A 72,089-nucleotide genomic window follows, 5' to 3' on the forward strand; every position below is an offset into this window, starting at 1 on the left:
GAATTGCTGGGGAGGAAACTTTCGTATCTTACTATGGCCAACAAATTGCAAGCTATCTGGAAAATTAAGTAACCCCTACAAATAATTGACTTAGAGAATGACTATTTTTCTGTTAAGTTTTAGGATGATGATAAGTACCTTTATGCGGTGTCGGGAAGGCCTTGGACAATTTTTGGTCAATATCTCACCGTACGGTCGTAGACGCCTCCGTTCTCAATGGATCAAGATTTTCCCAATATCTGATGGTCTGGATTAGATTGCCTAGTATATATGAATGTGTAATGTGAATGTGCAAGTATATACGTCGAATCAAGTAATAAAGTGATGAATGAGTATCATCTCCACAGGGATTGGAATTCACTGAAATAATTAGTTATGTTATTACTACGAAATTGACTAATTAAATTGTGCAAAAGAAATAGGTGATTAATTGATAAAGAAATGTAATGAATGGATTAATAAAATCAATTATGAATAAAAATATGCTAAGGCAATTAAAATGCTGTGGCAATTCTTAAAGAATAAGTGGGAAAGAGTTGTATTGTTGAATAATAAATGTTGGAATTACTCGGGCTTATTTCTATAACATAATAATGCCATGGCAAAATCTTGATCATACTACTGCTCAGGAAATCACTACTGCAGTCTGCTTCTTTTGAAAGCCAAACTTTGAGCTATCATTCTGAGGTTTTTTTTTATGTATATAGAACTCAAGAATGATATCCAGATTTTTCTCCCTTCCCCTATACAGATTGCAACTTCTATGTCTAGAGTGCTGCAAATATTATTTTGAATACTTGACTGTATCAACAGATTATAATCCAATCTAATTAATCTTTTCAAAATTAAATCAGATCTAATATCATACTGTACAGTCATCTATGTCTAGAGCTTGCATGCATGCATTAAAAATAATCTCAAATTGAATGAAACAGTATCCTACTCAAAATCAAACCATGGGCATTAAAGATAATAAAAATTCACCCAAATAATTCCAACCCAATGAGAATTAACTCATGGGTTGAACATTTGAATCCATAACAAAACCATTCAACATCATGTTTAAAATAAAAAATCACAAAGTTCAAGTAAGAAAATAAAGGCAGAACTGCAAGAAGCTTTTGCTACTTCAGCTTTCACTCTAAAAATGAGATTTGATGCAAAACCCAGAGTAGATTTCTCTTCCCCTTCCTTGTGTCTGTAATTTTTCTGCTCTGTGAGCTGTTACCCTTTCCTCTCTTTCTCCGAGATTTTTTTTCACGAGAACCTTCTCTAGAAAGAAAAAAACTATTTTCTAAATTCTCCTCTCTTTCCCTGATTCCACTTTTCTCTTTCCTTCTTTATAGGGTAGGTCTCTCCCTCTTAGCACACACCTTTTGCTTTCTCTTTTTTAGGGTGGTTTATCTGGTACAAGTACAACTAGCTGAGAGTGACATGGACTAAGTGTTGCGTCATCTTCTTGGAATTTCCATGGCATTCGTGTTGGCAATCTAACCAATATTTTGTCATGGAAATATTTCACTTCTTTCATTTTCCTACTCTTTTTCTCTTCTCTTTTTCATCCTTCACCTACTGCCAACAACAAACAACACCTTTCTTCCCTAATAATAGAAGTAACAAATAATAACATTTATAGCACAATCCAAGCTTTGTTATGCAATATTCTAAAAATATCTAAAAATGCAAACATATTTACTTAATTAAAAACAATTAATTCAATCTAGAGGCTTAAAATATAACTATTTTCAAGAGTATCACCTAGTTTCTCGGAGGGCATGTAAACGAGAAACCTGTTCAAGTTCATTGGAAGCGTGATTGGCCCGGTTGCGTAGATAGACCGCAATACAGACAATAAGTTTAGGGGGCAGTTTGCGAGGCTTACAGTTTACATTGACTTGGGGAAGTTGTTGATTTCAAAATTACAAATCAACGGGAGAGTTTAACGCGTGGAATACGAATCTATGTCTTTATTGTGTTTCGGGTGTGGGAAATTCAAGCATTCTTGTGATGCATGCCTACACAATTCTGGGAAAAGAGACACAACTGAAGGGGCTGCGGCTGAGAATCTCAACAAAGATGCAGCAGATTAAGGAGGATTTGTGGTTGGGATCTCCGTTGCGGTTGCTACGACGCATAGTAATGACCAAGGGGATCAATTTGGGCCATAGATGTTGGTGGAACACAAACCACAACAAAGACCCATGATGGTAGCGAAGGCAACTTTTGACAATATCGATGCGGGGGCCAGAGGATCCAGACTTGGCATTCTGAGCGACAGTCACATGGAGGTTGAAGGGGTCAAACCTGCTGCTTTAAATGGTAACAATAGAAATCAGGGATCTTATGAGGAAATTTTAGGGAAGGATTTGCTAGCTAGGGAAAAATTGTTGTTTAACCCCAAAATCAAGACTAAAGTCTTTAAGAAAAGGCCAAAAAAGAACAAAGGTAAATATGTTATTTTAGTGAATAGGCCAAAAACTAATTCAAATGCACTAAAGCCCATTAACAAGTAAGGGTTTTTATCTGGGTCGATAAGTAACCTATTCGACGATGGATAAAAAATGGGTCTGAAATGTTTTAAAGAATGGATATGATCCAATTAGATTTCAAGAGGTCGGCCATGGTTTAGACAAACGGGAGAAATATGGTTGTAAGGATAATGAAAAACAAGGGAATTTCTTTAGGGAAGAGAGAAATGGAATGATTTGTCGACACAGTCTCGAAGGGAGACAAGAATGAGGTGTTCGGTCAAGGTACCTGGAGTAAATAGGATTCATGCCAAATTCTATCAAGCACACTGGGACATTGTAGGGAAAAATATGTTCAAGATGGTCGAGGATGTTTACTTGGAAGAGAAGTTGGATCCAAGTATTAACAGAACACTTTTGGTTCTCATCCCCAAGAGTAGTGGTGCAGACTCTATAAGTCAATATCAACCTATTAGTCTTTGCATTATCCTATACAAGATCATTACATAAAAAATTGTGATTTGTCTCCGATGGCTTATACAAATATTGGTGAAACAAAATCACTCGAGTTTTGTTCCTTCACAAAATATTTCAGACAATGTCATAATTGCTCAAGAGGCAATTCATACAATGAGGCACACCAGGAGTAGAAAGGGATGGATAACAATTAAGGTTGTCCCTGAGAAAGCTTATAATAGGGTTCCATTGGATTTTCTTCAAGATACTCTATCTGATGTCGATTTACCAGAGTAGTTGGTGATAACGATCATGGTGTGTATGCCATCGGCATCCATGCAACTCTTATGGAATGGATATCTTTTTGGGACTTTTATTCCGACAAGAGGTATACGACAAGGAGATCCACTTTCCCCATATCTTTTCGTTTTAGGGATGGAACGTTTGGGCCATTTGATTAAATTTGCTATTGAATAGAAACTCTGGGAATCGCTAATGTTATCTCTTCGTGGACTAGGAGTGTTCTATCTATTTTGCTCAAATGATTTGGTTTTGTTTTGCAAAGCGAATGATTTAAATACCGAATGTCTTAAACAGGTCCTAGATACTTTTTTCCATTACTCTGGGTGTTGTGCTAATCATCAGAAAACCCAAGTGTTCTTATCAAATAATGTGCCAGAGGAGGTAGCTAGAAACATTCGTACCAAACTCGATTTCATCGGAGTAAGGGATTTGAAGAGATATCTCATAATGCCTTTACTACATGGTAGAGCAAGGGCTAATGCTTTTCACTTTATATTGGACAAAGTTCAAAATTGGCTATCTGGTTAGGATGTGCGTAGTTTATCCTTGGCTAGACGGCTTCTAATGGTGAATTTTTTATGACGATACCTAATTATTTTATGACCACAGCTAGAATTTTGATTTCAATTTATAAGGAAATTGAAAAGCTGACTAATGAGTTCTTGTGGGGTCTTCTTCTTTAGGGCAGAAACCATCTCTGGTCAGTTGGAAGGATTTTTGTATAATGTTGGCAAGTGAGGGTCTTGGAATTTGATGTCTGCAAGATCAAAACAAGGCGTTCCTCTTAAAACTTGGATTTAATTTGATCGTTAATCCTAAAGCATTATGGGTTCGAGTGTTGAAGAATAAATACAATGTTCATGGATTGATACCAAGAGATATTCATCATAGTGACTATTCTTATTTTTAGCGTTAATTAACAAATGTTTGGAACGAGGTTAAGAAATGGCTCATTTGGTCTATACAAAATGGGAGGTTGATTAATTTCTGGAATGATAATTGATTGAGAGCTGTGGGTCCTTTAAAGTATCATCATATCGATCATGGAATATTAGATGAGATGATTCGAGTTAGGGACGTTGTCCTTTCGGAAGGCATATGGAACTCACAATGGTTATATTCAATTCTCTCACGGGAAGTGATAGATAATATTTTGGCCTGCAAAACACCTTCGTGGTATATAGATGTTAATTGTATTACATTGCAATAGATGTCAACTGGGAGGTTTTCTATTTCGGAATTGTATAAGAACCTATTTGTTCTTAACGGTACAAGATCGAGTGTGAGCATAAGCTTTTGTGAAATATTTTTGATCTACAAAGGGTTAGAATCTTCCTTTAGTTACTTATCTGTGGCAGGCTCCTGACTGATGAGGAGCGAGGAAGGCAAGTTATGACTCAATTTTCGTATTGTGAACTATGTGGTAGCATAGAGGAGTCTGCAATCCATGCTATAAGGGATTGTGGGTTTGCACAAATTGTTTGGAAGTTTGTCCTACCTAGAAGGGCTTGGGGCTCTTTCTTTAACTTACCTTTCGAAAGATGGGTAATAACGAATATCCAAAATGAAGATAATTATTTGTTCGAGGGTGGAAAGCGAGTTACTTTGTTCACTATTTTTAGTTGGTTCCTTTGGAAAATTAGGAATGTGTTTATTTTTAGTCGTTCTAGTAGGAGCAACTACGAGATTATTTCCACGACTAGCGCATGGAAAAATCCTTGAACCTTAAAGGGGCAATTGGGCAATGGTCCTACACGAATATGACGGAGAAACGTTGGCAAGTACCAGCATCTGGATGGGTCAAGTTTAACGTTGATGGTTCAGTTACCTAATGCAACTTAAAGTCAGTAGTAAGTGAAGTGGTGAAGGGTCCAAGTGGTGGTTGGTTGGCTAGTTTTAGATTGGTAACAAGTATGGCAAATATCTTTCATGTTTAGGCTTGGGTTGTGCTTGAAGGTTTGAAATTAGCTTGGGATCAAGGCTTCAGGAAAGTAGAATTAGAAAGTGATGATGCGCTACTAATCGAAGCTATTCAAAATGGTCTTGTAGCAGTAAGTAATGTTGATGAAGTCAAAATGATTCACAACAATTGCTCCAAGGCTTGGCAGGTCAAATTCAGACACATCTAGTGAGATAGTAATAAAGTTGTTGACTGTCTAGCTAAGGTAGTTAGAGGTGATTTGGATCAATTGGTGGTCATTGAAGAACCTCCGCTTTATGTTTGAGGTTTATTGGAGGAAGATATTCATCTTTCTCTTGGAAGTGGATAAAAAGGTGTAATCTTGTTGTTTCTTTAGGCTTGTCCTAAGTTCATTTTCTACCAAAAAAATACTTACTATTTTTATGTTGTCTAAATCACTAGATATGAATAACATACTTACAAATAATTTCAATTTATTATTACTTAATTTTTAAAATGACGTAATATTTTAGAGTGATGGTAATTTTTAAATTATTGTTCGGATGTCACTGAGACACTTAATAATTATTTATCGTAAAAGAATATTTTTTTACGAATGAAATGAGAGTTTTCAAAAACATTTAATCATGAACTTCCACTGCAGTGTTGCTAGAATTTTTGTAACGATCCAATTTTAGCTAGTGTTGAAAAAAGCTATTTCAAAATTGAGAGATTTACGTGTTAAGAATAAAATTATAGTATTGATTTATTAAGTGATTAAATCGGGAAAGTTGTTAATTATAGTACAAAGACCAAATTGAAAAGTGAGTTAAATTGAGAGGTTTAAGCAAGACATTAACCAATGATCTAAATTGCTATTAAACCATGATTATTTTATTACTAAAAGATTAAGGTGATCATTTCCATTAGGAAGCTTCAATAAAAGTTAATTAAGTTTGCTAATTACAAGTATATAACATATTAGTGAGAGAGAGAAACTAAAAACATCATCTTCCTTATCCATTGTGGTTGTCCACAACAAAAAAAAAAAGTTTTAGTCATCTTTCTCTATTTCCATTCACCATTAAAGAAGAGAGGCAAGCTTTCCGAGTAAATATTAATTATATTATTAACCTAGAAAGTTAGATTTTCATCACCCATTGAATAGATTTTTCAATTGTTGAAGAAATGCTAAGTTGCCTTTGAAGTAAACTCTTGAGAAATTAGATAAATGGAAGCATCAAATCATGCATGTTGAGTAACTAAACTTGAGTTATGTTAGAGAATAAATGAAATATGTTGAATCAAGGTTTGATTTAATTTTAAGCTATATAGCCAATTATGTGTTATTAGTAACTCATGTGAAAAGATAAGAACTTTGAGGTTTAATGATGAACATTGATAATCTAAAGTCCTTAGAGAATAAATACGAAGTCAAATTTAGATATGATCGGGTATATCGAATAGTACGAACATTTCATATATTAGGGTTCTAGAGGACCTAATTGTAAAATATGCATTCATGTTTGAATTAAGTGATGTTCTTTTTGAATGTGATACTAATAATATTTCCATAATCAGATTATTATATGTAGCTTAAGACAACATTAGGACATCGAAAGCAAAAGGGAAGGAGAAAACGAATTTAGAGTGACACTTTCGGTTTGTGCAAACATAATTTTGTTTTCTTTACATAATGCTTTTAAGTACTTAGGGTTATAGCCTTTCTCTTTCGAGCAACTGGGGTGTTGGATGTGTAACACCCTTTACCTAAGTTTTACCGTTAACTTGAGCAATGTATGCCACGTTTGAGCATTGAGTCACTTCAATTCTAGTTCGAAAGAACTTTACGAAACATTTTCGGGAATCTTCTATTATTTGGTTGCTTTTGGAGGTCAAAACAAATGAAGACAGTAAGAGAAACTCTAATGGCTTATGAAGAAGTACAAGAAGAGTCCTTGTCACAACAATAGGATGGTTTTGTTGCAACAAGGGGGTCATTGGCTCAAATGTGAATTTCGCATTTCAAATCCTTTTCACGACTACAAGAAAAGCTTTATCGCGACAATGCCCTTACTGTTGGAAGAAATGGAGTAGACCCATTGTTGTCGTGACAACAAGATTGATGTTGTTATGTGATATGAAAAAACACCTCAAAATACCATCTAATTCATCATGTACTCAAAACATAATTCAACTAAATTCCCTATCAAAATATTAAAGCTAGGTAATGTAATGTGATGAGTTGGGTTTCTTACACATATACCTTCCTTAATTAGACCTATGTACATGTAACACCCGGGTATCTCTATTAACTCAAAATATAAGAAAAGTTTAGAATCCACTGGGTAATTTAGAAAATTTAGTGGCCAAATTTTGATTTGGTTGGATCTCAATTCTAGTTTGGTTCGGGTGGAACTGGCTAGTTCCATAGTGGAAGACAAAATGATTAATGATAGAAGGTTGAGATGGTCGGTGAAGATCGTGCCTTAGAAGTGTATATATATGTGCATGAGAAGACAAAATTCTCTTAATTCTGTTTACAAATCTTATTCATTCCATAACATCATCTTATCTAGATGTACTGAAGAAGAAGAGGATGTAGTTGAAGGGAGCTCTGCATGCCATAGTAGACAAAAGAGTTGAAGTATGATAGTAGAGTAATTTAGAAACTGGTAAGCTTCCTTAGCTCTCTGTACTTATGGGTTGAAGAAAGGGTGAAGCAGTAATTCTTAAAAGCTTCTACATAACTCTGGATTATGGGTTTTAAAAAGGTTGAACACCTTTAGTTTAACCAATAAATGGTTGTCATGCTTAGTTTCCAGTACAAAGAAGACTCTAGCATTTAGACAAGCTAAGCTTCTAGGGATAAGGGAATTCAGGTGAGTTTCTGCACCATGCTTTCTAGGTGATAGACGTTGTTATGTAAGCTTGCAAGTTGTGTGTTTATTGTTAAATGGTAGATAACAAATGTTTAGTTAACTGGCATGATGTATGTAAAATGATAATTTGTATGAAATGTTGAGTAATGCATATGTGTGGCGGAGGGAAATTATTGAAGGGATAGACGAAGTTAGGACTTGAGAATGGGAATTTTTGTTAGATACCGTCATACGATGTTGCTGAGTACAAACTGTGATGTGCAAAGCTCTGAGCCTTGTGGGGAGGACACTGTGGTGTTCGAGCACAAAGGTGAAATGTGAAACAAGTCCTTTGGGATGACATCGTGACTAAGGTGATTAGGTTCGATAGAGCAACATCGCGATGGTGTTAAGGTCTTATGGGATGACACCTCAAAAGAGGTTTAATGTGTAAGACCATATCTCGACTATGGCAACCAGTGTAGTCTGTCGATGTAGTAAACACGGGGTAAGCCATCGGGACAATAAACACGGGAAAGTTTGTCAGGATGAAAAAAATGTGGAACCACATTTGAAAAGTCTGCAGTTCAAGAAAGAATTCGCCCATGGCAATAATGACTAACGCCAAGGGTAATTTTCAACCCAATTAGGTTGAAAAGAGGGAGAAACCCTTTAGGTAAGTAGGTTTACATAATGTACGACAAAATGGTTTCACTAGGGAAGTTGTGGATCCCACATGGTTTAAGCTGACACGAAATAGGTTGTAACAGAATACAGTAAAAAATTGTGAATCGACATAGAGCCAGCCAAGAAGGCTGGGTAGGCTGATAAGTGTCTTGTGGGAGGAAAGGACTGTTCAGGGCTGAATGGCTAGTAAAGTTCGACAAAGGATAGTGGAAAATAGGGGTTCTTCAGAATCATGAGAAAATAGTATTGATCTTGATGCTCTATCCTAGGTAAATGTCGCATGTGAAGAGGCATCTTAACGAATGTACGGAAAGGGTTAGTGGTAAGGGGACCACATTATATAGGCATCTTTTCCCAAAGGAAAAGAGAATGTATTCTAGTAAGGACCTGCGTTATGGAAATATTATGAGTAATGCAGAGTAACGCTAGTCTGGAGAAATAAATACGAGAATTAGGGTTATAGGTCAAAAATAAGAGGGGTGAGACCTCAATGAGAAATCACGATTTTAGCCTAATCAAGAATCTAGGTCGCAAATAAATGGCTCAGAGCCCCCAAGTCACTGACTTTGACAAGTAGGTTCATGAAATCCCCTACAAAACCCAGGGAGCTTACTTCTGAACCGGAAAACTCAACTTCATAGAATATTTTTAAGGGATTCCATATGCATATACGTACATAACTCATTAACTTCTTTCGAATTTATAAGAATTTTTGGTTGAATGTAAGTTAGCTTGTTACGTGGACAAATCAAGAGGGACCAAGCTAGACTCCGCCAAGTTAAGTGGTGCATAGTAGTTTTCCATGTATACAGATGGGCACCCGTAGAGGGCCTGCCACAGAGTATAAGTTGACTGTATATGTTTTCAAACTTCCATCCAAGAATTTTAAACATTTGTTGGAAACAAATCTCTTAAGTGTCTATCACCAACTAAGTACAAGTTGTATTAGCAATTAGAATTATAAAATTTAAGTCATTAGTTATGTAATTGAATCAGAAATTGAAATTTATTAAGTCATTCGGTTTAACGTAACATTAAATAGTCAGACCTAATGATTGGTTCAAGTAGAGGGTGTTACAGTACATACCATAAAAAATACCAATAGATTAGTTTCTTACTCTCTTCCAAGCGTTATGATGTGATGAGATGAGTTAAGGTTGCAACTTCACTCTAGAGCTTCAAATCGAACCTTCACCTACGCGTGGGAAAAATAATGCGTTAAGCTTACAAAAGCTTAGTAAGTACATCAAGAATTAAACTTACCTTTGCATTACTCAATTTCCAGTTTTGTTGAAAAATACGGTTTCAAAACCTCATTTTTGTAAACTGAATCTGTGAATATAAAATAGGAATATTTATGGAGTTAATATAAAAATATATTGAAGTTCAGTTAAATAATTTAGCCAAAAAAGTTGTTAATTAAGGCTCAAGGACTAAATTGATCAAAGGATTGGAGAACCTAGATAGCAATTATCTAAAGGAATAAAATGGTTAATAAATCAATTTTAAATATATGTTAGTGGATGAGAATGATGGATGCCATTAAGCTTAAGTAATCGATAATTAATTAAGTAAAATATGAATAACGTAATTAACTAAGATTAATTTCAGATTAAAATAAGTACAAATAGCTTGATATTGGAAAGAAATATGAATTTATCATCTTCTTCCACTATTCATCCATAGTATAAGAACCAAACTCCATTTTTGGAGCTTAAACAATCGGCCAAAATTCAAGTAAGTCTTTAAGCGATTTTATTTTGATTTTTATAAATTTATGATCATGGGAGCTTGATTTAGCTAGCCCATGTATCAATTGGTTCAATTGCTGAATTTTTATCAAGTTACCATTGTTGAGAAGTTGATGAATTAGGCTTGAAAATGATAGAAATGAAGCATAGATTATGAAAAAGGATTAAATTGTAAAGCGTAATACGCTTGGTTGTTAAATTTTTTACATTAGGGATCAAACTGAATAAAATGAAAAATTTTCATGAAACTATGCCAGGAATAGAAAGAATAGGGGCCCTAATGAGTGAATGTGAAATTGGATTTTGATTTGAAGCTAAATACCGAAAGTTATGCTTATCCAGAGTTTAGAGACTAAATTGAATAAAATACGAAATATGCTTGGATTTGCATTTGAATGTAAATTGGATGAATTCTAATATTTCTTATTTATTAAATTATAGTATGTAGCTAAAGACGACGCCAAGTCATCGAGAGGGAAATGAAAAGCGAGAGTTGGAGACGAGTAACATGAAATTTCAATTTGTATTTCTATGATTGAAGATCAATCTAATTATTGCATATTCATAATATTCTACATAATGTAGTATTGAGGTGAGTTGATAATGTTCATATGGAATGATTTGATATGTTTGAGATTAAATATCGAGATAGTGAATTAAATTGAATAAAATTGAATGTAGCATGATTTAATTGATATGTGATATGTGGTATGGAAATTAATTAAACAAGTTATATGGTTCTATGCAATTGTGAAATGGTGATTAATTGAGATCGATGTAATATGAATTGAATTATATAATGAAATTGGAAAATTGGTTACCTTATTAGTTGTTCGAGTAGGGTCAAATATAGTTGGTATGCCATAAGATCAGGATATTGATTAAAAACCATCATTGTTAGGCAACCCGCTGTGGTAGAATGTACATATAGAGTCATCATTGTCGGGCAACCTGAGGTGATAGATTTGTGTATTTGTTTTAAATTCGTGTCTAGTTAATAGGGTAATAAAAACATGAATTTGCTATATGGTAATAGGAATGAAATGTGATTGGATTTGGTATACTTGCTTACATATGAAATGTGATATATGATGACATGTGAATTGGTTAAAAACAAGCTTGGGGGCGATGGAGTATGAATAAGCTAATAGGCTTAAACATGATTAAAATGATTAGATGAAATTGAGTATATAAATTGATGAATATGTAAGTATAAGTATAAGCTTATAAATAATGATAAGAAATGATTAAGTAATAGGTGAAATAAATGGAAATGGTATGGCTAATTTTATGAAGTATAGCATGACACAATCATATGAATTGGTCAATGAATTTATGATTTAATTTGGTATGATATAAATGAAAGAATTGGTATCCTAATGTTGAATGGTATGATGTAGTAAGTTAAATTTTAATGTGAGTTTAATTGTTGTGCAAAATGGTTGTAGGTATGTTTCATATGGTAATGGAAGCTTTTGGCATGAATGTGTATATGAAATTTTTAAATTTTGAACTTGTATTGATTCTATGCATAGGATTAATGCTTATGATATATTGACTTAAATCATGGAAGGCTTTATTGCTTAATGTATGGTTTTTATTCCGTGCACAAGTTTATGTGGATCTTGAAGTCTCTAGACTTGAATCAGCATCCAACAACCTGAAAGATTAGTTGATTTTGTTATTGAACTGCTCTAATTTTTATTGCACCGTACAGAATCACTCTAATGGAATTAAAAGAATTGAAGGCACAATTGCAAGAATTGTTAAATCAGGGATTCTTAAGACCGAGTGTGTCACCTTGGGGTGCTCTAGTGTTATTTGTGAAAAAGAAAGGCGGAACCCTGAGACTGTGTATCCACTACCGGCAGTTAAATAAAGTGACTATAAATAACAAATATCTGCTTCCCCGTATTTATGATTTGTTTGATCAACTAAATGGAGTGACTGCATTTTCTAATATTTATATTTGATCGAGTTATTACCAATTTAGAAACAAACGATTAGATGTGCCGAAAACTGCTTTCCAAACTCAATATGGATATTATGAGTTTTTTGTAATGACGATTAGGCTTACTAATGCTCCAATCGTTTTTACGGATTTGATGAATAGAATTTTTCAGCCGTACCTAGATCGATTTGTAGTTGTGTTTATAAATGATATAGTGATCTACTTGAAAAACAAAAATGATCATGATCAGCATCTCAGAATTGTGCTATAGACTTTGCGAGAAAATAATTATATGCAAAATTTAGCAAATGTGAGTTCTAGTTGCGAGAAGTGGGATTTCTAGGCCATTTGATATCGGCTGAAAGAATCTGAGTTGATCTGAGTAAAATCTCAAGAATTGTGAACTGGAAACCACCAAAGAATGTCACTGATGTGCAAAGTTTTCTGGGGCTGGTTGGATATTATCAGCAGTTTGTTAAAGGATTTTCGTTAATAGCTCTCCCATTAACTAAATTGCTACAGAAGAATGTTATTTTTTTGTCAAATAAATGCTAGTAGAGTTTTGAACAGTTGAAAGCAATGTTAATGAAAGCTCTAGTTTTGACTCAAACTAAATTTGGGAAGAATTTATGGTTTTCAAAGATGCCTCATTGAATGGTCTGGGTTGTGTATTGATGCAAGACGGAAAGGTGATTGCCTATGTTTCTCGATAACTTAAGCCACACGAGAAGAATTATCCTACTTCTGGTTTGGAATTGGCTACAGTTGTGTTTGCTCTAAAAATTTGGAGATATTATTTTTACGAGGAGAAATGTCATATCTTCACAGATAAAAAAAATCCTGAAATGCTTGTTGACGCAAAAAGATTTAAATTTGAGATAGTACAAATGACTTGAATTACTTAAAGACTACAATCTAATTATTGATTATTATCTAGGTAAAGCTAATGTTGTAGTTGACACCCTAAGTTGGAAATCTTTGTTTAACCGAGTTGAGAGCTAAACCTATTTTCTTTCAGAGAATCCAGAAGTTGCAGAAAAATGATCCTGAGTTTCAAGCAAAACGGGAATTGATTGATGATGAACAAACCACTGAGTTCGGAACCAATTATGTGTACAGAAGGATTTAGAGTTGAAATGAGATATTCTACACAAAGCTCACAATAGTACTTATACGATACATCCAGACAGTAATAAGATGTGTTTAATGACTTGAAACCATTGTACTGGTGGCCAAGAATGAAAAAAAGAGATATCTGAATACGTTGCAAGATGCTTGGTATGTCAGAAGGTCAAAGTTGAAATCAGGTCTCATCAAGACTTTTAAAACCTATAATAATTCTAGAATGGAAATAGGAATAAGTCACTATGGATTTCGTCTTGGGTTTGCCTTGGTCACCAAAAAGAAAGATGCAATTAGGGTAATAGTTGACAAATTGACCAAATCAGCACACTTTATTCTTGTTAGAATAAACTATTCACTTAAAAAGTTGGTTGAAATTTCATGAAACCCTGGACACAAAACTAAATTTCAATACAATGTTTCATCCTTAGATTGACAGGAAATCAAAGTATGTGATTCAAAAACTCAAATCTATGTTACATTGTTGTATAATTGAATTTGAAGGCAGCTAGGAAAGAGTTCTACCATTATGCTGGTCAGAGTTGAGTGAAAGAAAGCTAGCAGGAACATATTTAATAAGTGAGATAGAAGAAAAAGTCTGATTTATTTGGGTTTGTTTGAAAGTTGCATCAGATTGATAGAAATCTGATGCTGATTTGAAAAGAAAGGACATTAAATTCGAAATTGGTGATAAAGCCTTCTTGAAAGTGTCACCCTAGAAGAAAGTTTTACATTTCAACAGAAAAGGAAAGCTCAATCTGAGATTTATAGGGTCGTATGATATTCTTGAGAGAATTGGATCAGTAGCTTATCTATTAGCTCTGCCATCAAAACTTGAAAAGATTCACAACATCTTTCGTGTGTCGATGCTACGTTTTTATAGATCTGACATTTCTCACGTGATATCTCCCGATGAAATAGAACTATAGCCAGATTTAACGTATAGTGAAGAACCAATAAAGATTGTAGCTTAGGAAGTAAAAGAGCTAAGAAACAAATAGGTATCACATGTGAAAGTATTATGGCAGCGTCACGGTACAAAAGAGGCTATATAACACTCTGCATCCGGCCTAGTCGTCGAGCCCGAATATCAGGATGCTACACCATCTCGCATTACACACAGTACAAATGAACTCAATACTAAAGAAATGTCTTCCATTTTATCATTTACTCGAGTTTTAAGTCAAACTAACTCTAATCATCCTTAATACATACTAAACATACATCAAACAGTCTTACAAATATAGTTAAACATGCATAGGGTTCATTTAGCAAAATTTCCCCGAAACAATCATGTAGGTATTGATACTAAAACAAAGGTATCGTTATTTCCTTTAAATGGTATTGATCCCAGTTAGAAAATCGGTACCAAAACAACATTCTATTTCTCGTCTAAAAACCAAACCCCATAAAATATTGATATATTTATTAAAGTATCAATTATTTTACCCCGAGTATCATTACTCATGATAAGTTATCGATACCAAATTACAATATTGACTTCCTGCACAATGAAATATCATAGAGATATCATTTTTAAAATCCGAATATCGATACCTCTACTCCAGACACCAAAAATACAACATAATAAGACAAATAATCCATCCCAATCATAAACCATTCAACATGTAACTAATACCTCGTCAAATAAACATCAAAATGACCACAATAACAGTTCAATCATCGAAAACATGTCCTAGTAACCAAGCGATATAATAAGAATAGTATCCATAAGTCCTAAGAATTAATCTATGAAAATAACCAAAACATCATGACAACATTTATGCAATAGTTTTACCACATTGCTTTTATTTCCCAAAGCATAAAGAATTAATAAACACCTACGAACTAGTGGAGCGCTACTAATTTGCAATGGTTTAAAAGGAGTGGGTGAGCTTAACAAGGTCAATGAATGCTTAGAACAACTACCGTGTACACATTTCATCAAGCATTAACAAAGCAACCATTAAACATAATTCTAACAGTTCCAACTCTAGTGTCATATTATACTCAATCATGCAATATTTATTAGTTCGTTATCATAGCAATCACCTACACTTTAATCATATATCACACAATACATATAGTCACGTTTATAGATAATTTGATACTTGAGCTATGAAATGTAAAAGTGGGCTCTATCACCACTCATCGAATACATGGATCTCCAACACACCAAATGACTCATAAAGTCGAACATATCCCAAAAAGTGAAGCATATAGCTAACACTCTCCATCTTACCAAACATGTCCCGTTGAATGGAGCTTAGCTCACATTCCCTTATCTCTCCAACATGGAGCCTCAACGCCCAAATCATGTAACACATATATGTGAGTATTCACAATCCTATGGCATGCCAACTATATCCAATGGTCTTAAGGTTCACAAGGCCAAAATATCTTTTATTAAACACATATTTTACTTATCGATTTTTCGCTCACTATCACTACATATTTGCATCATTAGCGCAATATCATCACTGTCATATAACATGTATAACATGTTTACATTTTCACTTTCATAACCATCATCATGAACACATAACACATATCAAAACATCACATCTTACTTCACATTTACACAACAACACAAGCACATATTTCACAAATTAAACACGAGTACGAGAAAGCTTACACTTGGAATTTAGAGTAGAGGTTTAGGCTATTTCTAAATTCCTAAATAACGTAATGAATCATGTCTACAAGCAGCGATTCCAAGCAGTCACCAATTACTTTCGCGGTTTAGGCTATTTTTAAATTCCCAAATAACGCATTGAATCGTGTCTACAAGCAGCGATTACAAACACTCGCCAATTACTTTCGCCTAGACGCCGAAAGCTCAACTATCATTTCCTTAGCTCGTAGAAGGTCCTAATGAATCCGAAGCTTCAACACAATAATTCGCACAATAACACAATCAACAATTAGCTAAGGATTCACTTTAAACAATTAAAAACATAAGCCTAAGCTAAGTTCTCAAGTAACCGAAACCTTCGACATAGCAAACTTAAATTCCAAATAGCTCAGTCTATACTTAATATTTTCGTCTAAAACTAATTCCATTCATCTAATTATTCACCTACGACTAATTCTCAACCTTTAAACTACACAAAACTACCCAATTCATGGTATCAAGATTTTTCGACAAGTTATGGCCATTTATACGAAAACCCATTAAATCCTTAGAACTACTTAACGAAACTTTAAATCAAGTTTAGAAACCTTTTAATCGCACCACTAATTGAAAAACACTTTGAAACCATGTTTTTACTCAATAATCTAAAATCCACCATTAATGACCTAATTTTGGGCTTTTAATCAAAACATGCAATTTAATGATTAAAAACTCAGTTTTAAAGATTAGATAATATCTAAAATTAATAGAAAGATGAATGTTTACCTTTGATGAAAGAAAAATGAACTTTTGACGCAAACATAAGGAACCCCACAAGTGAGGAAGATGATGAAATAAATGAGATTTTGGGGTGTTTTCTTGAAATATTATGTAGATTAATGACTTGGGTGATGATATGAATCAAAAGGATAAAGATTGAAAATCAATTATGAGAGGTTGGGAGAGCAAGGGAAAGCACAAACTAGAAAAGGAGAAGAGTTAACGTGAAATCTATATGTGGGGGATGATTTTAGGTTGTATTTTTAAAATTTGGTAAAAATGCTTCATAAACACACAAAATTTTGACCCTTTTTAAAATCAGTCCTATTTTCAAAATTAAAGGTCATTAAAATTCATTTTTATAAATTGATTTAATTTTCCAAAAGCCATAGTCAAAATCATTTATAAATACCATGCTAACAAAATTCAAGAGCTTACTAGAGCTAAAATCCCTAAAATACCCCTAAAACTCTTAGACCCTACTTTGGGGTGTTACAACTCTCATCATCTAAAAATAATTTCGTCCTCGAAATTTACCGAAGCTAAAAAAATAAGGATATCTCTGTCTCATTGCATCTTCAGCTTCCTAAGTAGCCTCTTCTACCTTCTGGTTGCGCCACAAAACCTTAACCAACAGAACCCTCTTGTTTCGCAAAACTTTCTCTTCACGAGCTAGAATATCAATCGGTTCCTCCTCATAAGTAATATCAGTTCAAACTTCAATTTCCTCTATTGGCACATTATGCAAAGGATTTGAACCATAATTCCTCAATATAGGCACATGGAAAAGATTGTGAATTCGCTCAAGTTCTAGCGGTAACTTGAGTCGCTAAACTACTGAACCAATCCTCTCAACAACTTTATAAGGTCCAACATACCTTGGACTAAATTTACCCTTCATTCCAAACCTCAAAACCTTTTTCCAAGGTCAAACTTTCAAGAACATATTATCACCAACTTGAAACTCGATATCTCGACGTTCCAAATCAGTATAAGATTTCTACCTATCAGACGCTGCTTTCAAACGATCACAAATAAACTTTGCTTTCTCTTCAGTCTCACAAACTAAATCTGGTCCAACAACTCACTTTTCATCCAATTTTGTCCAACACAAAGGAGTTCTACACTTCCTATCATACAAAGCCTCAAACAGTGCCATACGAATACTCGTTTGAAAACTATTGTTGTAAGCAAACTCTGTCAAGGGAAAATATCGCTCCCAACTACCACTGAACTCAATCACACAACTTCGCAACATATCCTCTAACACTTGAATTACTCTCTCTGACTGACCATCATTTTGGGGTGATAAGCCATACTAAAACTAAGCATTGACCCCAAAGCCTCTAACAATCTCTTCCAAAACCTCGATGTAAATTACGGATCTCTATCTGAGATAATTGAAACTGGAACCCTATGAAGACGTATAATAGAAATATATAAATACATAGAAAAATGTTTGGAATGTCAACAGGTCAAAGCAGAGCACCAAGGTCCGCCTGGACTTTTATAGCTTATAAAGATTCTGAAATGGAAATGGGAATGAGTCACAATGGATTTCTTATCGGGCTTGTCATTGTTATCGAAAAAGAAAGATACAATTTGGGTAATAGTTGACAGATTGACCAAATCAACATAATTCATTTCTATTAGAACATATTATTCACTTGAAAAATTGGTTGAAATCTACATCTCCAAGATTGTGAGATTACACGACATACCTTTGTCTATCATTTCAGATCGAAACCTGAGATTTGCCTCTAGATTTACCTCTAGATTTTGGGGTAAGTTACACGAAGCCCTAGCCACAAAACTAAATTTTAGTATAACATTTTATCCTCAAACTGATAGGCAACTAGAGCGAGTGATTTAGATACTCAAAGATATGTTACATTATGGTATAATTGAATTTGAAAGCAGTTGGAAAGATTTCTATCATTAGCTAAGTTTGCATATAACAAAATATATTAGACGAGTATCAAAATAGCACATTATGAAGCATTATACGGCTATAAATGCAAAACTCCTCTATGCTGGTCAGAGTTGAGTGAAAGAAAGCTAGCATGAACAGATTTCATATGTTAGACAAAAGAAAAAGTTTGAGTTATTCAAGATTGTTTGAAAGCTGCCTCAGATCAACAAAAATCTTATGTAGATTTGAAAAGAAAGGACATTGAACTTGAAATTTGTGATAGAGTTTTCTTGAAAGTGTCGCCCTAGAAGAAAGTTCATGTTTAAGCAAAAAAGGGAAGTTTATTGGGCTGTGTGAGATCCGCGAACGAATAAGGCCTATAGCGTATCAATTAGTTCTACCTCTAGAACTTGAAAAGATTCACAACATCTTTCATGTGTTGATGCTACAGTGATATATACCTGATCCTTCTCATGTGATATCTCCCGATGAAATAGAATTATAGCTAAGTTTAACGTATAATGAAGAACCAATAAAGATTCTAGCTCGAGAAGTAAAAGAGTTAAGAAAAAAATGGGTTGCACTAGTGAAAGTGCTATGCCATTGTCATGATATAGAAAAGGCTATGTGGGAGCCGGAAGAAACTATGAAAACCCAATACCCATATCTTTTCTCAGGTAAATTTCAAGGACGAAATTTCTTAAGGGGGAGAGTTGTAATAACCCGATTTTCAATAGTATTGGAAATGGTGGTTTCGAAACCAATTTTCATAGTTCAAGATATTTACAAAGTTAATATAGAAATATATTAAAGTTTGGTTTAGTAATTTTGTTGAATTAATTATTAATTAAGGTACATGGACTAAATTGTAAAAGTTTATCACTATAGGCTTTTAATTGGCCAAAGGTTTAGGGATTTAAATTACAATTAACCCAAGGTCTAATTAGGAAAATAAACCATTTTGAAATGAGCATAGTGGATGGTGGTGAAATGTGTAAGTTTAATTATTATTAAAATTATAATTAAATGAAACAAATGTATAAAATAAAAACTAATAAAAGATGAAAGAAAGAAAAGAAAGCTTCATCTTCTCCATCCACCACCGATTTCCATAGCCAAGAATTGAGAGAATCGACCTTAAGGGTTTTAAGCTTTTAGCAAGCAATTGGCATGTTCAATTAAGTCATTTTCTTGTAATTTTTTACGTTTTTGAAGTCATGAGAGCTTGATTTAGCTAAGCCCATATACCAATTTTTAAATTTTTTAAAGTTTTTGAAAGTTTTCATTGTTGAATCCTTGAATAAATAGGTGTTAAATTAATATATTTTAAGCTTAGAAGTGAAAAGGAGTAGATTGTAAAGTTTAATTGTTAGTTTTGTTCAAAAGAACCAAATGGAATAAATTGTATAATTGATGTGAAATTTCTATAATAATAGATAGTATAGGGTCCTAAAATGATGTAATTGAGAACTATTTTGAAACTGAAGCTCAAAATTGAAAGTTATGGTTATTTCGATTTTAAGGACTAAATTGAATAAAATGAAAAACTTCAAGGGCATTTGAAAAATGAAATTAAATAGGTACATGCATATCATGGAATGATTTAAAATGTGTGGTTGATAAATTGATAAATGTATAGATTGAAAATTGGATCAAATTAAAGACACTCGGGGAAAAGCTAAAATTGTCGAATAGTCCTTGAAGTTCCAACTTAATTGTTGATTTTTTCAGGTAACTTCATATGGTATGATTGTGTTTAAATTGTTAGGTATTTGAATTATAAATATGTGTATGTTTGGTTGTAATTTGAATTGTTTGCGAATTGGTACAAAAGGTGAGATATGGACTAAATTGTAAAGAAATGCTTATATGTGTTAAAGATGCCCGGGTGAACTTAGTAAATATTAGGATACAATTGGCATTTCAATAGGGTTATATGCGCTCTTGTACAGGATATGTAAATTGCACGGGATAAGTGATTGCATGTGTCTAGGGATACCCTAGTATGATGGAGGGACGTATTGTTATACGATTATATGTATGATTGCCTACGGGTTTTACACTTCAGTGCCCTGGTGTGGTGTAGTTACTCGTGTATCCAAATCTATTCACTAGAGTTCATCGGGTTAAATGGTTAATGAAAAGTGAAAAATTGAAATGGAATGGTATGAGCTTGGTATTCAAATGTCTAGATATTAAAATGATTATGATAATGGCATTGAAATGTTGGTTTAAGTGAATTGAAATACTATATGTTTGAATTACTATATGATATGGTTATATGTTAAAGTCACCTTATTGTTATGTGATTTGCCATGTTTAGGAAAATTTTACCAAGCTAAGTAGCTTATTGTGTTTAGTTGTAAGCTAAGCTAAGCTTCTTCTTTTTTAATGCCTATGAACTGACTAAGCATCGTATAAGCTTACAATGTTTGTTTTCCCTTTTCCTTGTAGATCATCATCTTGTGGAACACGTCAAGCCAGATTGATATAGAAGCTCACACTATCCACATTTTGGTTACTTTTTAACCATTTTGAGTCAAGGATTGTGGCCTGTATATATGTGTTTTGGTACATATTTGAATGTATAAAAGACTTGATAAGTTTGAAAGTTGTTTTGATGCGTGGTGTTAAAAGGCATGAATTGGCAATGGTTGATGTATAGTTAAAATGGCTTATTTTGTTTAACATGTTTTAAAGTATGAGTGGTATATGAAAATGATCAAAATGGAATTGAAATGGCATGTCTCAAGTTGATTTGGTATAGGTATAACTTGATGTTTGAATAATTGGTTGTTATGCCCTAATTGTATGAAAATGTTAAAGGTTTGATTGATGTTTAGATGAACAACATCTTGGGAAATGGTTGAACATGGATGTTTAAACTTGTTGAGTGTGGTTTAGGTATGTTTTGGACTAATTGAATCTAGTCTTTGATGCATATATTGAATAGGTTGGATGGAAGGTTGGAATAGGTACCAAATTACTCAAAATTTACCAAAAACAGAGTCCACATCTTGATGTGCAACTTAGCTCGTCACAACGCCAGCCAAAATAGTGAATCATGTCATGACGTTGAGTGGCTTGAGGTCACGACATGACATACTGTTTTGAAGACGTCACGATGTGGAGAAAGTGGCATCACGACGTTGGCCCTAAAGTTTTAAAACTTTGCAAGTTGGTCTTATTTCATGCCCTGGTAATCAAAAGAGTTTTCGTAAGCTCGATTGAGACTTAGATTTGGTTGTTTATCATAATTTAAAGGCAATTGACTCGTATGAGAATGTATAAACGATTGTTTTATTGTGAATTTTACGATAGTTGCTCCAGTAATGATTGTAGCATCCTGTAATTTTGACCCGACGATTTTTCCTTAAAAACACATAGATTTATATCATTTCAATTAAATTTATACCAAAAATTTTTCTTTAAAACACACTCAAACAAAAACAAAAAATTCAAGAGTGTCTTTAAGAAAAATTCACATCAATATTTTGACCAAAGTACTTAAAGTTGTTAACTATTTGAACTAGCTAATTATATTGTAAAAGGTAGAAAACAAATTTATTTCAAGCTAAAGTAGAGAGATTAAATTTCAATTTCAGCATAATAAGAGGACCAAAACAAAATTTATCAAAATAAATTTGGATGGGCCAAACAATGTACTTGGTCCATGCTTGTTTTGTGAAAGAAAATACATTAGGCTTAACATTAGAAGTGTTTATGGGCAAAGCAGGGTTTGATTTCAAGAAAATTCTATTCCCGAGTCCAGCCCATCCAAACCTTTTCCAAATGACATGTTTTATTGTTAAAAAAATAAAAATATGGTATTTAAATTTAATTATAAAATGGGTAATTATTCTGGCAATTGTAGAGTAAAAAATCTTTAGAAGCGAGTCTAGGATGATGTCAAGTATCATTTTAAATTATTTTATTATTATTTTATTAGACTCTAAAAACAAAACAAAAATCATCCTAAACTCCTTTGTCGAATTTTTTTTACTCCATTAACAGTTTATGAAATAATAATCCTTATAAAATATATAAATATTACTATAATATATATTTTTTTATCTGAATTGAATCTGTTTGAGTTTTGAAAACATAGACCCAAATCCGATCCAAAAGAAAGTAGAAGACGAAAGCATGAACCGCTACTTATCGACATTCTTTAAACAAAAAATTAGGTAAAAATGTTAGAAGGTTTTGGAATGTTTTACATTTTAGTAATTTAGTTTCACGTAACTGTAAAATCTATTTTTCTTCTTTGTTTTCTCTAACTAATTTGGTCTCTAATTATTACCAAAGAAAGTGAGCGCGCGTTTCAAAAACCCCGAATTTCTAACTGTCTCGTCCCCTCAAATAATAAAAGAACTCAAAATGGCAATGGCGTTTTCTCTCTTGCTTTCTTCCAATAAATCAAATGGATTGAGCTTTTATTATATCTGGCATTTTCGCGAATAAGCAAACAAAAAGAAAGAAAGAAAAAACCCGAAAAATTCGTGTGTTTTTTTTCTTTCTTTGAAGGAATATGGAAGTGGAGGATTTTGTTACCCCAAGGTCTGCTTCTGAGAACCCACAGAGGTCAACCTCATTGACTTCTTTGAGGACTGCCAATGGCGGTTCCCTTCGTAATAGTTTTCTTTATGCTAAGCTTCGTGAAGAACCCATCAAGCTCTCTGTTCGCAAATTGGATGGCTCTTTCTTTGGTAAATTTCTTTCTTCTTTCTTTTCGTTTTTTTTTTTAAAAAAAAACACCCCGTGGTTTCCTCATTACGATGCTGAGTTTTCAAGAATCGTCATATTCATGAAACCCTGAATCAAATAGTTAGATTTATAACTGTTACGAACTGGTGTGTCGGTTCGTATCATGAGTGCAAATTAGAGATATTCTTTAAAGTAAAGAAACGAAATAAAAAAGCAGGTTGTTTTCAAAGCCAGAATTAAATTATAACTTCAACAATTGGGTCTTTTCGCAGATGTCGAAATATTAAAGATGGCTACCATTGCAGACCTGAAGCTTGCCGTGGAGCATGTGTTTAGTCAAATGCCAGATCAAGGGCTCGGCGAGATTTCATGGTACGTCCTCATCCTGAATATATCATTTTTATCAAATAATTTGACATATTTTCTTAACATTTTAAGCAGTATAGTTGACGGGTGTTTATTAAATTAATGTTGTATTAACACTGAATTGGTTTTTGTGATATGATTTTTCATATGAATCTGCATTAAAGGCCGCATGTTTGGGGACATTTTTGCTTGTGTTATGATGCTCAGAAGCTGGTCTCAGACACTGATCTGGTCGTAAAATATGGCATCAGAGACGGTCATCAGGTTCGTATTCGTACAACATAATTTGACATAATATATTACCGGATTAATAGATTAATTGGTACTTGAGTTTCATTTTAATGTTCAATTTGATATATGTGTTTTTTTTCTAATTTGGTACTTGAGTTTTTTTTTCTCAATTAAGCATCTAAGTTTAATTTTAATATTTAATTTGATACTTGAATTTTTTATCTCAATTAAATAATTATTTCGTTATTAAAGCATATATGTCAAATATTTATTGAGCCACATGATGAAATTTAGCATAAGTACTAAATTAGGCATGAAGCTATACTCAAGTACCAAATTAGGAGAAAAAATCAAATACCAAATTGAATATTAAAATCAAACTCAAATACCAAATAGTATATTAATCCTATTTTGTTCCCACAATTGGTTTGTATTAATTTATTTTTGGGTTTTTTTTTTCCTTACAGCTTCACTTTGTTAGGCATGTCTCCTCCATATATAACCTGACAAAGACTCGATCAAAGAGGAGTGTTGCTCGAAAACGACCATATCTGTAAGGCCTTTTACATTGACTTTCGTTTTTTATGTTAACATGTTTAAATCTTTTGTCGGTTCCCAATTTTAACAGAAAAATAATAGGGTATTCGTTCTAAACTTTAAAACGTTAATTAAATTATGGATGTAGCAATATGATATCAATTATGTTTTTCCAATTTAGATATTAAATATTAATCATAAATACATATATTTACTGAATATTCAACTTGATTATGATATGTTAAAAAGTGTCATGTTGTAGGTACAAATTTATTTACAATTTGATCACATATTTTAATATGTAGATTCAAGCTAACATGTAACACTTAAATTAATGATTAGATTGATAAAAGACCATATTAATATTTTAAAATCCAATTAAAAGGTTTTAAAATTTTAAGATTAATTTAATATGTATTGTGGAATTATCTCATAATAATCTACTACAACTTTTCCGAGCAAGAATGAATAGTTTGGCCCATTATTGCTCCATTATAAACCTCAAAAAAAATTTTGATCAAGCGTTAATATTATAAACCTCAAATTAGTTAATAGTTATGAATTCCCTTGCTTGTAAACCTTAAGTTAATTTTCAAACTTTAAAACATTATTGCTTGTAAACATTTTAATTCAAACTTCAAATTAGGCCACCAAAAGAACTTAATTGATATTAGATTTTGATACTTTAAGGGCTCGAGTAGAAAGTATGACAACAGCAAAGAAGCATGTAGGGTATTGCCTCCTTTGATTCCTTTAAACGCTAGTTATTGTTGGTCAATAAAATTGTATTTCGACCATCCATAAATTTATATAATTCAATTCTAATTACTCGTCGATACAAAATTTTTAATCTCACCATTGCAGTTGGAATACGCAGGCTAAAATCAACCTCAAGCCTAAAAAGCATTCTAAAAAGTGAAGAGAATGTTGAAGAAATCAATGCCTTGGACGATGATATAGCAAACCAAAGATGCCATAGCCTCAAGAAGAACCATAGCTTCACCGATAATAAAAATCAAAGCCCTATAACACCGCAAGAATGCCAATTTCGTCACTCATGGAAAGGCTTTTATTCATATTCAAGGATGCCAAGCATCAAAAATAGAGCAACATCTAGCAAAGGTAGGGCTTTCCATTCAAAATATAATTGTGGTTTTTTGGGTAAGTTTAGGAATATCATACATATGTGGGATAGTGCAAAGTGTGCACTAGTGAGGCAAGACTAGGGTTACCCAAATGCGGCGGCGCTGTTAGAGTTGATTTGGTTAGGAATAGTGGCGGAACATGACGGGACGGGAATTTACTTTATTCATCATTTTCTTTGTCTCCAATCTTGCATGGTTATTGAAAAATTTTGGTTCCATAAATATAAGTTACATAAATGATTGCTTTATTTAACTATACCTTACTCTTTATTAATTATTTTTTTAAAGTAACGTTGTAATTTTATTTTTGAAATCAATTAATTTTTTTAGATTGAAAGTATATTTATACTATTATTTAAGTATATAATTGAGTTAGTATCACGTGTAAACTTGATATAAATTACTGAAAATCATAATTTGAATAACTAATATATATTATTATAGGGTATTTCTATATAATTAATCTAAAACTTTGTCACACAACCAAAGCCTCATTGTTATCTAACATGACAATATTTTACATAAAATTTGTTTTCACCCACTCTATTTTCTATGTACATAGATAATGTCATTGATGTGTCATAAGTTAACTTGATATTGAGTTTTTATTAGATTTTAATATCGAAATTTTCTTTCACCAATACGATAGCTTCTTCACATGCTATAAAAATGTCAATATCATAATAAATAATCAAAGAGCATTTATTATTCTTATTTTGATGTATTTACCTATTTAATCTCTTTTACTCACCATTTGAACTATTTTTTCATTTTAATTTCGTACATATTATATGTGTTTTATTATTAGTTTCAAATCATAAGTTTTATTATTTATTATATATTATTTTCAATGTATACTTGTATTCTAAATATGTAGTTTCCACACTTATATGCATGTGGAAACCACATATTTAGAATATAGGTATGTGTTTAAAATAATATGCAATAAATAATAGAAAGTATCGTTGAAACTAATAATAATATATAAGCAATATGTATGGATTAAAATGACAAATTAGTTTAAATTGTGAGTAAATAGAAATTAAATAGGTAAATACATTAGATTAAGAATAATAAATTGACTCAAATTATTTATCATAATACTGTCATTTTCTATAGAACATCAAAAGTTATCATGTTGGTGAAAGGAAAATCCAATGTTAAGAATCCAATTATAAAAATTTAATATTGACTTAATTTATGACACTAACTCAATTAATGATATTATCTATACTAAATTATGGCATAGCCATGATAATGATGAAAACAATTGTCTAATAAATTTGTAAAAACAAAATGTTTATTTAAATACTAACAGCATATTTGGTTGGAGGTTTATGAATATATTCCAGCCCAATTCAGCGGCTGTAATGGTATTACGGCCTGAATTGATTTAGGGTTTCTTACAGGAATTGACTGAATAGTCATTTCCTTCTCTGTGGAGTAAGAATTTTTTTTCCCAATTTCAATTTTTGCTCTGACCTCTGCCGAAAGAATGAAGAAACTGTAACTTTCTTTTCTTCTCATCTCTACGTTTCCTTTTTTTCCTTTGATTACAAAGGAGACCTAGGTCAATCTATTGAAGCCATCATTCCTTTTAAGCCAATAAAACCCTTTGATTACAGAGTTGCAACCCTTTTTTCATTCTTTTTTTTTTTTTTGCTTTTTCACTGCATTTCTGATTTCCCCTATTTGATTTCATTGCTCTAATTTCCCAAATGCTAGAAAGATAACAAGGTGATTTGTTGTTAAGTGAAGATGGAAGACTGGGGTAAGTTTTAATTTTGTCCCGAATTTGTTGTTAATTCCTGGGGCCTTGACTGATAAGTGATTCTATTTTCTTTTGTATGTTTTATTATGTATGAACTTGAATGTGGGAAATTTCTTTTTCTAGAGCTAAAACTGGGTTTATTGAAATTTAGGGCTTTTACTTGTTTTTGGTTTTGGTTATGAGGTTGAGTTGAGATGTTTCAAAGGTGTTTGTTTTGAGTTTATTGGGAAATCGGCTATGGTGTTACCAGACCAAAAAGAGAAAGTTAGGGTTTTTTTTTCTTTCTATTAAAAAGAAAAACTGCATGTAGTGGAAGATCAGTAATTGTGGCAACATCCTAGGAATCTAGTCTTGGCTTCAATTGCTAGTATTCACTAGTTCTTTTCTTAAAACATTACCTGATGGTCGCCTCGTAGTTTTGTATAGGAGTTTTAAAATGTAAAGAGACCTTAAAGCAGATTCATTTCTATTATGTGTTTCATATGTTTTTAAGTTGTTAATAAGTGCTAAAGTTTATGGTTTGTTTCCAATCTTAGTTGGAAAACCTATTGCATTATGTTATTCTTTTTATTCTTGGTTTTTTTTTCTTGAAAACCCCTTTTTTTTGGCTCAAGAAATTGTATGCTATTGTTGCAGAGGATGAGATTCCACCTCTGCCTGCAAAGGAACAACTTAAAATCAAATGGGATGATAAACATATTGATGACTCTGATATCAAGGAATCATGGGAGGATGAAGATGAACTTGCTTCGCCTACGGTATGATGGGCTTCATTGTAACTTGTATTAGTTACATTTACTAATATTTTGTTGTCGTGGCTCTTTGGTCATGTGAATCTTTTTATTTCTTCTTAAAATTCTATACTAGAAAACGTGTTCAAAATTGCAACCTTTTAAATCACCTAAACTTAGGCAAGAAAAACCTAGTTACAAGTGTTGAGCATGGTGTATGGATTTGCTTGTGTTATTCTGAAAGTTATTATTTCTTTCTAGATTGGTCCTAATTTAATTTTTGATACATGCATCTCCTGGCATTGTCGGATATCTAATCTTGATTTAGCAACCTGATTTATAACTTAAATTTTGTAATTCAAACTCTATTAAGATGCGCCTCATTCTCGATGTGATAAGAATATAACTTAAATTTGGTAATTCAAACTCTATTAAGATGTGCCTCATTCCTGATGTGATAAGAATATCTCTTTGTGATCCATTACCATCCTACTGCATCAGTTAAGAAATTTGATCGATGATTAATAGTGATTCATGTCTTCTATTCTTTCCATTTGGATCTAGAACCAAGTAGATATTTTTGGCTAATTACAGTGTCACTTATAACAATTTTGTGGATATTGACAGAATCATAGTGTTTTTGTAGATCTTTTGTTATAAACTCATTCGCATGAATATCTTATTACTGCTAGAACTTAAATTTGCTGACTTCTATTTAGAACTATTTCGTTATAGTTTGTTTCTAAATCAGCTGAAGTCTTATTGTTATCCTCCACCCCCTTTTTATTTTTTTGTGTGTATATATTTAAAGGTGATTTTTTTCTTCATTGCTTTTTTGTCAGTAAGGTGCCATGATCTGACATTTGCTTTCTATTATAGGCTTGTGGAAGAAGCCGATTATAAATCAACAATTGAACTATTTTCCAAGAAAGGTGATAATAAGACTTTTGATAATTTTATTCCCAAATTTGAAAGTGACTTTGTGGAGTATGTTGAGCTTATTTCTCACAAGCTTCGCCCATATGAGGTGAGTTTAACAATCTTTCTTTCTTTACATTGTCACTATATTGAGGAAGTTCTCACGTTTCCTAAATACATCCTTTGATGCAAAAAAGTTATCACGATACTGCACTAATCAAGGCTGCGATGAGACTATCATTGGCTTCTTTGGAAGCAGCTAATGTCAAAGATATTGCATCTTCGGTCACAACAATTCTTGCTAGATCTATCAAATATTATTTTTTTTCTGTAGAATGGGAAGATTGCGTTAGGGAGAAGAAGAGTTCTAAGAAGGTAATATATTATTTGCTTTCTCTTCTTTTACGTTTCCTATAATGCAATAATTTTTTAATGATATTATTCATGTTTCTGATGTGGGGTTTTGGCATGATGCAGAGGCCAAGAGGATTGAAGGCCAGGGGAGTATGGAAAGTGATTTAGGTTGAAGACCATCGGGAGTATGGAAAGTGATTCAGATTCAGATTGAAGATACATCAATGGCAGCTATTTAGATTGAATAGGGGTCTGCTTGCTGGGGTTTGTTTAGTGTATAGATGTTTGATATTTTTTATATATATAAAAATGAGAATAATTATTGTTTTTGGATGAATACTTGTAATTTTGGCAACTACAATCTCATGAGATTATGTTATAATTTTTATTAATTTATATTTTAATAATATTAAGAATGTTATTAAATTATATATTTTATTTTATTAAATTATATTTGGTAATAATCATATTAAAATATGATTAAATTATTATTAAATTTAATAATAATCCTAGTAAAATTTAATAACAAAAATTATTTTACTTAAAAATTCTATGAAGGGTATTTTGGTCATTTTAGTTTTTTCTTGTGTTATTGCAACATCATTCCATTTAACTAAACACAAAAGTATCATTACTGTTCTATTTCATTCCATTCAACTAAAAATTGAATTACTGATTATAACTCTATTCCATTACAGTTCTATCACATTATAGCAAACCAAACGTGATATAAATGTCATTAGTTTAGATGGTAAAATTGAGAAAATAGAGTTTATGATATTTTTAGTCTGAATCCCATTATTATATATATATATATATATATATATATATGTTCTAGATCTTGTATAAAAACATTAAAACACAAAATGTCTTAAAACTAATACTTACCCTTTATAAAAATAAAAGTTTTAATAAATTCATAATTGAGTTAGGACCTAGATGAGGGTGACACTACTCAGTCAAAACTTTAAATATTGGTATAGATACATAGTACAAAGCAGGCGGACAATAGATTTTATGTAAAAAAGTTCATAAAGATAATAATGGGGTTTGATTAGATGACAAAGTTTAAGATTTTTTATGTTTTGAGTTAAAATTCTATTGTTTGCATATTTTATTAATTTAATGTTTTTTATGAATTTGTGCATAAAGGTAAGAAAATACAGAAATACCTTATAATTGTAATATTTCATTTTTCAAGAGTGTTGAAAATGGTAGTTTTGAAATCTCATTTGCGATGGTCGAGTTCATGAATATTATTATTTTAATTTTTAAAAGGCTATTATAAGTTTAATTAAAGTTTGGTCCTTTAATTATCTCAATTATATAGTTAATTAAGGTATAAGGACTAAATCGTAAAAGTGGTCAAAGTTTAATCGCTATAGATTTTTAATTAGTTTGAGGATCAATTGAGCAATTGGACCTTTCATAGTTATTGAATAGTGGAAGATGATGCACTCCCGCTTATTTTTGTTAATGATGATTAGTGTTTTGTTAATTAAGGTTGGTTTTACTTAATTATGATTTTTAGTTATTAATTAAAATATATAAAATAAAAATTAAAAGAAAAGAAAACCATTTTTGTTTCATCTTTCTCATCCTCATGAAACTAAAGGGAGAAATAGGGTTTCAAGCTTCAAATTTTTATTTCCTTTAATTGGTAAGTGTTTTCAAGTTTTTTTTTTGTAACTTTTATGTTTTTGAGATCTTAGGAGTTTAATTTAGTTGACTGTGTATTATTTTGCAAAACTGTAAAAGTTTGCAAAAGTTGTTATAATTGATTTCTTAAATCTTTTGGTCCTAAATTGCTAGATTTTAAGCTTAGAAGTGAAAAACGACTAGTTTGTAAAGTTTAATTGCTAGTTTTTAACATAGAGACTAAAGTGTAAATATTTCAAAGTTAGCATGAAAATTCTATAATTATGGATAGTAGAGAACCTTAGAAGGATGTAATTGATATCGGTTTTGAAATCGAAACTCAAATTTGAAAGTTATAGCAATATCGATTTTAGGAACTAAATTGAATAAAATGCAAAATTTTAGGGACATTTAAAAGTGAAATTAAACTATCATTTGCATTTAATAGGATGTTACAAAGTATTTGGAACTGATAAATTGAAATGAATTATCTTATAGATTAGAATTTGAACCAATCGGAGGATAATCATGAAAAAGAAAAATTATTGATTAGTCCCCGACACCTAGTCTATTTTTTTTTCGCTTGGTAAGTTCATATGGAACTTACTATGTTATTTTATACTATGTTTGAATTATATTTAATGTCTATTAGTTTAGGTTTTGGTAAATTTGATAATTTTGGCATATAATGGACTAAATCATAAAATATGAAATGTATGACAAAGACAAATAGATATATGGAAACGAGTAGATAAGATTGGTTGTTTAATTTAATGGCATGTATATGATGATGTTATAAAGTTTGAAATGGTAACGGTAATCTTGGGAACTCAGTAAATATTTTAAGGTCTAAAAAGAATTAGGTGTTTGATTAGAGATTTCATTATGGATGGCTTGAAATCCAACATGTGTTGCAGATTCTCTAAAGCTTGTGTGAGCAGCATCAAATCATTGATTATCAATGGCTTGAGATTCGACACATGTTCCGAATTCTCTAAAGCTTGTGTGCACAAAATCGAGTGAAGCTTTTATAGTAACCTTGATTTGAAGCTTGTTTGATCAGCCCAAATATTTAAACAGTAATTAAACGAAAATGAAAAGGTTGGAAAGATTGAATATGAAATTAATAATTGAGTTTACAAAATGAGAACAGTGGAATAACATCATAAAAGTTATATGGTAGTACTTGTATATGAATTGAATACTATGATCCTGTTATGTTAACGAACTAACCTATTGGTTATTTTGTGAAGTTGTATAAGGATGCCAAAGGAATGTCATGTTATGTACAATTGTGTTTCAATTATTTAAACTAGTTGTAATGTCAAGGCAAATTAATTTCATCTGAACTTACTAAGTATTCATTATGCTTACCGTTGTTTCTTTTCTTTGTAGTTGTCGGGTTGCAAAACACGTCGGTTAGATCACCTCAAAGCTCACATTATCCAGTCATTTATTTGGTAGTCTTTTAATAGTTTTCGAGTCTGGTAATAGTGGTTTGAAATGTTAACTTAATTGAAATATTACTTAATGACTTATTTTAGGAAGAATTATGCTCATCTGTATATGTGTTTAACTTGAAAAAGGTTTGTGATTTTGAATGGCTTCCAAAAGATATGTTTGAACTTGAAATAGTATGAGGTCATGATGGTATACAATGGTTATATGCATAGTTGATTTGGTAGGAATTGATCAAGTAGTTAGAAATGATTTGAGTGTAAAATTGAGGTACATTATTTTAGTTTATTGGAAATTGGTTGATGTTGTGTTTTGTATATGAATTGGTATGTTTTAGTATGGTTTTGATGTAGGTTTTAAGGTGGATTATACACCATTTGAGTTGTGAAATTCTGGGCACGAAAAGGAGCCAAAATGAAAGGTTTTGACATATTTAGCGCAGAGGTATCGATACCATAAGTGAAGGTATCGGTACCTAGTATTTTTCAATCATTCTTTCAAACATCGAGTTCCAAAATGATATTGATATTGAATTAAAGTATTGATACTTATATCAAAGCACTAATACTTTACAATGGTATCGATGCAATTGATCTTTGGTTTGTTTTGACAAAAAAAACAAAATTGCAAATTGGTATCAGTATTAGAATAAGTATTGGTCCTTTACATATGAAGTATTGGTACCATAATTTAGTAACGATACTACTGATTTTTTATCTATTTTCTTAAAATTTGAAGTTAAAAATGGTATTAATACCTTTTCGAAGTATCGATACTTGTATTGGAAACTTTGAAAATTTTATAATTTGGTCCTAATTCATGTTCGATTTAGAAAATAGGCTTTTGAAAGCTTGATCAAGTTCTGAAAAACATCATATGACATATTTATGAAATTTTATGATTGTGAATGCTTGTTTTATGGTATAAATTGATTATTAAATGTTGTAACTGTTTTGGTATCAACTGTAGTAATCCATAACTCAGACTTGGCAATCGGGTTGAGCAAAGGGTATGTAACACCCCTAACGATTATGAAGCATTACCGTAAAAGCATAAATTTCAAAACATTTCATAAATCATATCATAGTCCATTCAAACGCATGCATATCATCCTTTATTCGAGCCCTCAAGGCTTTAGAAACACTTTAAAAATGATTTGAGACTAAATTAGAAACATATGAAACCTTAAGGAAAAACTTAGATAAATTCAAACTACAGGGGTCACACGGCCCTATGGCCAAGCCGTGTGGTTCACACGGCTAAGACACACAGCCATGTCCCAGCCCATGTCCGTACCCGTGTAACTCTCTGACTTGGGTCACACAGCCAAGCCACATGCCCATGTGTCAGGCCGTGTAACTCTCGAAAAACAACTCTTAAAATCTACAAGGAACACACGATTGTGTCGCATGGCCGAGTGTCACACGCGGCTGAGACAAACGCCCGTGTCTTAGGCCGTGTGGACAAGAAAGTGGCCAATTTTAAGTCATTTCTTCCACCTAATTCAAGTACACACCTACAAGTCATTTGCACATACAATCATGCCTTTAAAATAAGCCTAAAACATGCATAATAAAACTAATTCAATAGGCCATTTATCTATACAACCAATATGCCCAAAAGGCACCTCAATCACAACAACCAAACATACTTAAACATATGCATAATTTAGTCATTCATCACTCATACATTTTTGTTCTATTTCCATACCAAACTTGCCACAATTACCTCATGTCAAATTATATTCAAACATACCAAATTGGTCATTCAAAACATACCTTCATTTGACCATTTCAACACCAACCATTAAAATTAAGGGTGAGCAAAATTTGATTCGATTCGAATAAAAAAATTCAAATTTCGAATTATTAGAATTGAGTTAATCGAATCAACTCGATTTTTTTTCGAATTTCGAGTTCGAGTCGAGTTAAATTTTCGAATTCGAATAATTCAAATAAACCGAATATAAACTATATTTTTAATTTTTTTAAATTTTAGGCTTTTACTTAATTACTTTAACCCAATTTCCCCCAAGCCCAAACATTTTATTTTATCCCGTTTCCCCAAGCCCGTCTGCCCAAAGGTTTGTTTTCCCAACTCTTCCCCCAAATCAAACCCCTAACAAATTCCATCGTCCAAACCCCAAATCATTTTTCTTATCTTAATTTCCATTCAATTCAAACCCTAAAATCTATTTTTCTCAAAAAACCCTAAATTAAACCCTAACTTCATTCTTCTCCTTCCTATTCAAAAATCTCTAAAATAAACCCTTCTTCCTTTTTCTTCTTAATTATTAGTTCATTCAAACCTTCAAATCAAAATCCTTACCTCCAAATCGAGTTGTTGTTCCTTCTGACCGCGGCATTCTGTTCTCTTCCATTTAAAGCTCGAATTTTTTGCATCTTTAAGGTTTGTCTTGAAACATTTTTGAATTATTGAATGATTTTCGCTCTATTTTTATCTCTGTTTAAATGCATGATGGTTGTTTTTTCGAAATAATTTTTTATCTTTAAACACTCTATTTTTTCCATCTCCACTTACCTACTTGTTGTTGTAGAATGGAACACAATCATCATCTGGTTAATTTTTTAAAATGAAAGAATTTAACTTATTTGAGTGTAGATGCTGGAATCTCCTAATAAAGTCATTTTTGGTTTTAAAATAATTAAAAATGATACCTCCCCACTCCCCAGTCAAATGAAACCTTTAATTACACTATTAAAATAATTAAAATAACCACTTTGTTCAAAGTCTTTTTTGTTTTGGAAGATGTATAATTCTTTTTTATTATTAATAACTAAGCAATAAGCACGACCTAATATAATATTAGTAACAATGTAATATTAATAGAGAAAAATGTTAGCCAATTAATTTCCCAAAGTAAGGATGCATAAAATGTACTTCTTTTAAAGGATTTTGCTAATACAATTCGATAAAATAACATTAAATGATGAATAAAATATTGGATTACCATATTTAAATTATAAATAAAATATTAATTAACCTTATAAATAAAATAACACTCAACCAGGCTTTTTTAGATACCATATTAACTAACTTTAAAGTTTAAACTGTAGTTTAATAGACACCAATAATAAATCTTTTGGAAGGTTAGATCTCAAGAAAACTAGGCTTCAATTTTCCTTTCATGTAGCATCAATTCATTTAGGGTTAATTACAAGTCACGAGTTAAATTTTAATTCAGTTCTTAAATTTTAAAATATTTTAGTTGAATCCTTAAATTAAATTATTGGTTCAATCAAGTCATTTCATCGTATAGCTATTAGTTTTGGCGTTAAATTTTAGCTTTGATCTAACATGGTTCTTTCTATTCACATATAATTTAGTGAATATTTTTAAATGCTCATATTTAAGTTGGTAGCTAATACCAAAGTTGATAGCAAAACCGACAAATATTATATTTTATATTTTAGAAAATGAATTAAAGCATAATTAAAAAGCCTAGTATTTTTATTCAAAGTTTTCTAAAAGTAAAAGACCCATTTTAACTGAATTTTCCATCTTTTCTTTTTTTGTTGTTTAATTTATGCTATTGTACTATTATATTAATTAATTTTTAATTTAACCGATTTATTAAGTTTAATTTTAAATCAATTATTGGTCATGGTTAGTGATTACAACAAATGTTTACTTGTAGATGAGTGATCCAAAGCAAGATGACTCAACTCAAAGTTCACAAAATTCTTCCCCAAGTAGAGATGATCAAACAACAACCAAGGAAAATGTTCAAAAAAAGATTACTTTAATGGCAACTTGTTGGAACATTTTCACCAAATTTGTGACTGAAGAGGGGGAGAAGAGAGCAAGGTTCAATGCATGTGATGTTACTTACACCATGGAATCAACTTTGGGTTCTACAACGAATTTGAATAACCATTTGAAAACATACCTGAAAAGACCTCGAGGTAATACTTCTGATCCGAAGCAATCAAAATTAGCATTTGTGAAGGTTAGCCAAGAAACAACGAATTTATCAACTTGGGTGTTTGATAAAGATGTTGTTAGAAAAGCATTGGTTCGTATGATAATTGTAGATGAACTACCTTTTAAAATTGTAGAGGGAGAGGGTCTCAAATACTTTCTTTCTATAGCATGTCCACAGTTTAGTCTTCCATCTCGTTGGACAATTAGAAGGGATTGTCTTGATTTATTTAACTCCATGAAGAGTGTGATGAAGAATTGTTTTGAAAAAGATATAAGTAGAGTTTGTTTGACGACAGACACTTGGACTTCATTGCAGAAGATATCTTACATGGTTTTAACAGCACATTGGGTGGATGATGAGTGGAGGTTGCAAAAAAGGATTATAATTTTTTGCCCAATATCCGGTCATAGAAGTGAAAGCATAGGTCAAGCATTGAAAAATGTCTTCGAGATTGGGGGATTGAGAGGGTCTTCACTATTATGGTTGATAATGCATCCGCCAATAGTGTTGCCATTGAATATTTGAGAAAGAAATTGAATTATCGAAAGGCTTCTGTTGCAAATGGAAAATTTATTCATATGAGATGTGTTGCACACATTTTTAATCTCATTGTGCAATACGATATTAAGAACGCTTCTGTGTTTGTGGATCGAGTTAGAGGTGCTGTGAGGTATATAAGAGCATCATCATCGAGGTTGACAAAATTCAACCAATGGGTAAAAGAAGAAATGATAGATAGTAAGTCTCAATTATGTTTAGATGTGCCTACTATGGAACTCAACATATATGATGTTAAAGGCGACCGAAAAATATGAGCATGCATTTGAATCATATGTACGTGATGACCATAATTTTTTTTCTTGACCTTACTGCTGGAGATGGAGTTCTCACATTTGATGATTGGGAAATTATCCGAAGAGTTATAAAAGTATTAGAGCCTTTTTATCATCTTACACTTAAGGTGTCCGGATCTTTGCATGTTACTTCTCATTCTCTTTTTGAAGTATTGACTGATGTGCATTGTCTTTTTTATGGGTGGCAAGATTGTGGAGATCTAGACATAATTTCTATGACTTCCAAAATGAGAGGTAAGTATAATAAGTATTGGGGTGAAGGAAACAAGATCAACATGCTAGTTTACTTGGCGGTCATCTTTGATCCACGATGTAAAATGAGTTTTTTGGACTTTAGGGTCAACTTGCTTTTTCCTATTGTTGCTAATGACATTATGAAAATGATTGATAAAGAATTGCATTGCTTATTCAATGAGTATTCTTCTAATGTCAAGAGAATTCAATTGCTTGAAGGTAGATCTAGTTCTTCGATAAATCTTTGCAGTTCAATGGAAATAGATCAATCAGAAATGAAAACGGGCTTGGCCAAACAAAAATACCTTAAGAAGAAGAAACAAGTTGGATTAGAAAGAAAATCTGAGTTGGATAGATATTTGGGCAAGGATGAAGAAGTAAACAATTCAAGTTCATTTGATTTACTATTGTGGTGGAAAATGAACAGTCCTAGATTCCCTATTCTTGCACAAATGGCTCGAGATATTCTTGCTATTCCTATCTCAACAGTTGTCTCGAAAAGTGCATTTAGCACGGGTGGACATGTTCTAGATAGTTTTAGAAGTTCTCTAACTCCTCTCATGGTCAAGGCTTTGGTTTGCACACAAGATTGGCTTTGAAAATCTAATGATGCCATCAATCTTGAAGATTATGTTGATGAACTTCAAACCATGGAAGATGGTAATATATAAAATTTAATATATAAAATAAGCTTTTATGTTATTTATATTAGTAAACAGTCCCATAATTTAACTAACACTTTTATTTTTAAATTTGCTAGACTTATCCAAAATACCCGAAGATCAAGAAGGTAATATATTTAGCATTATTTTATAAAGTTAAATGTTTATTTAATTTATTTTTGCAAATATTTTTTATCATTTAACTAACTCATTCAATACTTTTACTAGATGTTTCAATATTATCAACGGTGTTTGAAACACAAGAAGAAACTTAAACTATTCTATAATGGTTTTTGAACTGAAGTGTTATTGTTATTGGTTTGGTTTGGTTTGTTATTGTTGTTGGTTAATTGGACTTTTGTTGTGTTCTTTTTTTTTTTTTGGTTTGGACTGGTGTAGGTTTCTATTGTATTTTGGACTTTTGCTTATGTTTTTTTATTATAATGCTGTTGTTTACTTCGACTCATGTTGTTTACTTGCGACTCATGTTGTTTACTTGGACTTTTACTTATGTTTTTTTTATTATAATCTTGTTGTATTGTTTTTGTTGTTTATTTGGACTCATGTTGTTTATTTGGGTTGATGTTGTGTTGTTTTTATTTATTCACTTATTTACTTCAATTTTTTGTTATATGATCATGTTTAAAAACTTTAAAGAAAATTGTTTTTTTAAGTTACATAAAATAAACAACATTAAAGTCATTTTTTAAAAATTTAACTCGAAAAAATATATTTGATTCGATTCGATTCGAATTCCATCTCGCTCGACTCAGTTCGAGAAAATTTCAAATTAAGTTAGGATGATAAAATAAGATTTGAAAACTCGATTAACTTGAAAATTTTCAATTCGATTCGATTGAATGCTCACCCTTAATTAAAGCATCACTTTGCCAATAGTTCATCAACCATAATACCACATTTACAAGCCAAACAAAACAACATCTCATCAAACACAATTCAACTATACATGCCAATAGAACCTTGATCAAGATATCAAATCTACCGATATAATTGCTGGATAGTGTGATAGATCTCCGACGAGCTTCTAACCCGATCGAGCTTTCGATAATTTTAAAAGTAAAGGAAAATAACTACTTAAGCAATGAATGCTTAGTAAGCTCGTATAAACATAAACATAACATTTCATTTCAATAATCAACGTTATAGGTGAACATAAACCTATACTAATGCTACAAGATTTATCAAACCATAAACATTAACTCACAAATGAGTAAGTCCATCAACACCAAGTATATTTATCATTCCTAGTATAGTAGAATTTTATAAGACATATTACAGGTCATTAACCCTTTTCATAAGACTTTGAAACCTTTCATTTTTTACTTTAGCTTAAATAATATTATCAACTCACAAATTAGTGTATTTATTCACGACCTAGATAAATTCATCCATAGCTCAAGTAAATTTCTCACATATAAGTAAGCTCTTTAACTCATCAATCCATTTACATTATCATATTATATCCCAATTATGAACTTACCGTTTCATCACATTTCCTTACCCGTATCATTTGTATAATACAAGACATAAGTATAAACATCAACCAATTACACAAGCTTGACACAAGCTTATATATATCATCATCAATATACAAGTTAGTGCATGAACTCATAAATCCTTAAAATAACATAAGGTAAGTCATATACATGAATAACATCATTTGAAATCATCAATTTCGTGAACATAAATATACTTTCATTGAACATTACATTTGCATTCCTTTTCTTACTTATCTCATTTGCATAGTACAAAGTATAAACATAAAATTAACCATATGTGTTCTTGTCCTCCACAATCTCATCCTGTGAATTGTAACATTCAATTCAAACTCAAATATATGACAATTCTATCAAAATCACTAAACAAGTTACCTTACCAAGATTTACAATCCAATGAACGACTTACAAATATGAGTACATCGATAATCCAACCATAACACGCCAGATGCTCATACGAGCCAATCCCTCCAAAACACACCAAGTACTCACAAGAGCTAGTCCAACCGAAACATGCAAATGCTCAAAAGAGCTAATCCAACCGAAACACGCCAAACAGAAAGTATAACACGAGAGTTCGCAACAAATAATGAACCTCAGTTTACTCAGGAAAACATATATATATCACTCCCCAACAATATACACTCCAAATCCCCCGCAACACACCAAATCTCGATTGTACTCTATCCCGCATTCAATTCGAATTAAACATCAACATTCAATCACATTTCCCAAATATTCTTTCATCAACAACAATTAAATATATCATTTGTATCATCTAAATTATTCAACAATTCATATAAATGTTAAATTTCAAACCCTACGAACTTACCTAGCTAAATTGCAGAAATGTCAAAGTATAGGGGCTTTTTCGTAATTTTCCATTCTTTTCAATTTTCCACTCGATCTTGATCTAAATTAATAATTTCATTAAATTTATTAATTTAGATAGTAAAAAAATTTATTTTATGCAATTTAGTCATTTTTTACATTTTTACAAAGTCACCCCTAACATTTTACTTTTATTCAATTTATTCCCTGAGCCTAAAACATGCAAATTATCCATTTTTACCCAAATTTAAGCTTATCCAAATGTTCATAGCTTCCATGCAGGCCATTTTTATAAAAATTACACATCAAATTCTTGTAATTTTATTATTTCAACAATTTAATCCCTAATCGGGAAATTCATCAAAAATCATTTAACAAAATACTTTTAAATACTAACCAACACTTCAGATTCATAATTTAACATCTAAATTCACAAGATTCATCAATGGCAAAATTCAATATATTTAACAGTTTCAAAATCGAAGGTACAGGCTGGCTAAACCTAATTGCAACGATCTCAAAAACATAAAAATTAAAAGAAATGGGTGAAAATAGCTTACCAAGCACCCCAAAATAAATTGGCCGAATGGTTTTCCTTCTCCGACCATAGTCATTCGATTGAAGCAACCAAATAATGAAGAAGATGATAATTTTAGGTTCAGTTATTTTGGTTTATATTAATTAATTACCATTATAACCTTTAAAATTTACAAGATTTACCATGCAACCTTCCTATGAATATCCACGCACGTTAAATATGGTATAATTACCATCCAATTCCATGAATTTACCTTTTCATAGCTATTAGATCCTTTTAACTAATAACATTCAACTTTTGCACCTTTTTCAATTTAGTCCTTTTCTCCTAATTAACCTTTTAAACATTAGAATTTCTTATCAAAACTTTAATGCAACCTTAATAACACTCTGTAAATATTTATAAAAATATTTACGACTCGGTTTATAGAAACGAGGTCCTGATACCTCATTTTCTAAAATCACTTGACTTTAGGGTTTTACCACTTGAACTTAATTAATCATTTATATAACATAAATTACCAAATCAAAAACCTTTTTAAAACCATATTTGACTCATAAATATTTAATAATAATATTTATGAACTTTCTCGTACGATTTGCGGCCCCGAAACCACTATTTCTGACACCATTAGAAAACGAGTTGTTACAGGGTATTACAATAATAGTATAAATTAATTGTTTAAACTATATTTTTCAGCAATTTTCTTAATTGAGTTGGTGTCGAGTTAACTCGTGATACCAACTCAGTCACACACTTGAATAATAGCATAGATATAAACAGTGTGCGTGAAAAAGTTTTTTGTATTAAATATATTAACATTCATAAAAAGAATTAAATTAAAACGTTGGTTAAAATGGTAAATTTGAAGTTTGATTAATGATAGTATCATCTTTTTAAACCTTATCATAGGCAATTTTTTATTGATTTTATTAAAAGTTGTAACGATCCGAAAGCTAGTGGTGTCGAAAAAAGTAATTTCAGGACCTCATTTCCATAAATCGAGCCCATAAATATTATTATATATTTATAGAGTTATTATATAAGTGAATTGAATTTTGGATAGGTAATTTTTTTTCTGAATTAGTGATTAATTATGGTTAAGGGACTAAATTGTAAAAGTTTAATCGCTATAGATTTTTAATTAGAAAATCGCTTAAGGACTTAAATGGAAATTAACCAAAAGACTAAAACAGTAAATAGACCGATTTAAAACATGATAGTGGATGGTATAATCTTAATGGGTTAAACATTTGATTAATTAAAGTAAAACACATTTAATCAAGTTAAATTATAAACTAAATCAAGTATATAAAGCTAAAATCGGTCGAAAGAGAGAGAATTCTCATCTCTTTCAACTGAACCAAAGAAAGAAACAAGGAGAAGACACCATTAAAAGGGGATTTTGAAGCTTTTAATTAATAATTTGTTAGTGCAATTTAGTCATTTTCTTGTATTTTTTATGTTTTTGATATCAAGGGAGCTTAATCTAGCTAACCCATGTATCAATTTGTAAAACTGTTAAAGTTTTGAAAGATTATATTGTCTATAATTGAAATTTTACTTGTTAAATTGATAGATTTTAAGCTTAGATATGAAAAGGACTAAATTGTAAAGCTCAATTGATAGTTTAAATGCAGTAGGGACTAACCAAATAAATTGTAAAATTTGTTGTACAAATACGAAATATGAGGTCCCTAATGGACAATAGTGAAATCAAATTTTTATTTGGAGTTTTAAATTGAAAGTTATGTTAGTCCTAGTTTTAGGGAATAAATTAAATAAAATACAAAATTGGTATAAAATGACAATTGACTGTGAATTTGGTTGAATATTGATGGTGTTTTATTTTTATGTTAATCAGCAACTAACATTGACTCGGATTCTTTGAGAGGGAAAAGAAAAGCTAAAGCCATCGACGAATAGCTCAAATTTTTTTGTTTGTATATCTATAATTCAATTCACTTCAATTGTTGCATATTTATCTGGTTTTGCATGGCAATATTATGAGGTGAGTTGAAATTGATTGAATGAATTGAATTGATACGATTTTTATTAATTATTAAGATAAAGGACAAATTTGAATAGAATTAAAAAATTATAACTTGATGAAAATATGAAATTGACTTTGAATTGGTTTGATTCATGCTATGATACATATGAATTTATTATTTGGTTGATAAATTGAAAATGATGAATTGTGAAATTGAGTTATATTCGGAATTGAATAATTGATTACCCTATTATCCTATTAACTATTCAGGTATAGTCGGATATAGTGGGCATGCCATAGGATAGATCGAGTACAAGTTACTTTGACTATGTGTAGATAAGTGCTTAGCACAATTTTTACTTCGCTTATATTGATGAGGCATTAGGTGTCGAATTAGTGTGTTGGTTGGATCCATTAATTACTCAGCGTACGGTTTGACATTACTCAGGATACCACTAAGTTATAGAAATACCACTGAGTTTATTACTCAGTGTATGGTTTTGTTTTTCGTGCGCAAGTTAGGTACAACTTGAGATCCTGAGCATCAACCTCAGCATCCAATCAATAATCTCGAACTCAACAAATTTTGTATCTTTTGGCTTTGTTGTTAGTTGGCATGTACCTAATATGTCTATACTATGCCTCCAAATCCTTTACATATATGTTCTATATGATGTGAATGATTGAATGTTTAAGATTTGGTGAAATTACGTATGAATAGGTAAGTTCTAAATGGATTGTACATAATGGTTGGCATCGACGATGATGTTATATGCTTTGTTTGATCTATATGTACATTCTAGGTTTGTTATAGTTTGATTACATATGTTATATAAAATGGCAATATGAGTATATTGTTGTAACAACCCGTTTTCAGTGATATCGAAAATAGTGGACAATTATGGACATAATTTAATTGATTATTAAAGTTAATGACTAAGGTTAATTTAGTAATTTGATAAATAAAACTTAAACTAAAATAAGGAAAAGATAGTATCATCTTCCCCAAGTATATTCATCACTAAAAATTGAAGGAAGAGGAGCCATTTTAGGGCTTGAAGCTTTGGTTAGCTTAAATATTTTCATGGTATGTGATTTTAACCTCGTTTTTAATGATTTTTATATTTTCGAGTTCGTTTTAGCTTAATCTAGCTAGCTCGGGGGTCAATTTGTAAAATTTTTAAAGGTTAAGGGTTATTCCATGTATGTTCTTAAATGATTTTTGGTATTAATTGATAGGTTATGGATTCTTGTTGAGAAATAAACAAGTTTTGTTAAGTGATTTTTGATGAAATTGCACTTAGGGATTTATTTGTAAAATTAGTAAATTTCATGTTAAAATTATCAAATGTTGGTTTAGATGAGTTGGTATAGGTCCCTATGAAATTCAGCTAGCTTGAACGGAGGATTAAAATGGTTAAATTTTAAATTATGAGCTTAAGGACTAAATTGTGAAAAATTAAAATGTTAGGGGAAAATTGTTAATTTTGCATAAATAAGAAATGTGGATTAAATTGAATACTAGAAGTGTTTAATTGATTGAAATTACCTATTTAGATTAAGATAAACCATGTACGAACCTAGATCGAGGAAAAAGAAAAGCTTCGGATTAGCTCGATTTAACTACTACGCCCCTAATTGTTGACGTAAGTTTGTATGAACGATTATCGTATTAATGTTATTTAATTTGAAGGTTTACTATGTTATTTTTAATGTAAATAGATGGATATATAAAAATATCAATGCTACGATGAATTGACAGATATCGATCCCGGTTGAACCTTAGGAATTCTTAGGATATGAATGACATGTCATTAGGGATTTCATGTTTCGGGTGTTGGTCTTGAATGTCCTACCAATGGCTGAGGTCTGCATCTGTTGCGGATTCTCCATAGCTAGTGTGAGCAGCATCATGTAGCTTACATTTCGACTCACAGCTCATGTGAGCAGGCCCATTTCACAGCTCGTGTGAGCAATGATGTTAAGGAAATGTTACCGTTATATGTAAAGGCACACTTTGTGTGAGTTTTCCTGAGTATCCAATGAACTTCTAGATGGTTCAACGGGCAAGAAAAAGGGAATGGAAAGGTAAGTATGCAATTAAATTTAATCATGACTTTACGAATGGAAATATGAATTACATGATGTTGTACATATGGTTGATTTCATTATATCATGGAAAAAACTTACTAACTTGTGAGTTGATGATGTTGGTTAGGCATTTCTAAGCTTGTGGCATTGGTGCTAAATTTTATTTTAACTATTTTATGTGTTATGGAAATGGTAAGTTGTGTTTATGTTTATACGAGCTTACTAAGCATTGTTGCTTACGTAGTTTCTTTCCTTTGTTTTATAGATTACGGAAATTCGATCGGTTTGGAAGCTCGTTAGAGATCTATCGCACTATCCAGAAGTCTTTTTGGTAGTTTTTGAGCATTTTGGCCAAGGTTTATAATGGCATGTATAGGGTGTTTTCTGATGGTATTTTGATGAATGTGTTAAAGGTATTTTGGCATGTACAAGTTTTGAAAGTTATCTTGGTTTGGTACCATTTGGTGCTTGTCAATTTGTGTCATTTTGGTTACCTCACTATGCATGTTTATAAGTCTCTTATGGTAAGTTTGGATTGGTTTGGTAATGTTTAATTTAAGGTATGTATTGGTAAGTAATTGAGCTAGATTATGATTCTTAAAATTAAGTAATGTTGACCTGTGATGGGATATTATGTTTTGGTATATTTAAGGTGCCTTTGAATGGCACATTGGTTAGGTAAATTAGGATCTTAAAATGGTAATTTGATGTGTGCTTTGGTGATGTTTAGTTCCCTTTAAAGTGTGCTTAAACGGGTTGAAAGGTTATGCATGTAATGGTATGAAATGGCTTGATTTAGATGAAATTTGGGTTCACAAGGCTTAAGACACGGGCATGTGACTCAGCCGTGTGAGGCACATGGCCTAGCAACACGACCGTGTGTCATCTGATGATTTCCTTAGGGTGCAGGTCAGTAAGTTACACGGCCTGGCACACAGGCGTGTGACACAACTATGTGAGCCTACTCGGAGAGTTACACCGGTGAAGACACGGGCTGGGACACGGCCTTGTGTCCCTAGTTCAAAAGTTACACAGCCTAGAGTTATGTCACACGGATTGGATACATGACCGTGTGACATTTATTTTGCAAATTTTTCATCTCTTTCCTAAATTTACAAATTTGTTTCAAATTGGTCCCGAATAGCTTCTAAATTATTTTTAGAGCCTTGAGGGCTCGATTTAGGGACAGTATGCATGTGTCTGAATGGTTTATGATGTGATTAAATTATTGAATGATAAAATATTCAAATGTTTCCAGTTGTACAGTAATACTCCGTAACCCTAATCCAGTGACGGAGATGGGTTAGGGGTGTTACAATTGGAATGAATAAATATGTATAGGTGATATCTACTAAGTAATGAATAGTAGGTAAATTGATGAAAATGTTTGAATGAATGAAGGTATTGGTGGTTCGATCATGATATTATGTGATTTGAAAATGTTATTACTTAATATGAAATTCATAGGTGTTGTGCAATTAGTCAGGAATAAGGTAAAAATTGGCTATGCAATTGCAGAAACAGTATGTGACGTCGCGACGTCGTTCAAACATCATCGCGACGAGAAATGACCTATAAGGTCACAGAGGGACAAGGAACCTAACATGCCGATGAGGCCAACACAGTAAGTGATGTTGCAACATCGAGTGGTCTGATGTTGTAACGTGATAAACTGTTTGGTGACGTCATGACGTGGAAGTGTTGGCATCACAACGTCAACCTTGTATTTTGAATTCTTTACAATTAGGTCCTATTTTGATCCCAGGTTAACTTTAGAGCTTTTGTAAGTTTGTGTAAGACCCGGAATTTATTCTTTATTGTATTGAATGTATGTTTTGGATGATATTTAATTATTTAATGACATTACTTGTCACATCCCAAAAACCGAGTTAAAAGAAATTAGGTTAGTGAAATCAAGAGTGATCATGTCCTAATTTTTAGCTAAGATTGTGAAAATTTTGTCACGCGAGTTAATCTAGTTCAATGGTTAAGTGTTGTGCTTATATATGAGAGGTTCTGGGTTCGAATCTTTTTCCTTGAATTTTGCTATTTTTTCCTAAACACCAATCTTTGGGCATCTGATTTATAAATTATTTTCATTCATCTGATAACAAGAATGAGCTTGCTAGTTCAGTGGTAAGGCTTTAGTTTATCTAGGGGTATCGTGTTTGAATCTTGTGTGTATAAGAGGAAACATTTTTTGTTTTAAACTTTGGGGAAATTTTCTGATAAGGATAGCTAATCAGACTTAATGGGGTTGAGTGGGGTTAGTAGGATATTATAACACCTCTAACCCTAATTTGTATCTGTTGCCAGATTAGGGTTACAAAGTACTACCGATTAACTAGAAATCATACAACATCATAACATTAAATATCTTAAACATATCATAAGTCATTCAATCACATGCATTTTGTCCCTAAAATAAGCCTTTGAGACCCTAAAAATAACTTAGAAATAATTCGGGACTAATTCAAGAAAAATTAGAAGTTTTAAGAAATAGTTGCAAAAATTGGAAAACAGGGGTCACACAACCGTGTGGCCAGGCTGTGTAACTTTCGAACAAGGGACACACAACCGTGTCTCAGCCTGTGTCCTCACTTATGTAACTCACTAAGATTCCCTACACGCCTGTGTGCCAGGCCATATACTAGGCCGTGTAACTCACTGACTTGGAACCTTAAGAAATCCTCAGATGATACACGACTGTGTCGTCAGGCTGTGTGATAGCCTATGTCCTAGGCCGTCTGAACCAAAAAATGCACCTAAAATCATACCGTTTCAAGCCTAACTCTTGCTTGACTAACCAATCCATTTGGGCACACATTCAAGGGATTCAAACACCATTCAAACACACATAAACATACCAAATCAAAACAACCTAAATCACCTAACCAATATGTCATTCAAAGGCACCACAATAGCATTAATACATCATTTATATACACATGCTAACATTGCCTCAATTCATGCATAAAGACCTAGCTCAAATATGTGCCAAAACATGTCTCAAATTGACCACTTGTAAGCCATCATCAACTTACCCAAAAGAACCTTGTTCACAAGCACTTTAAAGTACCAAAATGACATAGCTTAACAAGCATTACAAGTAAATCAACCAAACACAATCTTTAAAGCATAATATACCAAATCACCATTACATAACATTCTATACATTTCAAAACCACATATTTATCTATATATACATGCCACTACCTTAAGAGATACAAAAACAACCAACTTAGATAAATAGTGTGAGCCGATTGATTGATTCTTCCAAAATGTTAGCAACGATTATCTACAAAATAATCCACAAGATCCAATAAGTTTACATAACTTAGTAAGAACATAGTATAACATTTAATCTAAATACAATTAGACACAATTCATGTACTATTTGATTTAGGATTACCAGAGTATAATCAGGGGCACTTAAGTGCGTTCAGGGGTACTGAAGTACAAACAGGGGCACGTATGTGTAATCAGGGGTACGAAGTACAAACAGGGGCACGTATGTGCAATCAGGGGTACCGAAGTACAAATAGGGGCATGTATGTGCAATTCAAGGGTACTGAAGTACAAATAGGGACACGTATGTGCAATTCATGCAATAATTTTCTATAAACATGGTAATTAAAGAATCATAATATAAGTACACAAGTAGAAATTCATTTACATATTGAAATACTATGAACTACATATTGAAATACTATGAACTTACTTGTCAAAGTAATTTAACTATCAAGGACTAACTGGTAATTTTTTTCCTATTATGTCCTCCGGTCGATGAGATTCTTGATCTAAAGTATAGTTAAATTGAATTAAATAAATTTTAAACCACATAAACAATCAAATTTATGCATTTAAGCCCTTTTAATCACATTTTATGAATTTACTCCTAACTTTTACATTTTATTTAATTTAGTCCCTAAAATCAAAACTATTAAAATTTTACATATAAGCCCCAATACACATAATCGGTTCTAAATCCATCCACAACTAGCCTTCCATCACATGAAAATTATAATATTTTTGTGCTAAATTTAACATATTTACATATTAGTCCTTAAATGCAAAACTAATAAAAATTCACTTAACAAAATAGTCTTAAAACATTTCCAAGCTTCAAAATCTTCCATTTAATATCAAGAACATCCAAAAATCGTCAATGGTAATTTTAATAAACTTTAAAAATTTTAAAAACGGAGGTACGAATTAGCTAGACCTAATTATAACGACTTTAAAAACATTAAAATTACTAAAAACAGATCAAAAACGACTTACATGCGGGGAACCAAAGCTTGGTTGAACCTTGGTTGTTCAAAACTGGTGTTCTCCTTTTTCTTCTTTGCAAAATCGGTGGTGAAATAATAATAATGGAAGAAGATGACTTTTACTTTTGTTTTATCACATTTTATTATTAATTTAATAATATACTAACTTTGTTTTTCACCAAACCCATACATGTAACCGTCCACTAATAATAGGGGGTTAAATTTCCTCATTGATCCTTAAACATTTATTACTTAACACTTCAAATAGTAAAATTATCAATATATAAACTTTTCAAGTTTTTACGATTCAATCCTTTTCCCTTAATTAATCATTGAATCATTAAAATTTTTGGACCAAAATTTAATACACCTATATAGTAACTCCGTAAATATTTAATAAATATATTTACGGCCTCGGTTTATGGAAATGGGGTCTCAATACCTTATTTTTCAAAACCACTTAATTTTAGGGACAACCCACTTATACTTAACTAATTATCCAATTAAATAAAAATTATCAAATAAAACTCACTTTATCATAATACTTGACCCGTAAATATTAAATAATAATATTTATGTACTCACTCGTCAAAATTGTGGTCTCGAACTCACTGTTTTCGACACCACTAAAAAACGGGTTGTTACAGATATGAGTGGTTTTCTTTTTGAAAATTATCCCAAAAATAGCTCCTAAATCCTCTCCTCGCAATCATCACTCTCCCACTCCCTTTCTCTCTCTCTCATTTTCTCTACTGTAACTTTTTTTCTATTTTTGGGGGGTTTTTTTTTCCTTTTTCACGTTCTTCTTTCTCTACCTTCTTACTTCTTGCTTCTTGTTCTTTCCTTTTGTTTTATTGTATTTTATTTTCGTTCTCCCACTTCCTGTTTTATTCTTCCATCATTCGTACGATCATTGTAGAGCATCGTTGGAATTGAACGTAAGTAAATTCGGTGTAAGTATCATTACTTTTTGTGAAAGGGATTTTAGTTTTTGGTACTTAGTTTACGTTTTGATGTGGTACGAATTTTGTTGATTATTAGTTTTGGGTTTTCTGATAGGAGAAAAACGTAAGGCGTTCAACGTTCGTCTAGCGAATTAGGTGCCTTAGACCGCTGTTTCTGTCAAGGGTAAGTGACTAATATCTTCATTTAGATTCTAACGCATTTTGTTAAGGATTATCGATAGCGGTTGATGTTTATTTAATGGTTTAATTTTAGTGTGTATCGATGCTAAATGGTGAATTTTAATTAACATGTTAGGTACTAGAAACCTCATGGGGGTGTCGTTATCAGAACTACCATTAGGTGTGTGATTCTAAATCAAAACATCATTTAAAACTCGAAAAAAACTTGAAAACATAGATTGTTTTCGAAACTGCTCTACGTCACATGGTCATATGGCTAGTCGTGTCCACCACATGAGCGTGTGGTCGGTCGTGTGCCAGAGCGTGTGGAGCACACAGGCGTATGTGATTACACAAGCAATTTGGATAGGCCGTGTAGGCCATACAAGCTGGCCATTTAGGTCGTGTAGGCCCATTTTTTGAAAATTTTTACTTAGGCCTGTTTGACTCAGTAAATCTTAATTAGACCTTTCGTGGGGTCCATTTGGCTTAAATAAGTATCAAAATATGACATCTGTTAAATATGTGTCAGTGTGTGACATGGTTAAAGTATATGAAAAATGTATGTATAATATGTGTTCTAATAACTTCAAAAGCATAATTACGTGTAGAAACATACATGACACTTTTATGTAGAATAATTGTTAGTATAAAGCAATATGATATGTCATGATTTGTAAGATATGTTTAGGTATGCATGCCATACCATTCATGTGATATGTACGTATGTTATTACGATTATGCATATACATTAGGGTGGGTTTTGATATGATGGAAAAAGTGTTTTCTGGCAGAATTACTGCAATATTGGCGATTAAACCACAATATCTATCTGGCAGCTTAGCTGCACCATTATGAGTAGCATACCACCACAACCCGATGTGATTGGATGGATGGACTCTTGTAGTCATATTTGGTGTGATTGGTAGGACGAAGTTGGTGTGTAGCAGATCGGGTAAGGATTTGTTCTAATCTTATATGAAATTCTAATCTGACATATGCTTCTAGAAATATGACATTCTAATCCGATATAAGTTTTTGGAATTATGACATTTTGATCTGATATATGTTTTTGGTAATATGAAATTTTGATATTATATTTGTATTTGTGTACATTATAAGTAAAATTCTGTGATGATATTTACATTTGTGCATGTTATAAGTAACAATTTTGTATGTGGGCCAAGCCACACAGTGGGCTTCTAGCTCACTCATTTGTTTAATATGTTTCAGGTGATCTTTAGACTTAGGACCGAACGGCAAGCGGAAGCTCAAATTGGTTCTCGGCTAATTAAATATGGTGATTTACATTAGTAATTTTTTTGGACTTTTGGGGACTGTAATCCGTTTTAGGGCTTTGATTTGGTTTTTGTTTTGTTCGTCAGCATTTGATATTTTCAAACGTAAAAAAATGAAAAAAATTACACGGGTTAAGAAAATAAAATTCGAATTTCAAACTGAAACTTTGGAAGTTTTCCACTGCATAATTAAGTAATCACCTAAGTGTTTTTTTGTAAATAAATAAATAGTTTTTAACAAATGTAAGCATTAACTGAAATGTTTTGCCCAAAATTTAAACTTTCAAAGTAAACGATTTTGAATTTAAATTTTGGGCTTGAAATAAGTGTTTCCGGACTTAAGTTTTTGAGAGTTTTGGCAAATTTTATATTTTCGAAACGCACAACTAAGTTGGATTAAATCAGAAGTTTTTAAACGAGTTAATGTAATTCCTCAAGATCTGGTCATAACGTCCAGGTCGGGTTGGGGAGTTACATTATTTGATTGTGATTAATTCGTAGTTGCTCTGGAAAAGAATGTGACATCTTGTAACTCGGACACGACGATCGAGTCGGATAACGGGGTGTTACAAAAGTCCCCCCGTAATAATATAACTTATTAGTTAAATTCTAAAGATAGTCGTTGTGCTTATCGATTTATGTGTTTTTAGTCCCTCTACTTTTGTTTGCTCAAAATTTTTCCTCTATTTTTTGATTTGTTCATTTTCAGTCCTATTAACTTGTTTACAAAATTAGGTACAATCACAATTTTAACCCCTCAACCTTTACAACTTTTACCAATTTGGTCCCTCAAAAATTTCAATTTTACTTCCAAGCTCATAAAAAAAGAGTAGGAGCCAAATTAAGAAAAATTATAGAGTTTGAGGAGCTAAATTTGTGGTTGTACCTAATTTTTACTAGAGTTAACAAAAAAATGTTTACAGATGGATTGAAATGAGCAAATCAAAAAGTAAATGGACCAATTTTGAGCAAATAAAAGTAGAGGGACTAAATCCACACAAATTGGTAAGTGTAAGAACTATCCTTAGAATTTAACCTAACTTGCTTTAAATATGGAAGAGCATTTTAATCATTTCTCAATTGAGTTGGTGTCCAGTTGACTCAAAACACCAACCTGGTGATGAGTTTAAAGTTAATAAAGATATAGATATCCACGAAAAAGAAAAAGAATCCAATTTGGATCTTTGGATCTTGAACCAACTCATTACCCATCGGATTCAAAGCCCACTTTCTCACATTTACAAACAACTAGGCATGACAATTGGATAATTCGGATTGATATTGAGTCGTTTGATTTTGAATGTGATTAATTTGGATCAAGTCAATTTGAGTTTTTAAAATTTTAAGTCATTTAGGATTTGAATCATTTCAAATTCAAAAAAAATTTTATTCGAATTTGAATATCAAGTTTTTCAAGTTGATTCATTACAAACACTAATCATTTCAAGTTATGGTCTTTTTGAAATATTTTTTTTCTAACTTTTAAATTTTCTTCGAGGTTAATTCAAATAGTAATAAGGGTTGACCAAATTGAAGTGGGTGAACTATAACATGAAAGATTGAGCGTCTATGGCATGGCTTGTAGGATGCATGTGATGTAACACCCCACACCCGATTCGAATGACGAATCCAAATGTAGAATATCACGTCCGTTACCGAAGCAACTTAAAAAAACAAAAACAAAAATGTGACACTAAAGCCGAATCAAGAAGCGTGGCACATAATTCATAATTAATATTCAATAACATACAATTGGTACCTAAACAAATGCAACATGAATCCCAAATCATTATGCACATATTTTACATACAAAAGCAAGTTCAAAACACGTGAGATCATGGTATTTAACACATTAGATCACAACATAAATAAGTAAGTGAATGGGTGACATAAAATCATGCACGTACAGACTCATACTAAACTTCAAAATTCACCATATGAATTCTTACGTAACCAAAAATACAACCATCATTCACTAGCATGGCCAAAACGTCCTATTGACCAAAGTCGACATAACAGGACTTATAGACTCCCTAAAGACCTAGGTCTATGCCATTTACAACCTAATACCAAAAGTAACGTTACAATCGTTAATGTAAGCTAAGACTTGAGTCATTGGATGTTTTCGAGTCACTTGAGCTAATTAAAAGGTTTGTTATATATTTGCGCACAGAAAATAAACATATTCGTACAATGAGCATTGAAAACTTAGTGGTGATAACATAATCCAAATTTAAAACATAACAGTATTAAGAAATAAAGCATACTAATATAATATTACTAAGCATAATATATCAATCATTCAACAAATAAAACACATATCAAGTTTTCATTGTACCATATTTCATATGTCATATATTATTATACCAAATCATTATCAATTGATGCACCAGAAGTTATATTTTCCATAAATCATCATATCATTTCACCCTCAAGGTATTATATGGAGTCAAGAACAGATATGCGGAGTTCCTCCATTATATCAATAAGCTCATAAGAGCATAACCATCCAACACACCATAGTATATATAAGTATAGGGTCCGAAGGCATTGTATCATATCCCTCCATTACACCAAAGTGTACTTAAGTGCAAAACCCAAAAGTATTGTATCATATGCCTCCATCACATTAAAGGCACATAAATGTAAGACCCGAAGGCATAGAACTCGAACAAGACTCCGAACACATTATAGACCTTAATTGACAAACCAATTATACCTAAACTATGCCCAACATCATTTCCAAGATCATTTCCAAGATCATTTATCATTGAAACACTAATCATTAAAATTTTGTTCATGGTGTCATAATAAAAAACATACAGACATATAGATCATTTCCAAAGTGATAAGTTCAAGTCTATGCATTACATATTATTAAATCATCATTAATAATTTCTTAAGCATAATTATTTAATAAATTCATGTAAAGAAAATGAATTATGCTTGCACAAACCGTAACCGTCTTGTCTCAGATACTTCTTCTTTTCCTTTATGTTTCGAGGGTTTGACCACGTCTTTCACTACATGCGACAATTCAAAGATTAGAACAAATTTAAATTCACACATTCAATCATTGAAACTAAACATGACATGCAATTTTTTTATACTCGACTAATTAAGAGTTAATGTTCGAATTTCACGTAACTGAAAATTCTTCAATTCAAATCTAATTCCGACTCTAGAATTATAATTTGAGAGTCTCAAGCAATCCAAAAACACAAGTAAACTCAAGCTCTTTACTTCCTTTCTCTAGAATTTCTAAAGGTTCGACACTGGTGTCATAAACATTCCTTATCAAATCCTTATTCTAATATGTTTTTCCATTCATCCCAACTTATGTTAAACTCATCTCCATCATGAACTAGCCTAAATTACTAAGGATTCAATTTTAAGCATCTAATTCAACATTAATAAATCATGCACGCATTTTAAGAAACCATTTTCATACCTTAGTTTTCTTCTCTGTTTGCTTGAGTCTCAACCGAACCTCATCTTAGTCTAACCAAGCTTTTCACCTAACGATTTCAACACCAATGGAATGGGTTCACCTTCTAGGTTTTTTATTTTTTTTACTATGGATTTCCCTAAAATCTTAAGGTCTTGCTTCAGTGCTAACCTCACTCACGGTTTTGGAAGGGAAACTATGGAGAACTTCCTGGAAAATAATGTGAAGTAGAATGAAGCAAGTTCAAACTATCCTGAACATACAAAGAAGAGATCTAGGCACAAGCCCCAGCAATATATGGCACCAGATATGGCTATCTTCTACAAACTCTGCATCATACTGATTGACTGCTATGAGATAAACTCCAACCCCCTTCCACCATTTCCTTATCTACTAAATTCTTCGATTCCAACCCACTACTAACAATGATAAAGATAACTGTTGCTGTGTTATATTCAAATTTAGAATTTAATTTTAATACTTTAATTTAATTTAATTAATTCAAATAATTAATACTATTTTTATTAAAATACATATGTAAATTTTCTTAAAAACATCGTTTTCGACAAAAAAATCTATAACAACATATTTTGGCAGGAGTGTTTTTGTGAAGCATTGATTTAGTGATAAAGACGAGTTCTCAAAACTTAAAGATTGTAGGTTGAATGCCTATCTTGGGTAAATGAGTAGATTTTCTTTCAAATTTATTTAGTTAAGTTAATTAATTGTTGAGTTAACCAATTTAATGTTTGGAATTATTTTATTCCAATTACAACTGTTGATATAATTGTAATTTTAAAAGGTATTAAATATTTAAAATAAAGAATTTAAATATAAACATTAAATTTTAAATTTAAATATAATATAATAGAAAGTTAAAATCATAATTTGACATTGAAATCGGGAGGATAGAAAAGGAAAGGAAATGCTGTTAAGGCGGCCTTTATTTATATATTTTTTAAAAGGAGATTACAAATATAGGCATATATTAGATTTTTAGTTCGTGCCACCGACGAATTTATTTGAGTTGTATGTAGTAATTAAAATTTTATTTATTTATTTATTAAAGTTTATTACAAAATCTGTTATATTTTAAAAGACATTATGATTCTTTTAAATATATATATATTAAAACGTGGTTATTGAAAATGAAAGTGCTGTATTTAGAATAATTTTAATTTTGTTAGATGTGATAAATTAATTAATGTTAATTTTTTCTCTATTTATATATATGCACAAATTTTAATAAGTGTGTATTTTTTATTTTATAAGTCTAATTAAAAATAGGGTGAGGAATATGTTGTATTGAATATTTAAAAGTATGTAATTAATTTATATTTTATTTTATTAATTATGTGTAATTTATAGTTAAAAGTAAAAAAAAGGTAAATTATGTTCAAGAACAGTGAAAAATTTTAAGAGGTAAATTAGTAATAAAATTATTTAGTTAATATTAGGACATATGTAATAATAGTGGAAACAATATTATTAGATAAAATAATAATTTCTTAATTATTTGTACCATTATGAGTAACACAGTTTTTGTTTAATGTTGTTTTAATATTTTTACTATATGAGTTTTATATAGGTAATTTTTTTATCATAATAATTGAACAAATACTTACATTTAAATCAAAGAATTATGTTGAATTAATGTAAATAATAGCGGGTTTAATTTATTTTAAGGCGTAATAATTTGTTTGTCCTCCAACTTAAAAAATTATTTTAATCCTCCATTTAATTTTTCACCTCTTTTAGTTCTTAAACTTGTATTTTTGTCAAATCATTCTAAAATGGATGGAAAAGTTGTTAACTTTATTGATGTGTCATACACATGGATTGCCACATAGATTATATGTCAACATTTAATTAATTTTTAAATTTAAAAATATTCTTTTATAATCAATATAATTTTCTTTAATAGTTTTAATGATTTTTAACTTTTAAAATAGTTTTTTATAATTATAAAAATTATTTAAATGTTGACATATCATCCATGTAGCATGTCAACAAAGTTTATTTTCCAAGTAAATTAATTTTTAAGATAAATAATTTTTGTATCTCCAACAATTTAAATTTAACTACTAATAAATCTCAATAAATTGCTACCTAAAATTAATTTGAATACATTTATTTAATGCTTACGGTTTTGTGAATGGAATCATACTTTTTTTTTTTACAATCTCATTATAGGTTCTAATCATATCTATTTTTTTATTACAGTGCCTAAAATTACCCATAACCCCTCCTCAATCCATAAATAGGAAGCTAATGTGTTTTAGCGGACTCGAACCCACATCCTCCTACATTGACAATAATAATGATGCCAATCAAGCTAAGACTCAATCAACCAATGGAATCATAATTAAAACTACACATGCATTCCAAGTATCAGATTTCAAGACTCCTCTTTAAGTATCTAATAAGCACTTTTAATTGAAAAGACACTGTTCGTAGTAGAGGTGTGCACGGGTCGGGCCGGGCCGAGTTCAGGCTAGGCTCAACTAAAAATTTAGGCCTGTTTGCTTGGCCTAGGCCCGCCCGAAAAATGGGCCTAAAATTTTACCTAAGCCCGACTTGGATAAAAATGTTAAAACTCGAGCCTGACTCGGCCCGCCCATATTAATTTTTATATTATTTTTTATATAATTTTAAAATATATATAATACATCAAAAATACTAAAAAAATATTAAAATAAATATTTCCCAACAATTTGAAAATAAATTTTAAAAAATATGTATACTTAAATAACACTAAGATAGATGCAACTTAATTAACAAATATCTTTAAAATAATAACAAAATTAACAAATATATTTAAAATAATAACAAAATTAACAATAAAATAAGTTTTATACAATATCCAAATAATAACAACAAAATAGTAGCAATGTAATAGTAAAATGGTAGCAAAATAGGGAGAAAACGATAAGAAAAAAAAGATTTTTTTGTCCTTTAGTGAATTCGGGCCGGGCCCGAGCCAAAAATGCCTTACCCGAGGCCCGGCCCGTTTTTTAAACGGGCCTTATTTTTTATCCAAGCCCATTTTTGAGCTTATATTTTTGCCCAAATCCTCCCACATTTCGAGCGGACCTTCGAGTTGGGCCGGGTGGGCCGACCCATGAACAGGTTTAGTTCGTAGTCCTTAAAAATTCTTGCATGTAGTAAATTACTAAATCTGATTTATATGTGTAATATTGATTTTTCAATCTATATCATGAGTGTAGTAAAATTTGGTATTATATATATTTTTGTATGTGTATTTGAAATATTCCACATATAGACATAGTGATATTTGAAATATTATACCTACAAAATAGATGAAAAACAACAAAATTTGAAATATTTTACATATAAAAATAATAATGATATTTGAAATAATTATTTGATTTCATAATATTAGAAATCACCATCTCATAATATGGAGAAAATAAATATTTGACATATAAATATTATATATAAAGAAAAATATATCAAAAAATTAGTTGATGTTTTTAAAAATAAAAAATATTTAACATAATGATAAATATCAATTTTATCAAAATATATTTTATTATATATATGACAATAATTATTTGATTTTATAAATAAAAGAGTTATTAATTAAAAGATAAATTAAAAATAAAAAAGCTCGAACAAAAATTAAACTACTTACATTTAATCATCGACTAAAAGAGTTAATGTGTTATAAAGTTAAAAATATTGTTTTAAAAAAGGGTCGAAAAACATGTCTTACGAGGCACATTTTCTGTTTTTCTGTCCAAAATCTATCTATTTTCTTAAATATTTTTAAAATCAACATTTTTTAAAAATTTGGCGATAAAAATAACTATAAGCCATAAATTAAAAATACACCTGGCAGCAATATAGATGGTGAAATGTCAAAATTGAAGTTTAAATCAAAACCTAGCTATAGAGACAAATACAAAATAAGAGATTAGGATTTAGGAGTAGACTAAATTGAAAATTGAAATGTTTAAATTTACGTATTACTAAACTTAAACTATATTTTAATTTTAAAACAGAGGTAAACAAAATTAATGAATTTTTATTTTAATTTTTTAAAAAAGTGGCAAAAAGTAATTCATAGAATCTTCCTTTTTAGATTATGAGAAAGGAAATTTAAAGAGCGTTACACAATCCTAAATAATAAACACATTAGATCTTCTACTGGATTTTTCATTTTCCTAATCCTACTTTCATTTCTCCGCGCGTGTCCTTCACCAATCTAGTTGACTACTTGTCTGCAACGGTTTCAAAACCAAAACTAGCGGCTGGAAATATGGTTTTGCAATACCAAACCTTAAAACAATCAAAACGCCATCATATAATATGGATTTTTCATTTTCTATATTCACATATTAATAAATTATTGGGGTTTTTTTTTTAGGTTGAAATGACAACCATTTGTTTAAAAGTGTTTTTATTATTTTTAATAAAACTAAATATTTTTAGTGTTATTGTATATAATAACACATTCATTATGATAGTGAATATATTTATTTATTTTATTTAATATAAGGATTGCATAAATCTTTTAATTACACAAAATGTCTCAATCTTTAAAATCTTTTAATTAAATTATCAATATGTTATCATATCAATCATGTCATTCTCTCAGTTAAATGGTCAATTCAAGCGTTGAATGCCAATCCAAATATTAAATACATGTATCATATTATAAATATGTTTGTATCTCTGTATTAGCAACTTCATTTGACGTGTTAAAAAGAGATCCTTTTACTTTTTGGAATTTTTGATCAATAGTTGTTAAATCTATTAATTAAATTAATTTATTATTATTATTACATGGAAATAGCAAGTTGTCAATGCATTGCACATGTGATAATATATTTGCTATATATGATTTTGGAAATAGTAAAATATAACTTAATGAATTTAACTGCTGTCTTTTGGTCAAGATTATAGTTGTAAATTTTGAAAAGTACAAGAATTAAAATGACCAAATTAAAGTATATAAACTAAACCTACAATTTACACATAGTAGAATATATCTTTGTGTTTTAAATATGATCAACGTTAAATTTAAATGGGTATTTAATGCCCAGCCTAATAGCCAATCTTACGAATGACCTTATAAATACAATATCGACACTTTGATAACTAAATTAGAGTAGTTTAAAATTTGATGACCCAATTTAGAATTTAAGTCATAATTGAAGGATGCTTGATGGAATTAACCATTTTTAATAAGGGATAAAGCAACATTTACTCTCCAAACTTGGTAGCTTTTTCCAACTTGGTCCTTTTAACTTTTTTGTCCACGTTAATCTTAAAAACTTGGCAAGTTTTCTCATTTTGACCCTTGAACTAGGATTCCAGTAATGTGGGAGAATGTTTTATTATAAAATTATACCATGTCATTACTTGAAAATTTTTAAAAATTGTATAAAATCCAAAAGATTACAAAAAAAAATTAAGAAATTATAATTTTCTTTTAAAATATGTCAAATGATGACGTGACAAGTACAATGCCATTATACCTTAATGGAATTCAAGTTTAGGAAACTAAAAAGGGAAAAGCTACCAAGTGCTAGGACTAATGTGGATTGGGAAAAGAGTTTAAGGACTAAGATAAAAAAATTACCAAATTCAGATACTGAAGGGTACTTTATCAGAGGAAGATTTATGTGTAAAGCGTGTTAGAAACGTGCCATTGAGAGAAGGTGATAGGTAAAAACATTAATGCCTTTTGGGGCAATGGTTCTTCTTCGGTCTGCCCAAAACATAAATAGACAACAGATTATCGTATTTAATGCACTTACCATATCCTCTCTATATCTGTGTATATATATCTCAAGGATAAACATTAAACAGTTGCAACTAACAGAAGATTTCATCTTTTTAGTTCAATTTTAAGGAGGGAAAAGAAACCCCCTCCCTTTTTGTTTTCCTCCTATAAATCGAAGGCAGAGCTTTAAAAACAAGAGTGTTGAAAGAAAAAAGTTCAAAAATGGTGGAAATGTTTGCGGCTGAGAATGGACTTAAAGGAGACCCAAGGCTTCAAGCTATATCAAACGCCATAAGGGTTGTTCCTCACTTCCCAAAACAAGGTCTTTTCCCCCTCTTTTTTTTTTGTTTTTTATTTTCATTGAAGAAAGACCGTGTTTTTAAAGAACAGGGTGTTTGTTTCTCGGGGGAAAAAACAGGGATTATGTTCCAAGACATAACAACTTTGTTGTTGGATCACAAGGCGTTTAAAAATACGGTGGACATATTTGTCGATCGATATAAAGACATGAATATCTCTGTCGTTGCTGGTACTCTTCTTCTTCTTCTTCTTCTTCTTAACTACTCTGTTTTTTTTTAATGTATTTTGCTTGGTGTTTTATATATTCTTTTTAGGGAAAGAAATTAAGCAGGTCTTCTAAGCTGATTTGTGCCGATTTATTTATTTATTTATTTATTTATGGCATCATTCTTTATAATTACTTATTATTAATATTTATTATTTTTTACATGGATAATTTTCTTTTATTATTGGAAATGATGTTTTAAAAAAATTACACATAGGCTTCTTCACTTATAAAGGTTACAATTACAGTTAACTATTTGTGGACGATATTATAAACATAAAATAGGTTAAGTTACGTGAATCAAATTTTAAATTTTAACATAATAGAGGGATTAAAATGATAATTTGGGCTTTTGTTTTTTAAAGATAAAAACATGTGTATGTAGGAGTTGAAGCAAGAGGATTCATGTTTGGTCCAACGATTGCCTTAGCCATTGGTGCGAAGTTTGTTCCTCTGCGAAAACCCAAAAAGTTGCCAGGTACTTGTATATATACATATACACATAAATGTATATATAATGTATACAAACAGGGGAGGATTAGGTGGCCTGGCAGGGGTGCGTAACCTCATTTAAACTTTTTATAATTTATAAAATTTTAAATTATTAATAGTAAAATTGTACTTTTAACTTTTTAAAAATGATAAAATTTTGATCTAATCCTCTAAAAGTTAAAAAGATTAACGTTATTAAAATAATAAAATTATATTTTACTATCATAAAAATATATCATTTAATTTCGGTCTCCAAAAATTTTCTAACTTTACCCCTACCTCCCTATTTTTGAATCTACCATTGTGTACATATATATATACGTACATGTATATGTAAATACCAATATGAATTCGAAATTTTGATAAAGGAAGATTGATATTAAATTATAAATTTTAAAAAATTAAAATATAATTTTATTTATAAATTAATTTATGATTTATTAATTTTGAAAGAATTCAATAAAAATTTATTTTATTTTTAAAGGATTAAAATATAATTTTATTATATGTTAATTTATAATTTCATTGTTTATAAAGAAATTGATTTATTATTACTTTTTATTTTGGGGCCTAAGGGGTTGCATGCCCCTTGGATTCAAAGGGCTTTCACTTCCCCTCATTTTAAAAATTATTATTATGCTCTTGAAAATTTAAAATTAAAGTTTTATTTTTAAATAATTCAAGAAAATCCTCAAAAAATATTTATTTTTTAAAATTATCATTAAATCCCTTAAACTCTAAAAAAGCTTTGATTAAATCCTTCCAAAATTAAATGGGAAAACCCATCATATAAATTCAAAGCATGCATATAAAAATGGAATGGAGATAGTGGTGGCTGAAATGATTGAAAGGGGTTGCTTTAATGGTCAAGGATGGGTGGGGTGGATTACAGAAAAAGATTGTATTAATTATTTGAAAAAAAACACTGTATTTTTTATGGTGTCAATCATGTAGGCATGACCTCATAAAATCAGCATATTTCAGTAATTTTAAAAGAAAAATCTAGTAATACCATACATATATAAAGATTATGAAAACGTCAGAACCCCAGAAAACAATTTGCAAAATATTAAATTGGTAAAGGAAGTTGTAGAATATCTCCACTTTAATCACCTACCAATAATTGAAATCGGACTCTACCCCTTGTTGGAGTTATGTTGGTCGGCTTTTTATGGAAATTTTTAGTGGATCTAATCTTAATCATCTTCTTCCCTTTTCATTCCCTTTTAGTATATCTGAATTAATTTCAAGAAATTTCTTTTCAGATTAAAAAAATAGAAATACTATTTTTATCATTTATCATTCAACTCCAAACAAAATATTTCATTTATAGAATTATAAAAAGCTTTCAAAGTATAATTTTGTTAAATAATAAATGATATTTTTAATAGTAAATGTTTATCTTGTTGAATTTTAGTCTTATTTGATTCTTTTTAATGGTATAAGGACTAAATTGATTTAGTTAATAGTAGAGATTAATTTGATCCAGTCCCTATCATATAAGTTTAATTGTTAACATTATTAAATTTTTTTATTAAATTAAAGTTCATTACAACACTTCCTCTTTTGATATTAAGGACTCTCTTTTAATTCAAAACACTGTACTAGTGAAATTAATAAAAGAACTTTAATGATTTTAAATAAATAAATTTGAAATTTTAAAAAAAATAAAGGAATTACACTTGAAATAAAAATATTACATTTCAAATATTAAAAAAAACATAAATTTATAATATATTCTAACCTTTTTTTTTTAAAAATTTCTTGTATGTATGTATGCATGCATGCTTGCATGTATAGGTGAAGTGATAGCAGAAGCTTATGAGCTGGAGTATGGAAGTGACTGCTTGGAGATGCATGTTGGTGCTGTTGAGGCAGGGGAACGTGCTATTGTGATTGATGATTTGGTTGCAACTGGTGGAACTCTCTCTGCTGCCATTTCACTCTTAGGTAAAACTTTTAGCTTTTTTTTTGTTGGTGTTTTAGTTAATCATCAAATTATGATTTTGGTCTCTTTAATTTGATCTCTATTTTAATTAGTTTCAATAGTTAATTATTTCAGTTGAAACGCTGTTGTGATTTTTTCTTTCTTAAAATGAAAACCTATTTTAGCATGATAGGTTAGAAAAAGTGTGCTTTCTAGAAAATATTTTACATCAGTATTTTAACTGAAATTCTTAAGGGTGTTGGTTATCTGGACAAACTAATTACATAAACTATGCAAATTAAATTCTAAATTTGAGGACTGTAAGCATCTGGATTAATTGATAAAATCAGATAACTCTTTATGAAATTCTGTGAAAATAATGAGAATTCTTTTGTTGTTTAATTAGAACGTGTTGGTGCTGAAGTGGTGGAATGTGCATGTGTTATCGGACTCCGGGAGGTTAAGGTAGTAAAAATCCTTCTCTCATTCATAGAAACATTAAGTAAAATACAAATAAGAGTTGGGTAAGGTATTTATTATTAAAAATAGATACATCCCCCGAAAGCTATCGATTAAATCAGTTTCAATGAAACTTATTGTAAATGATTTAAGTGCATGCTATCTCTACTTTTTTCAGGGACAACGTAGGCTTAATGGAAAGCCACTTTATATTCTTGTGGAGCCACGTGAAATAGATAGCTGTTGATATTTATATGTTGATTTGCAGAGAAGGGCTCATTTTGTATGATTCATTATTTTTCTTATGAAAATATGTCCATCTTCCGCCTAGCTATGTTTCCATTTTAGCCAAAAAAAAGGCTTCCATGCACAAATTATGAAGAAATCATCTATATATTGATTCATCTTTCCCCATAAAACAGCATAATGGTATTTCAGTCTTCACCCTCTTCAAAACCTTAAATCAATTATATACATGGATTATAATCATGACCATGACCTGTAAATTTTGACCAAAACTAGAAAACTGGATCCAATTAAACCGAAGCTGAACTTAACTCAATTTGATTATTCAAACCAATAATCCAGGTTCCCCAACTTGAACATGTAATGATTCAAATATAATGACTTGAACAACTTGAATCTAAAATTATTTGAAAAAAAATCCAAATGACTCAATTTTTAAAGCTCAAATTAGACATAATTCGATTTGACTATTAAAAGCTAAACAATCAACTTGAACTTGTACAAGATGACTCAACAAAAAAAATCCAAATAACTTGGAAATTTTTAAAACTCAAGTTAACCCTATCTATACTGGGTTGAATCATTCCGAAACCAACCCAATCTATCTAATTGATAGGTCTATTTGCAGGCATAGTTGCAGCTAATACTCAATCATCTTTGTAGGCAAACATAAGTTTAGCTGTTTGTGCTTGTAAGAGGCTATTGAAACTATAATCTTTCTAACAAGTTATCATATGCAAGAACAAGATAAAACCCAGACGCAAGGAAAACAGGAAACACATCAAACTTGGATGCTTTTGCTTTCATTTTTCTCCACAGTTATTCAAAAGATATTATATAGAATACAGCAGTGTTATAAAAGGGCATCTTCTCTGCATTACCGGTATACATGGAACCCCAAAATTCACAATGTAATTAATTTCTGTGGGACTATAATGGAGATTGTGGGGGTTACCTTATCATAATCTAAATGATAGAAAAATAACTACAATATTCAAACCCCATTGCATATTTTCTCAAGACTTGGTTAATTCCTTATCATTATTCTTTGACATGATTATCACATTTCAGTTTATGCCGTAGATGAGAATTTACCTGTTTTTTTAAGTTAGCATTCTCGGTGAAAATGCCTGCTATGATCTTCCTTAGCTCATCATCTGTTCTACTATCGTAGTGGTTGTTCAATTGGATATCATCATTGCCAGTGGCACTGCCTTCTTCCTTGGCTAATAGTTGCACCTATTTAAATGTGCAAAAAAAAAAAAAACAGCGGAAGTTATGGAAAGGCCAAGCGATAAAAGAATGGAAACTATGGAAAGGCCAAGCGATAAAAGAATGGAAACTAACATTAAAATTTTAACATAAAGGCCCTGAAAAATAACATTAAACAATTAATGAAATGAGGGGAAGAGGCACATAAGCAGGGAACTCAATTATGTTTTTTTACTTATGATTGTGAAAGAAAGTGTATATATCCTGGTCAGCATTTATATATATAATTTAATTGGGGACAAAACTCACTTTTATTTTCTATAGAGTTATTTACCCTAACCGTACATAACTGGAAGTATTAAGAGATCAAGGGACAAGAGTTTTACAACTTTGAATGACCAAAAAGCAAGGTACCTCGTCAAGTAGGAGAATGATTTTATTATCAGATGTAGTCAACAAATCCAGTGCTTCTTGAACAAAGGAAGAATCTTTGATTAAATTTTCATCATCTGTAGACAAATTCACACTGCATTCAAGAAGCCGGTTGTGAAGAAGCCGGCACTTGTTGAGCAGCTTTTCTCTAGCATTTCTTACATGCTTAATTATTTGTCTTTCCTGTACTAGTTGTACCTGCAAAATCCAAAGGTTACATCTGACAGCAAGAAACTTGGAGCAATTATTTGCTTCGACTAGACTAATATCTCTAGAATCTTTTAATCAAAATGAACAACAGGAATTTTATTTTGTTTTATTTTCATTGAATGTATAGAGGGTTACCTCAGCTTCAGCTTTTTCTGATAGTGACTGACCAACCTCCTGCTTCAGTTCCTTTTGGGATTTCCTGAGAGACTTAACCTCTTTAACCAGAACTTTAATATCTGCTTTTGATTTAAGCTCTAGCTCTTCATATCGCTTTGATATACTGTTCAGCTGTTCCTTAGTAGCATTTAACTCTTGCAGCATTGCATCTTTCTCCTCAGCAGCCAATTGGTTGGTTGTCTCTGTTATTTGCTTCTCATCCTGTCTCAAGTTTTGTTGTTCGTTAGTGAATAGTTAAACATCATAAGTACATTTTATTCTCAAGTGCAGAAACTGCAGCAAAACAGTATGTTGTTATACAGCAACCAGATAACATTTTCAATGCTTGTCCAAGAGAAATCAATGGTGGTTAAATTTTCGAAAGAAAGAAAAACAAAATTCACTCAACATTGAATACAACCTAGACAATCTGGTTCTTTAATGTTGCTATCCAAAAATTAGTTTTGGCTTTCTCTTCAGGGGTGTGTAAGAGGCTGAGTGTCAGATTCTTTTAAGAAGACGCCATACAACTAGGAACATACAATCATTAGTCATATATACAATGCCTCTCCAAGCATAAATTATCAGGCCAAGTTCATCTTTTACCTTAAATTGAGAAAAATCTGCGGAAATCATCCATATCATGCACGTGCACACTGCACCATATGGCAGTAACAAAGAAAAATAAATTTTAAGAATAAAAAGGAGTTGATTAGTTAAATACATTACCTGATTAGGATTCAACTTCAACTCCATTTCCAATGATTTCTGCCGAAGTTCTTCCATCTCCCACTGCATTTGCGTAAACCTTTCTCTCTCAATCAGGATAGCTTGCTGCAGGTTTTCTTTACTTTTTTGTTTGGTGCTTTCAAGTTCCACTTCCAAATCCTTAACCTAAACAGCTCCAATTTTTTAATTCATTTAACCTTAAAATTGCAAATCTTTTTACTAAGACTAAAACTCATTCCACCTCTAGTGGGATATTTTAAGCACCCAAAGATAAAACCCATTAAAAAATGGAATGAAATGATATATAATGCACTTGACACAAAAGAGAAAGAAATAGAACATGCAATTCTGAGATACACGAACATCAGATGCAAACCATACAGAAGTTGCTATTTTGCACACAATTCATCTGAATGTAGATCAAACAAAGGATATTATTGAAAGAAAGGGAAACCAATACAGTGACATATAAGTAGTCAGCTTCACAATTATGAGCTATCACTGCCAAGAGCTCCTGAATGCTAAAAATATCTCAATTATATTGATTCTAAACTATTTAGTTTATGAGTTATGACAACTTTCAAAATCTATCTCAGAAAAAATGTCAAACTGCTTCCACTCACCTTTGTGGTAAGATAGCCTTTCACTGCTATTTCTTGATTTAATCTGGCTACTAGATCCTCCATGTCAGTTTTTGCAGTGGCTAGTTTCCGCTGCATGGTTAAAAGAACCCTATTCATCTTATGACGCTGATCCAATGGAAGAACAATTTTTGTATCTCCAGAAGACTGAGGATCTGAGTTTCCAAGACTTCCCCTTGTATATAATACTTCAGAAGTTCCAGGAAGGTCAACAAAGCCATTAACAGATGAATTTGGAATCCCAGAAATGGACATATCACTACCTCTCAGAAAACTTACATCACTTCCAAAACTTTCAGTTGATAACTTCCGAGCATGACCAGCCACTTTAGCCGGCTCTAGCTCAGAAAAGAGTTCCAATCCATTACCGGTAGTAAATGAAGCTCTGGACCCGTTTCCATTATAAATATCTTTCTCTGAAGTACTATTCATGTTTATGGCCAATGTTCTATGCCTAGGAAAATCTTCTAGCTGCTCCAAAATTGCCTGTCCCATGAATAGTCCCTCATCAATATTCGACATACCATACTTCACAAGTTTTTCTATTGAACCTGTTAAATCTTCATCCAGTGTCAGATCTCCTGAACCAATTTCAGAACTGTCATCTCTCCCCAACCTAGGTGTCCCAAGCTCAGATGTCTCATAAGCAGTATCACTACCATAATCTGATGTGATTGACGAACCACCAGCAAAATGAGATATACTTGAACTGGAAGGAACTTTTGAAGAAATTGTGCTATTTCCAGCAATATTAGCTTCTGATGAGCATTCGTTTAATTCTTGGAATGCTGAAAAGAATAAGAAATGTAAAAACTCCAAGTTAATGATAAAACTAATCTTGACTATGGATAATATATATAGCCAATTAGATAACCTGTCACATTAGATTCTATTAAACATCCATTTTTATAGGTAAACTTTATAAGATAACTACATCTTAAAGTCATATTAATTAAAGCCAACAACCTCTTGGCCTAGTGGCAAGATTATTGTGTTGTGTGGCATGAGAGCTTGAGTTCAATCTCTAGCAACTCCACCCCTACCCCAATTATCAGAGAAAAAGAAGGGTCCTATTAATTAAGTAGAATTGCACATACAAGACCTCGCAGCAGCTTCTAGTTCAAGAAAGGATGCCACTGAGACACTTCTTGACATGTCAATGTCAGACAATAGCTTTGTCATCCACTCCTCCAATGAACACCTTCTCTGCAACAAAACAAAGCCTTTTGAGGACATTAGTCACTCAGATAACATAACTACCATCAATAGGTTTAATTTGGAACCTTTCATTTCTTTGTTTTTTCTCTCAATAAACAAATTTGCAACTCACATAAAAAAATAATTGCTACTGTAGCAACTTCATATAGCTTCTTTATCTAGTTGTCTAAATAATAACTGAGAATGACCTTCCAGTTTCAAAACTCAAAATTTTTTGTCCAACAGATGATTGTGATATTGTCAAGTAAAATCTCTAATCGATACCATGTTTGTTTGTCAATAGGAAACCATAGATAGCATACAGATGGAAAACTTGAAAGATATTAAAAAAAAATCCTTTATGGGTTTGATTTTTCACTCATCCAATGCTAAGTTACATAGAAGAATTTTGGTATGCTTTGACCAAAATAGCCTACCACAAAGAACTGTCAAAAGTTGTGGTAAAATAGCTGTAGGACAAAATAGTGCTGAGTAAATGCCCAAAAAATACAAAGTCTAGTGGCGCAAGATCCGAGAAGTTATCAAGGGATGAACTTGTTATTAGCAACTACAAGAGAAAACAAAGCTAGTGGTGAACATTAAAGATTTAATATGAGAACTAAAATAGACTCATGGCACATTTTCCAGATGATGAAGAGAAGGATGTAGCTACAGTAGTTCTGTTAAAGCGAAAAAGGAAAATAAGCAAAGTGAAAAAACTTCTTGCCAACCTCTTCCAACAAAGCCCTACTTTTCAAACGCAACAGCCCCTTGGGTGGAGAAGGGGGAAGACTTTTCTTGGGATATGCCTTTTTGAGCTGTAGAGGAAAGTCAATAACAATATAAGAGGTCTCCAAATAAGTTGTATTTGAATATTTTACTCAGGGTGCATGCCATTTGTTTCCACAGTAATGCTCAAGTGATATGTCATAATGACAGTTTTGTAACATATACTCTAAATGATGGACTTCTTGGTTCAACATAAAGAAAATGGCAGGACTTACTTCATTGAATAGCTTCAAAAAATCATTAAATCTTCTCAATACTCCACGTGTAGTTGTAATACCATCTGGTGATTGTACCCCCACATGTACCCTGTAAAACTGGCACCTAAGAATGTTATTTGAGAACCAAGGCATATATATAGTGACTAAAATGTTAAAACATTTACATGATTGATGATTATCACAGAATCACAATGTGTCTGTTAAAAAATTGAAAGGAAGACCAAAGAGTATTAGATTTACATCACATGGACCCATTTAGATGTAGAAAGTTTTTTCTGAACCCTAATCTACAATCATAGCCTAAGTGTTATAAAGTTAAAGATGAGAACAAAATTTGTGTTGTTAAAGATAACTTGAAATATCACTAAGTCACAACAAGACAGTGAGATACAATCTACCATAGACATATATACTGGTGATTACCACTACAGGATCTGAATCTCTTGATTTTGGAAGGACAACCCACGAAGGTATTGTAACACAGTAACTCCATCCAGTTCGAGGATCATGTGGCCAAACAGTTTCTCTCCCATTCTGCATGTATATGAAAATTGAATAAGCGCTAAAACCAAAATTCAATTATAAGTTTCCAGACAGCCAAAAAAGTTCTACTAATAAAATAGCAACATGAATGAAGAACATCAAAATCCATTCCTTTCTAAGTTAAAAGAAAGATAGTATTCAGAATACCAATCTATGTCAAGATTAAAGTATAACTCATCCCTTACTTTTAGATGTCTAGATTCTTGATAGAATTCTCCTATCACTGTCCTTATGAAAAATATTACAACTAAAATTTCATCAGCAAATGCTTAAGAACCATAGGAACTTTGTAAATGCTCAAAAGCAGCTTATGAGGACTTATACTGACAAGCGAAGCAAACATAAAATTCTAAATTTACTATATTAATGCATTTAAAAACTGGTTAAGAGGTATTTTATGTAAAAGTCTTTTTCAATTGAGATTAAGATAGCTACATCAGTTAATGAAACAATCTAGCAATCAAGTCCAATCTCATCATTGCAAAATCTATAGTCTGTTTTTTGGGTCTTGATCCACCGTAAAACTCACTATAAGCATTAATTATGGATCAAAATTCTATAATTTCTATGAACTAAACTCTTCAATCGCAAAATCTGAGTGCCAATTCGAATTCCAAGGTAACTTCAAATAAAATCAACGAAAAGAGAGTAAAATTGTCGGAAAGCTGACCAATTTACGAGGGAATGCACTCTTTTTTTTTTCAATTGAGATTAAGATTACGTAAGTTACTGAAACAATCTAGCAATCAAGTCCAATCTCATAATTGAAAAATATCCAGTCTTTTTTTCTTTTAGTCTTGATCCACCATAAAACTCACTCTAAACATTAAATTATTGTTCAAAATTCTAGAATTTCATGAACTAAGAACTCTTCAACAACAGAATCTAAGTGCCGATTCGAATTCCAAACTAATTTAAAATGAAATGGTAAATTTGTAAGGAAGCTGACCCATTTACGAGGGGGCGGACTCCAATCCATCCCGAGAGGCAGTGGCGAAGTCCCATCGTGCCTGTGCTTCGGTGGACTCCGTCTCTGCATCATCTATTTCT

General features: G+C 31.3%; 4 protein-coding genes across 10 annotated transcripts in view; 3 read left to right on the forward strand and 1 right to left on the reverse strand.

Annotated features, from left to right (window-relative positions):
* The first annotated feature begins 23,233 nt into the window (after positions 1-23,233).
* LOC105774347 (U11/U12 small nuclear ribonucleoprotein 25 kDa protein) lies at positions 23,234-24,826 on the forward strand. Its single transcript, XM_012596815.2, has 4 exons — positions 23,234-23,514; positions 23,785-23,884; positions 24,043-24,142; positions 24,577-24,826. The coding sequence occupies exons 1-4, from the start codon at positions 23,337-23,339 to the stop codon at positions 24,664-24,666; spliced, it is 468 nt and encodes a 155-aa protein (XP_012452269.2). The 5' UTR covers positions 23,234-23,336; the 3' UTR covers positions 24,667-24,826.
* Positions 24,827-27,116: 2,290 nt separating this feature from the next.
* LOC128041792 (uncharacterized) lies at positions 27,117-29,991 on the forward strand. 3 transcript variants are annotated; one of them, XR_008196641.1, is made up of 6 exons: positions 27,117-27,297; positions 27,517-27,562; positions 28,199-28,320; positions 29,173-29,320; positions 29,409-29,586; positions 29,689-29,991. XR_008196641.1 is itself a non-coding variant. In XM_052632153.1 (5 exons), the coding sequence occupies exons 2-5, from the start codon at positions 28,202-28,204 to the stop codon at positions 29,702-29,704; spliced, it is 324 nt and encodes a 107-aa protein (XP_052488113.1). In that variant the 5' UTR covers positions 27,121-27,562; positions 28,199-28,201; the 3' UTR covers positions 29,705-29,991. The 3 variants fall into 3 exon arrangements, 1 of the variants encoding a protein (XP_052488113.1); XR_008196640.1 differs by having other exon boundaries at positions 27,120-27,562; XM_052632153.1 differs by having other exon boundaries at positions 27,121-27,562; positions 29,546-29,586.
* A 31,240-nt stretch (positions 29,992-61,231) lies between these two features.
* LOC105773137 (adenine phosphoribosyltransferase 5) lies at positions 61,232-65,085 on the forward strand. The gene is made up of 6 exons (XM_012594813.2): positions 61,232-61,545; positions 61,642-61,752; positions 62,174-62,266; positions 64,081-64,230; positions 64,614-64,672; positions 64,845-65,085. Exons 1-6 carry the CDS (start codon positions 61,446-61,448, stop codon positions 64,911-64,913), a joined length of 582 nt encoding a protein of 193 aa, XP_012450267.1. The 5' UTR covers positions 61,232-61,445; the 3' UTR covers positions 64,914-65,085.
* Positions 65,086-65,679: 594 nt separating this feature from the next.
* Positions 65,680-72,089, reverse strand: part of LOC105773136 (PX domain-containing protein EREL1) — a 6,554-nt gene continuing 144 nt past the window's right edge. The window contains exons 1-10 of one of the 5 annotated variants that reach the window (XM_012594811.2): positions 71,989-72,089; positions 70,920-71,030; positions 70,494-70,592; positions 70,221-70,307; positions 69,390-69,498; positions 68,275-69,080; positions 67,652-67,816; positions 66,902-67,144; positions 66,539-66,754; positions 65,680-66,151 (exon numbers count right to left, since the gene is read on the reverse strand). The exon at positions 71,989-72,089 is cut by the window's right edge and continues 144 nt beyond it. In XM_012594811.2, coding sequence (XP_012450265.1) covers positions 65,954-66,151; positions 66,539-66,754; positions 66,902-67,144; positions 67,652-67,816; positions 68,275-69,080; positions 69,390-69,498; positions 70,221-70,307; positions 70,494-70,592; positions 70,920-71,030; positions 71,989-72,081 — 2,127 coding nt within the window. In that variant the 5' untranslated portion in view covers positions 72,082-72,089 and the 3' untranslated portion in view covers positions 65,680-65,953. Of the gene's footprint in view, positions 66,152-66,538; positions 66,755-66,901; positions 67,453-67,528; positions 67,817-68,274; positions 69,081-69,389; positions 69,516-70,220; positions 70,308-70,493; positions 70,593-70,919; positions 71,031-71,988 lie in introns of those variants that run through there. The other 4 variants (XM_052632388.1, XM_052632389.1, XM_052632390.1 and 1 more) reach the window with 4 other exon arrangements.

Source organism: Gossypium raimondii, chromosome 6, assembly GCF_025698545.1.
Source record: "Gossypium raimondii isolate GPD5lz chromosome 6, ASM2569854v1, whole genome shotgun sequence".
Lineage (NCBI taxonomy): Eukaryota > Viridiplantae > Streptophyta > Magnoliopsida > Malvales > Malvaceae > Gossypium > Gossypium raimondii.

What these genes read in the sequence shown, in the direction of transcription:
- LOC105774347 (XM_012596815.2), top strand. Translation starts at nt 23,337, where the DNA reads ATGGAAGTGGAGGATTTTGTTACCCCAAGGTCTGCTTCTGAGAACCCA. An exon ending in ATTGGATGGCTCTTTCTTTG is followed by an intron (nt 23,515 to 23,784) that starts GTAAATTTCTTT and finishes GTCTTTTCGCAG; the next exon opens with ATGTCGAAATATTAAAGATG. An exon ending in GCATCAGAGACGGTCATCAG is followed by an intron (nt 24,143 to 24,576) that starts GTTCGTATTCGT and finishes TTTTCCTTACAG; the next exon opens with CTTCACTTTGTTAGGCATGT.
- LOC105773137 (XM_012594813.2), top strand. Translation starts at nt 61,446, where the DNA reads ATGGTGGAAATGTTTGCGGCTGAGAATGGACTTAAAGGAGACCCAAGG. An exon ending in TCCTCACTTCCCAAAACAAG is followed by an intron (nt 61,546 to 61,641) that starts GTCTTTTCCCCC and finishes GGGAAAAAACAG; the next exon opens with GGATTATGTTCCAAGACATA. An exon ending in TCGGACTCCGGGAGGTTAAG is followed by an intron (nt 64,673 to 64,844) that starts GTAGTAAAAATC and finishes TACTTTTTTCAG; the next exon opens with GGACAACGTAGGCTTAATGG.
- LOC128041792 (XM_052632153.1), top strand. Translation starts at nt 28,202, where the DNA reads ATGAGATTCCACCTCTGCCTGCAAAGGAACAACTTAAAATCAAATGGG. An exon ending in ATGAACTTGCTTCGCCTACG is followed by an intron (nt 28,321 to 29,172) that starts GTATGATGGGCT and finishes TTTCTATTATAG; the next exon opens with GCTTGTGGAAGAAGCCGATT. An exon ending in ACAAGCTTCGCCCATATGAG is followed by an intron (nt 29,321 to 29,545) that starts GTGAGTTTAACA and finishes TTTTTTCTGTAG; the next exon opens with AATGGGAAGATTGCGTTAGG.